The 57,515-nt window shown below is 44.0% G+C and overlaps 1 protein-coding gene across 1 annotated transcript; it reads right to left on the minus strand.

Moving 5' to 3' along the window:
• Nucleotides 1–2,060: 2,060 nt before the first annotated feature.
• On the minus strand, nt 2,061–48,472 carry LOC128422737 (sodium- and chloride-dependent GABA transporter 2-like). Its single transcript, XM_053407159.1, has 15 exons — nt 48,367–48,472; nt 43,035–43,330; nt 35,818–35,952; nt 32,915–33,055; nt 31,680–31,764; nt 29,969–30,101; nt 19,060–19,194; nt 16,107–16,210; nt 14,851–14,975; nt 13,870–13,982; nt 12,630–12,767; nt 9,069–9,171; nt 7,978–8,078; nt 4,051–4,221; nt 2,061–2,537 (listed from the first exon to the last, which is right to left on the minus strand). Exons 2-15 carry the CDS (start codon nt 43,258–43,260, stop codon nt 2,418–2,420), a joined length of 1,830 nt encoding a protein of 609 aa, XP_053263134.1. The 5' UTR covers nt 43,261–43,330; nt 48,367–48,472; the 3' UTR covers nt 2,061–2,417.
• Between the last annotated feature and the right edge of the window lie 9,043 nt (nt 48,473–57,515).

Here is a 57,515-nt window from a genome sequence, read left to right on the forward strand (position 1 = left end):
CCCTATTCTGAGACTACCAACTTTTATATTACGGTAACTTAGAAGTATTTTTCTGCACACTACTTTGATGCATTTGCTGCCTTCATTGAAATGTAAGTAAAACCTTTTGCTTATCTTACTGAAAATGTCTGGTTCATTCTCTGCAATGGGGGTGAAGAGAGGAAGGTCAGTAGATCACAAATAAAAGGGGATAAAACAGTATAATTTTGTAATTCTTAAGCTTCAGCATACTGTAAAACATATAAGTGTTTTTGCTCAGCTACAGAGGCTGCGCAGCCATGTCTCCCACACGTGTGTATAGGAGGTTTAAATTTTAATCTACAGATTTAATCCTCAATCCATCTCCCTCAAAGAATCTAGGACTTTTTACAATGTTCCATCAATATGCTGGACTGCTGCCCAAATAATTGTTAGTATTCCACACTACAGCACCTCAGCACCTCCTTCTTCATCATGTGATGCAGTTTCATCAGTCTGCAGCTTGCCAACCTATACTGAATAATGGACAAATAATGAAGTCAGTGAATAATGAACTGCTGAATAACAAATGTCTTCATGCCTGGACTACAAAAGAAAAATGATTTCTTTCAAAAAAAAAATTGTGGCAACAAATACTTGCAGGATTTCTGTTTAAAAAAAAAAGCTGGCCATCATTTTCAGCAAAAACATTTGCTTTGAATATTTGAACAGCATTGCTATATAATTAATCTTTCCCCTTCCATGGGCCACCAGACAGCCACTATTCTGCTCAGAAGCCACAGCAACAGCTCAAAAAGGAATCCTGCATGTAGGAAGACACCCTTACTGCCATTAACAAAGAAGATGTTCCATGCCCTTGCTTGTGCTCATTGCGATTAGGGATGGGCGTATATGTTGATTTCGCCTTCTATTTTTTCCAGTCTCATTTTCGGTTCTCCACGTTTACAATAGATATAAAGTAAAGGTAAAGGGACCCCTGAACATTAGGTCCAGTCGTGGCTGACTCTGGGATTGCGGCGCTCATCTCGCTTTACTGGCTGAGGGAGCCGGCGTACAGCTTCCGGGTCATGTGGCCAGCATGACTAAGCCACTTCTGGTGAACCAGAGCAGCGCATGGAAACGCCGTTTACCTTCCCAGTGGAGCAGTCCCTATTTATCTACTTGCACTTTGACGTGCTTTCGAACTGCTAGGTTGGCAGGAGCAGGGACCGAGCAATGGGAGCTCACCCCGTTGCGGGGATTCGAACCGCCGACCTTCTGATCAGCAAGTCCTAGGCTCTCTGGTTTAACCCACAGCACCACCCACATTCCTACAATAGATATAAATCCTCCCTAAAATTTTATGAGCATTTTAGTGGGAATTTACCCTAATATGCACAGGTTTGTGTGCAATTTTGCATCTAGGAGTGGTGGTGATAGAAGCTAATAGTGTTCTTTAAAATGAGTAACGAAAGTCCCAATAGGTAAGCAAGAGAAGGAACAGGGATTACCAAATGTTATGGAAGGAAAGACATTATGCAGAAAACATCTTTGCTTATGGATGTGGTGAGATCATTTGGAGAGTCAGGTGTTCTAGTTTGCAAACTTTGCCTCAGAAGCTAAACGTCCGGCGCTGCTTCTGATTGGCTGCAAGACACTCCTGCAGCCAATCGGAAGCCACACCTTGGTTTCCGAATATCTCGGAAGTCAAATGGACTTCCAGAACACATTCTGTTCGAAAACGAAGGTACGACTGTAATAGTAATAATTGCAGCAGCTGTTGGGGGTCAGAAGAAGTGGGACCATTGGATTTTTTAAAATCACACCTCCCTGCCATGGTTATGATGACTGCTTCCACCTCCCAAAGAGCTACTTTCAGCCCATGAGGAAGGGAGCTCCTGTTGATGCTGTACACAGTTTGGGCCTTAAAGAAAAAAGGGTAAGGGGACAAAATCCTATTGCAACAAGGTAAAAGGTCAATAGTGGAATACTGTACTTCTGTCCCAAGCCATATGTCCCTACAAGTTGGAAATGGAGCAGGAGCTAAGCCTTGAGCAGATCACCACCCACTTTAATAGACAATAATGCACATCACAAATATGTGGAAAGAACAATGATTTTATAGATGGAATGGGAAGCTCCCTAAAACCCATGCAAGATAAAATGCTTCTGTGACGGTGTTAAGTATTTCCATCCCAGGCTTCTGTCCTTCCAGTCCCACTCCTGGAAGATCTCACAGGAGGAACATTTTGGTTTGAACCATCTCCTGTGGTTGTGCCCCCAGAGAAAAGACAAAGCTGAATCAGCTTCCACCACAACGTCTTGGGAGAACTCTCTTTCCCTAGCAGCCACCACGGATCCTTCGGAAGGGGGGAAGGGGAAATCAGCTCCTGGGTCCCTCTCTCCTTGGCCACAGGCAAAGTCCAGGATTGTCCAATGCAGAAGGGGCTTGCTTCCCTCTAACAGTGAGAATCCAACTCAGTCAGCATCAGGAGCCTTGTTTTGGAGGCTGGAAAAGATTGTCTTGGGCACATGCCTTGGGGCAAGTCTTCATCTGGACAGACAAGTTGATGGAATCTCTGAAAAACAAAGTGGGTGGGAAGAGAAAATGGAAGGAAGATTATTCCTCTAAGCCAGGGGTCAGCAAACTTTCTCAGCAGGGGGCCGGTCTACTGTCCCTCAGACCTTGTTGGGGGCCGGACTATATTTTGGAAAAAAATAATGAACAAATTCCTATGCCCCACAAATAACCCAGAGATGCATTTTAAATAAAAGGACAAATTATACTCATGTAAAAACACACTGATTCCCGGACCGTCCACGGGCCAGATTTAGAAGGTGATTGGTCCGGATCCGGCCCCCAGGCCTTAGTTTGCCTACCCATGATCTAAGCAATCAAAGCGCCACTCTGTACACACACACACACACACACACACACACACTAGAAGCTGCTCTATCCTAAGTCAGGCTACTGGTCAATCGAGATCAGGGTTTCCTGAGTTCATTAACCCCCTGATAAGCTTATAAAGTTGTCACCAACTCCAAATTCTTCTCCAACTTTTTATTGTTATTATTTTATAATTCAGAAGAAACAAAAAAGCCCTCTTCTTCCTCCAGCCTCCCCCTGCCCTGCAGAAATTAAAAGTAAAGCAATTAAAAAGTAAAACAAGTGAAAATTGGCATTTTTATCAAATAAAAGTATTGTTTCCAAAGGACTCTGTGTGGTGGCAGGGTTCTGTGCCCATGCTCATTCAGTGTCGCATAGGTGATAAAGTCATGTCAAATAGTGGGGAGGAGCCCTTTGGATTTTTTGCCCAATCTCCTTTCCTGCACATACGCTGTTAGTTTGTCTATATCAGGTCCCATAACTGAGAACACCCATTCCAAATTATTAGGAATGGTACTGAAATAAAGTCAGGAAATATCAACATATAATCAACATTTATTAATCAATCAATCACCATTACTAGGAATCATAACATGTAGAAAAGAAGAAATAAAACAAAGCAGCATGGGCTGAGAATACTGTTGTATTGTGTGATTTAATACTGAATAAGGCTTTTGAAACTTGCTATGAATTATTTGGGGGGTAGAGAAAGAAACTTGAAATGGCTCTAAGAAGGCACAGGTCCAACTATAGGGGGGTGGCAATCACCCCACACGGCATTCATGATACTGCAACTTCTTCAATAGCTCTGAATAGTGGAGAACAAATTTAAAATATCACACAGGAAATACATGAAGTGTTTTGTCTGGAAGTCAATAAGCAGAGGAGGAGGGGAAGGAAGGGAGCCAGAGAGCACTGCAAAGCGAAGCTCTCAAATGGTGACATTTTAAAAATGCTGTGCAGTCAATAACAAGCTCACAGGAAGGCAGTTTTCATCTGCCTAGCCCTCGAGCCAAGCTGAGCTCGATAAAGCCGCGAACTCTCACCAGTAACTGAATGATCCTTGGCAAAAATTAGTGCAATGTCCCCGTTAATTACTTTTGCAACACAACAAGCCTGCCTCCAAAGTGCATCACGTCAATAGCCTCCCTCGCCCAAGCAGCCTCTCAAAGTCCAGTTCTTAAACACAACAGCAACAACCTCACCTCTCTCAGGGAGCCCTTGATGGTGGAAAGTTTATAGACAATCCAGAGCGGGATGCAGATCATGGATGAGAGTCCCAGCAGCCAGCCCACCGTGTCTCCCCACCATGGGTACACGTATTTCTTGTTGTATGTCAGTGGGGTGTATTTAATGAGAGAAAAGAGAAATGTAGCCTGGGGAGAGGAGAGGAGGAAGGGTTAAGCACACCATCCATCACTAAGTCATGTTGCTCACTTTATGGCCAGAGCAAAATGGCCTGTGACACAATGAGAACCTCCCTGACCAAGATTTCTGAGTTCTGGCCAAGGAAATACTTCTCCCGATGACCCAACACACACACACACAAAATGCATACACACACGCACAGTAGGAGAGGTAGGCAATGTGGTTAGTTTCCAGATGTTGTTGAACCACCGCTGGCTGGGGAAGAAGAGTCTCAGAGCCCAACCATATCTTGTTGGCTACACGCAGCATATAGATACCATCAGGGCTGAATTAGGTGAGATGTGCAGGGGCAGCCCAATATGTTTTGCTCCGTGAGGCAAAGCAGAAAGCGCCACTCCCCACTTCCCCACTCATAATATTCATGGCTGGCCAAGCTATTTTGGCATCTGAGGCAAAAAATAATAATCTCACAGACACCTCTCCCATAGCAGCAGATGTATCATTATCACCATCCATTAAATAATGAAGCATTTGCTGCCGTTTCTTGACACCCAAAAATTAGCTGCCTGGCACCCAAAAATTAGCTGGAACTCTGCCCAATAGTATAGGCTGGCCTTGGTGATCCACAATCAAATATCTTCCCAGGCCCGTTGTCAGGGGTTAGTGTAGTCAGGCACTGAATGAGGCCCCTGGAGCTCAGAAGGGCCCATTTTCTTCTGGTGAGTGGCAGCACTTTTGATTCCGATCTGCTACAGTCACCTGCCATGGCCAATTACCCACAATGCAATATTTGACCACACATTGCATTTTGGGTAACAGAACCTGTCTATCAACTTCTGCCCCATTTATTACCCACCTCCATCAGAATTAAACTATCATAGGACTTCCGGGTTGGCGCCTCCGGCAATGGCGGAGCTCCTCCGATCGGGAGGAACTTGCTCCGTGAAAAGCAGGGTCTGACCGCCACGGCGAAGGCGGAGACCCATTGAAATCACAAGCGGGAGAAGCTTGTGAACCTGGGATTCGGCTGGCACCTTTTGCGCCTCCCCTACTCGCGGGGAAACCCAGTTTCACGGATCCGGAGCGACGTGGGGTGAGTGGCGCGGTGCTTCAAATTGACTGCTTCTTTCACAGAGTGAAGCCGCATTGCTGTTGCCGGAGAGCGCTGACTCTTTCCTGTGGACAATTGGATTTTAAACAACTACCTGTGAGTAGAACGGAAAATTGGATTGGAAAATTGAAAATACCTTAATTTGGCACCGAAACGGGGAAGGTCTTAAACAGGAAGTCTGCCTTCCCCTTTTGTAAATAGACTGAAGCAAAGACGTTATAAGCTAAAGTCTTTGAAAGCTTTTGGCAAAGGATTAAATTTTCATCGGTTAAAATTACAAAAAAACCCTTGGAAGCAGGAGAAGAGGGGGGAAATTTTGGACTTAGTGAGCCTGCAGGAGAGAGTGAAAAATCAAATTACCACTGCTCCGAACCTGGAAAAGGGCTGCCAGAAAGAGTGAAGTTTAGGGAGAGTTCATTGACTGTGAACAAAACATTTTTGACAGCTAGTTAAATAAGAGAAAGATACTGTTTCCATTGTCCTCTTCTGCGTTTAAAAAGGAGGAAAAGTAACTGGAAATTGAAACTATTTTTATGGCTTGAATTGTGTCTGAAAGGATTGATACAAGTGGAGACTGTTTCCCTCTAGAGGGAGTCTTTGAAACTGTCACAGGAGTGCAACTGGGGAATCACCAGCTGCAAGATAAGTAATTGTGAGAACCAGAGATTGACCTTGGACCACTCAAAATGTTGACAGGAGAAGCCATTGTGACGGTATTATGCAAGATAAGCTACTCGCTGGAACAGCTTCATAAGAAGACGGATGACATGTCTTTTAAAATTGACAACTTGGATCAAAAAGTGACTAATTGGAGTCAAAAAGTGAGCACCAACACAGAAATAATTCAGGACTTGGTACAAGAATCTACTTTGGCAGGACAAATTGTGGAGGAGAAAGAGAAAGCTGTGGTTGTTGAGACTAAAGTAATACAAGCGGGATCCTCAGTCTTACAGAAGCAAATTGAGGATTACAAGTTGAGGCCTTCTATGATTGAATCTAGAAAAAGCCAGATTTTGAGGATTGGATCCCGGCTTGGACGGAAGAAGGAAAGTTGGAAAGATCCCTCTATGCAGGGATTAACTGACTTTTGGGACATGGACTTGGGTCTGGAGGAGATTGGAGTTCTGGGGGCCTTTGGATTTGGAGGAATTTTGAAACATGTCATGAAACATCTTATAGACCTCAGCTTCAACTATGGAAATTTGGCTGACCTGCCTGGAAGGAATAAAAGCATTGTTAGGTTGGAGTCTTCCCGAGATCTGCTCTTTGGCATTAAAGAATATGAAGAAGACCTGCAGAAGGGACCTGGAAAAGAGTTAAGAGCCTCGGACATAAGATCTCCAGGTTGATGGACTATTTGGAATTGACGGAAAGGACTGGCAGAATCCGAAACCAGGGAGAGGAGATGGTGGAAGAAGATTAGAGAATTTAAAGTTTATATATAGAAATACTGTAAAATTAATGAATGATAGAAAAATGGTGGAAAGAAATTTTATGGCCTTAGCAGAAATGCCATAAGGAGTTAAGTATATATAAGTATTTTAGTTTTAATGATAAAAAATATGTTAAGATATTCATAATATGATAGAAAATAGAGAAAGATGGAAAGGATTTGCTGAAACAATTAATAGAAGTAGAATACAAAAAGGGAGGTGAGAGGAAGTCGAGGAAACAAGGGAATGAAAGATAGACTATGGAAAAGGTGTGATGTATGTTTTTAAATGGTTATTGTTTTGTTTTATTTAGGGTTAAGGTGGATTAGGGGTTTGTTTAGTTTAGTTTAATGTGTTTAGGTTGTGTTTTGTATTGTTTATATATTGTATTGTATTGTATTCTTTTCTTTTCTTTGTTTTTTCTCTTTTGTCTTTTTTCTTTTTCTTTTCTTTTTCTGTAATCTTTAAAAGTAATAAATATTATTTTTTTAAAAAAAAACAGAATTAAACTATTATAACTCCAGCACAAACATGTAACAGTAGACGTGGGAAAGGGCCAATCCCATAACTGTCAGGATGTTGAACTACAGGACATGAACCAACCGGCATCCAGTTTTGGGTTTAGGCATCCTGAACTTCTTCTGGATTCTGTCTGTTTCCACTTATGCAGAATCCTATCATTATCCCCCAGTTCCTTGAGGAACCACACACTGCAGTACAGTAAAGGTAAAGGTACCCCTGCCCATACGGGCCAGTCTTGTCAGACTCTAGGGTTGTGCGCTCATCTCACTCTAGAGGCCGGGAGCCGGCGCTGTCCGCAGACACTTCCGGGTCACGTGGCCAGTGTGACATCGCTGCTCTGGCGAGCCTGTACCAGCGCAGCACACGGAACGCCGTTTACCTTCCCGCTATAAAGCGGTACCTATTTATCTACTTGCACTTTAAGGGTGCTTTCAAACTGCTAGGTGGGCAGGAGAAGGGACCGAACGACGGGAGCTCACCCCGCCGTGGGGATTCGAACTGCCGACCATGTGATTGGCAAGTCCTAGGCACTGTGGTTTTACCCACAGCGCCACCCGCGTCCCACCTGCAGTACAGTACAGCAAGAATAAAGACTATCTGTACCCCCATTTTGGAAAATCACTGCCCACTGCCCCTTTGCCCAAGTGCACTCTTTCCTGTTGTGCCTCCTGATCAAATGACTGGGATGTCTAACTCACCACGCAGACAGCTGGAGTGATGAATAGCCAACAGTATTTGATGACAGCCCATGGCCGGTAGCCAATCATGTCTTCAATGTTATCATAGAAACGGTCAGCGCCTGTGAAAAGCAAAAAGAGGAGAGGGAAAGCAGTCTGCTAGAAACATATGGTGGGGAGAAGGAAAGGCTAGCAGCACCTGTTTAAGGTATCAAAGCAATGATTGGCAACTTCTCTGGCCAGTAAGGCAATATAGGGTAGGCCAGAGAAGTGACATCAAGGTGCCTCATTCACTTCAGTATTATTGCAGGTATATTCTGCAACATGCTCTTGACATTATTACTATTATTATTATTATTATTATTATTATTATTATTATTATTATACCACACCCATCTGTCTTGGTTTCTCCAGCCACTCTGGGCAGCTTCCAGCAAAATATAAAAACATAGTAAGACGTCAAACATTAAAAATAATAGTGCACTAGTGTTTTAGCATTGTTCTGCAATGTTTGACCGATCCTCCCATGTTGTTGCTATCTGGAGGGGCTACAGTGCAACAAAAGCAGGATGAAAATACAGTGGTACCTCGGGTTACATATGCTTCAGGTTACATATGCTTCAGGTTACAGACCCCGCTAACCCAGAAATAGTGCCTCGGGTTAAGAACTTTGCTTCAGGATGAGAACAGAAATCGTGCTCTGGCGGTGCAGCGGCAGCAGGAGGCCCCATTAGCTAAAGTGGTGCTTCAGGTTAAGAACAGTTTCAGGTTAAGAACGGACCTCCAGAACGAATTAAGTACTTAACCCGAGGTACCACTGTAAACCAGGGCACTTGTGATATAAAAAGTTATGAGATTTCAGCAGGAAGTTATGAGATGTGTACTGATTGCAAATGAAGCGATGCGACCTCAAACCCTTTGCGGGTAGAAACGATATTGAAAGAGGCATCACTTCCAACCACCCCATTAGTATTGTGAGCACAAATCATTAATGTGTGTTAAAAATGACATCTTGGGAAGCCCCTCGTCTAGTGGTTTTAATGCCTGCTTCAGAAACAATAGAGATGTGCTCTTAAAACAGTGGCATGTTTTTCCATCGCATTTGCACTTACCATATACCCATCCAATGCACAGGGTTTCAAAAATGGCGACAAAGAGCAGGCACATCCCACTAGCAGCATAGTAGTCAAACAGTTGGAAGACATACATCCCACCCTAAGAAAAGGAGTTAAGGATGCAGAAAGAAGGAGACAGAGGAGAGAAAGCCAAGGGTTGTAGTTACTGCACAGAGCTTCTCTTCCCAAGCAACCAGTGACAGCATGAATTCTTCTAATATTGATCTAATATTCTAATATTGATCTAGTATAGCTTTCTACTGATCTGATTTTCAATACAGTGGTACCTTGGTACTCAAAGAGCTTGGCTCCCGAACAAATCAGCTCCCGAACATCGCAAACCCAGAAGTAAGTGTTCTGGTTTGCGAACGTTTTTCGGAATCCAAATGTCCGACGCAGCTTCCGCTTGAGTGCAGGAAGCTCCTGCAGCCAATCGGAAACCACACCTTGGTTTTTTAATGGTTTCGGGGGTCAAACAGACTCCCAGAACAGATTAAGTTAAAGAACCAAGGTACCACTGTATAGTATAACTTTCTTTTATCTAGAAACCTCCTATCCAAATATCAGTTTGGGAAATTATCTTATCTCAACTTGGCATTTCAATACAGTCTCCCTTCACACATGTGGACAGACAAAAATTACATCAAAACCAAGAAACAATGGGTAATGGCATCCAAACAAAATCAGAACGTGAAGCCATGATTTAAAATTGGCTACCAGATTCTGGCTTGTTTGGAAGCCATTGACCATAGTTTCCAGTTCAGACACAATGGGAAACTAGGGTTAACTGCATCCTGGCTTACTCATGCAAAGGAAAAATCAAAGTGACTGTAAACAGAGCCTGTGGTGCAATGGGTCAGTGCAACCTTCTGTTAACCGGAAGGTTGGTGGTTCAAGCCCATCCAGGGACAGCTGTGGGCAAGATTCCTGCATTGCAGTGAGTTGGACCAGATGACCCTCAGGGTCCCTTCCAACACTACAATTCTATGGTTCTACAATGGTCCACATCTTGGCTTATTAAGCAGAGATATTTATCATCCACTGGGCCATTATTTGGTATTTGGAGATCCTGTCAATGTATCTTATATTGGCAGAGGACTCTGTTAAGTTGTGGGTGAACATATCAGATGACACAGCGATTCTTCAAACAGCTCTTGTTTATTCACAGGCCAGAACAGAACTGAACTGAAGGGTTCAGTCAGCCTGCTTATATAGAGCTCCAGTACAACGTAACTGTAACAATTTTCTAAAACTATCCAATCAGTGAACGTCACTTTCGATCCCTTATTTGCATAACTATCTACAGTATCCCCCTGCTGGCGCAGGGTGAGAACTTCAGTACATAACAGACTCCATCTGCTCCCTCTAGATTCCTGTTGTTGCTTTTTCCTTCTTCGCTGCTGCCAAAAAATATCTGAATTTAGGGGAAACCACTGTTGTTACTCCAATATCAACTCTGAATTCTCCTCTCTGCAAAGGTCATATAATAATAATAAGTAGTAGCATAACAAAGGCCCTAGTGGCTGTTTATATATATTGCACTATTTAATGTTAAGTACTCTACGCAGCACCTGGTGTGCATGTTGTGGGGAGTGGGGTCCAAGATGGATAATAAGTAATTTATTGTAAAAGTCCAACCCCAGAGACTATTCCTTAAATACGCCACATCATGATGGAAAGCCAATGTCTCTGGAATGCAATCTTAGCAATGTTCTCCTTTCAGCCTCTTGTTACCACGAGACAGAAAAGAGACGATAAGTTATAGTCTGGGAATGCAGAAGTATGCAGCAGGCCTATATTTAAGCCTCCACATGGCGAGAAACTAGGAATCTAAGGTATCCAGGAGGACGAGCTACAAAAACTCTTGTGTCATTTCATGCCTCTGTAGAAAGCTGGAAAAGAGGGAGCTCCGCTGCACAGATGTCCATGCACTGGGTGGCAGCTGTTCATCTCCATCCAAAAGGCACCTTATCAGCCTTCAGAAGCCCATAGGGTAGGTGGGTGTGGGGTAACTTACTTCGGTCTAAGGGCCACATTCTCTTTGGGGCCAACTTCCAAGGGCCACATGCCAGTGGCGAGCAGGGCAAAAGTGGGCAGAGCAATTAATGTAAACTTTAGTCTTGTGCAGTGAGCTAGTTTCTCAGACACCCTTCTCTCTCCTCCATTCAAGCAAGCAAGAGGAATTGTCAGAGCTCAAGGACAACCCCCAGCCAGGCAAAACCACTCAAAGGGAGCGCAAGGCAGGAACAGTGAGAGGTGAAGCCGGGGAGGTTTGCATGGCCTGTTCCTGAAGGTCAACTAGAGAGGCTTGGAGGGTTATATTCAGCCCCCAGGCCTGAGGTTTCCCACTCCAGCCATAGGGCATGACCAGGAAGGCAATTCCTGATAATTCACAACACAACAGTGGACCTGCGGTTAACACACTTTCACATAGTTTCTAGACATTAATATCAGAAGTCTAAGAAAAAGTAGGCTTGAGCATGAAGATGCAAGTCCTTTTCCAGAAGACCTGTATTATTAGACCTGTATCTCAGCAAATAATATTTTAGTCGTTCCATTATGCTTTCTGTTCTGGATTGTTTGCTATTAAATTTGTGGTTATTAATTGTTGATGTTTCTAGGCAATGTGCATAAATCAACAGAGAACAATTTATGCATAACCAAGGCAGCAAAATTGCAGTTTTTTTATATATTTCATGAAAGGTGCTGATTATTGTATGTTTTTCTTAAATCTTCAAAATTAACCAGCATTAGGAGGGGAATATCTGTCATAACAAGGAACTCAACTGTGATGATACATTTCCTAGCAGATAGTAGGATACTTTCTTAATATGGCTACCTTTCAGGGGTGCCAACTTGAATAAAATTTGGGGGGGCAGGTAAGACCCGCCAAGCATAACTGAGCACATGACATGGTGCATGCAACCATTTGAATGGCAATGCCCATCAACTGGGGGGATAGCCCCCTCAAATATTTTATTGGTGGGGGCAAACACCCCTTGGCCCCTAGGAACTGGCTCCTATGCTGCATTTCATGATTAGATTGTTGGCTGTCTATCAAAACCCATGCTGCAATGTTGATTGATTACTCAAATCAACTGATAAAGTGCTGGTGATCAGTTAAAGGCAGAGCCACAATTTGTTGCCTCTTCATCCAGGGGTGGTGAACCTTTGGCTCTCCAGATGCTTCAACTCCTCTCAGCCTCAGCAAACATTGCCAGTGGTGAAGGATGATGGGAACTGTAGTCCAGCAACACCTGGAGGGTCAAAGGTTTCCCACCCCTGCTCAAATCCTGCTTGAGTCTCCCTGGCATCTCCTTGCCTTAACAGGGCACTCCTCCCGTTATGAAGTGGGAGACCACAGGGTCCTCTGAGGTGACTTCCATTTCCTAACGAGAGGGGTGTCCTGAGGGGGAAGTAGAGCAATTTGTTCATTTTAGTGCCACTGGCACCTATGGGGCTAAAAAGAGTATGTTGTATTTGCAACAACAGCAAACCCTCTTTCCCTCCCTTTTTATGCAGAAGTTATATAAGCAAAGGAAATGCAAGTTCTGATACCTCTGTGATCATGACCAGTCCCACGAGGAATGAGAGGATGGATACAATAAGGATTAGCATTTCTCTGCGGTTCTTTTTCCGGAAGATTCCAGGATACATGTCAACTAGGGCCGTCACCAGGCTCTCCACACAGACAAACTAGGGAGATAATTTAGGCACCCATCAGCAATTTCTAATCAGAGAAGATCACCCAATTTAGACCCTCCCTTATCATTCAACTCAACAAGTTCTCCACAAAGTATTGAACACAACATGGCCCTAGCAGTTCTGAGCTGGAGAAGAATTTGAGGGCTTCTAATGCTTGCCACTGGGACGCAGGTAGCGCTGTGGGTAAAACCTCAGCGCCTAGGGCTTGCCAATCGCATGGTCGGCGGTTCGAATCCCCGCGGCGGTGTGAGCTCCAGTCTTTCGGTCCCAGCTCCTGCCCACCTAGCAGTTTGAAAGCACTCTTAAGTGCAAGTAGATAAATAGGTACCGCTTTATAGCGGGAAGGTAAACGGCGTTCCGTGTGCTGCGCTGGTGCCGGCTCACCAGAGCAGCTTCGTCACGCTGGCCACGTGACCCGGAAGTGTCTCCGGACAGCTCTGGCCCCCGACCTCTTAAGTGAGATGGGCGCACAACCCTAGAGTCAGACACAACTGGCCCGTACGGGCAGGGGTACCTTTACCTTTTTAATGTTTGCCACACCTTAAGACTTGAGCAGACCGGGTCCCCAAAGCTTGATTCCAGTCCTGAGCCCAACCAACATGAACAGCATTTTTACCTTCAACGTTGGCTGCTCACCCAAGCAATGAATTACCGTATTTTTCGCTCTATAACACGCACCTGACCATAACACGCACGTAGTTTTTAGAGGAGGAAAATCCGTAGGCATGCCACCCGTAGGCATTTCCTCCATAACACGCACAGACATTTCCCCTTACTTTTTAGGAGGAAAAAAGTGAGTGTTATGGTGCAAAAAATACGGTAATTGAAGGTAACATTACAAGTTCTCCTTCAGACAACAAGATTCCATCTTCCTGCACCTTCCCCGGCAGATGATGAGTTGGGTAAGCACACCAAGACAAGTCTAATCAGGTAGGGGAAAATGTATTTCATGCCCTGTTAGGTCTGTCCGAGGCCCTTTTCCTCAATGTGAAGTTGTTGTTATCACCCACAGTGAAAAGAAGTAAGCTGTCTTCTGCCTCCCAGGCGAGAGGTTAAGTTCTTGGCTGAACCTACCCACTCAAGGCATTGTTACCTGGCTGTCCAGTCCCAGCAGAACCACCATGATGAAGAAGAAGCAGGCCCATAGTGGTGAGAAAGGCAGCATGACGACAGCTCGCGGGTAGGCTATGAACGCCAAGCCAGGCCCTGTCGAGAGAAAGTTGCTAAGCGAGGTGTGCTGGAATCAGAGAGTTTTGTGAAGAGATGTTATGAGCACCAGGCAGGCAGTGAGAACAATTCAAAATGTAAGCCACGTTCACCAAATTATATTTATAGGGCAGGGAAGTCCAGCCTCTTTCCTGGCCTTTGTGCACCGCCATGCACAGTATTACCGTATTTTTCGCTCCATAAGATGCACCTGACCATAAGACACACCTAGTTTTTAGAGGGGGAATGCAAAAAAATGTATATTCTTTAAAGGGAGTGCTGAGCAGAGCCTGTATGCATCCCAGGCTCTGCTCAGCGCTCCCTTTCACGAGCCGCGTGGAGCGTGTGTGCGGCACTTGCAGGCTTTTCCGGGAGGTGGGGGAAGGGACAGAGCGTGGCTAAGCCAGAAGCTAGAACAGCGAGAGGGAGCACAGCGATCCTGCTCGCTGTTCTGGCTTCTGGGATAGCTGCACAGCTTCTTCAGGTGAAGCCAGAAGCTAGAACAGCGAGAGGGAGCGCTGCGCAGCTGGCTACTGGGATAGCTGCGCAGCCTGCATTCGCTCCATAAGATGCACACACATTTCCCCTTACTTTTTAGGAGGGAAAAAGTGTGTCTTATAGAGCGAAAAATATGATAATAAAGAAACAAGGCTACTGAAGTGTTGGGTACCATCTTCAGCAGCAAGTAAAGCTGTGGGCGCTGCTACAAGAGAAGGGAGAAGGGGGAAGAGAAAAGGCCTCCCAGTCTGATTTGGCTCTCCCATTATAGAATCAAGGCACATTGCCCCCGCCCCCCAAAAGCACAGTCACATACAGCATTCTAGGATGCTGGTGATCATAACACTACTTTTCTGCATAAACCACTCACCTGACTCAGCTACCTCAGAAATAGGCACTCCCTGCTCCTGCGCCATAAAGCCCAAGATGGAAAAGATTGCAACACCAGCCACAAAACTTGTCCCACTGTTCAAAAAACACAGAGCAATGCAGTCCCTAGGAAGAACAGGTGAATGTCAGAGCAACAAAACAAACCATACATCTAGTAAGAATGAAACCTTTATAAAGATGGGCAGCCAATCAAATGATAAGCAGCATCAGTAGCCAACAAGACTGAAGTAATCAAATGAAGATGTGTGCATCTTAGGGAAATCACTAAATGAATTGCATGAATTATTAATCAATCAGTTACTGATGAATAGCCTCTTAATTGCAGCTTAGTTTCTCATTTGCTGTTCTACCTGGTAGAAGGGAAAGCAGATTTAATTACTGGTTTTCTATCATTTTTTATTTCTTTTATTTTTTGTAATTAAGGCCCCATCTCTACCCCATGCAGAGAACAGGATGAGTGCAATACAGTTTAAAAAATAGTAATTTACATTTTTAATTTAAAAGCTGGCAAAGTGTATTGAAGTTTTTCAGGGTTACTGTGCTTTTAATTAGTAGCTTACTCTTTGCAGTTTCTGCCTCATTTATTCCTTCATAATTATTGTTAGGTGTTTTAACTGTGTAGTTGCTGCCACAAGAAACAGGAAGGAACAGAGGAGGGAGAAGATGCAAGGAGTAAGCTTGTAACTAAAGGCACAGTAACTCCTAAGAACCTCAATTCACTTTTTGCCAGTGATAATTTTCTTTTACATTTAAAATGTAAATTAAAGAATTGTCACAAATTAGGTCTGGGGAAAAAACACAGGATGAGAAGGGGGGAATTAAATGCTGGCAATGACATTGTCTGGATTTTCTGTAAAAAGTGAGTGAGTGAGTGATGGCAATTCCAGATATGTTAGTAGTGTGGAACCAACCAAAGTGAAAAAGTGGGTTAAATTTTGCTACATTTTACAGAGGGCTGGAAGGGAACAACTTGATATGGAAGGTCCATTTTTGGTGGAAGCCTTGTGCTTCTTGTAACAGATGGCTCACCTTTTAGTTTCTGGAAAACGAACAAATTTAAAAACTCATTTGGAAAAGACAGGCAGTTTGAGAAACACAACACACAGGATCAGAGCAGGGATTATTTTAATCCAGTAAAGTTCTGCTGCTTTGCAGAAAGCATACTGAAGGTTCAGAAAGAAAACAACCACAAGTGAAAAGGGCAGGACTTTGCATGGTGGACTCACATTCAGTTACCTGAAGCAGTTGTTATGATACTTGTTGTAGCTGCCCAGAGCTGTCAGGCATCCAAGGCAAATGGCGTAAGAGAAGAAGATCTGAGTGCCAGCATCCATCCATACCTGTAAGCAACAGAAAAAACATAGCAAAGTGTAATGAGCATCACCTCAAGGAAGCTTTGCCACTTGAAAGACAGTGGATGGGACTTGTTTGTGAATAAATCCACTAGAGAAAATACCTCAGCCTACAGTTTCAAGAGGCAATTTATCTCCCCAAAAGAAAATCCTTTTCTGTCCCCCTTCCCTAACAGTAAAATTAAGTAGGTAACAAAAGGGAAGCTGATCTGCTTGCTGTTGTGTCAAGTGAGGTCTACCTGTCATTTAGGGTTTGTACACATTACCCTTTCGTCTGGCTTTAGTCCATTTTCACGCCAGCCTTCGAATCCATGTACACATGGCATTATCCACAATTACTCTCAATCCTCTGGCTTCTTCTGAAATACTGCGATTTGATGCAGTTTCCACAAAGCCACTTTCGCTCTGATTACAAAACTGTTTGTGTGGTAAATCCCAGGTGTTTACAGTGGTTTCATGAAAAAGCATGGCACTTTTCCCGGGGCAACAATCTCACCCCACCCCTTCCAAAATAGCACATTTTTCAGGGCAGGAGCAAGGCGCAGTTCACGTGACTCACCCGGAAGCATATCCCAAAGACGTGCGCTCCAGTTTTGCATCGGAAAAAGTTGGAAGGTATTATATAAGCCAGGAAGCCATAATTAACTACAGCTTTTCATTACATTTGAACCCAGAATTATAGTGAATGGCTGCCAAATAAACCAATATCTGCAAGCCCACTTTAAAGCATGGCTTCATATTCTGCTTTGCTTAGAAGCCATTTGTCCTAGTTTCTCCATCTGCATGTTACAGGAAACTGTGGCTGAAGGAACCTTTCCTGGTTGGTGCAAAGGAAAGATCACAGTGACAGCAAAGGGATGCATGTGGGCACATGATGCCCATCCACATCTCAGCCGATTAAGCTGAAATATCAACATGCAAATGCAGGCAACACGCAGCCTGGAACATATCCTAAAATCCTCCTTGGTGTGCAGGAATGTTGCAGCAGACATGCATTTGGCACATGTTGACTTGGAAAGTGTGTAGGAAGGGGGGCGGTGGGGGCGGTCCGCCCCAGGTGTCATCCCAGAGGGGGGTGCAGAAAATCCTCCACCGCTGTGCTCACTGAAGGTAACAGGCTTGAAAACAACTGTGTTACACCATCTGCCATCAGTACTGCCAAATACTCAATATCCGTTTGCGTGAACTATCAAATATTGCAAAATTTTCAACTGTCGGAATCCAATACAGCGGACAAGTTTTCAGAGAATTTTTGGAAAAATATTGAACCCCGAAAAGAATGTCTGGCTAACCATCTCTCCTTTGAAATTCAGAGAATAATTTTGAGGAGTGTGCCTTCAGCTATGAAAGCAGAATACAGCCATCATTGCTGGTAGCCATTGATTGCCTTATCCTCCAGGAATAGCACTTCTCTACTGATGCTGTCAAAATAAAGCTTCCAGGCTGGCCTGGGAGGGGTTTAAAGGGGTTTAAAAGGGTTTTGCTGACCTTTCCCCCCCCCCAGGCAGGCACCCCCTTAATCTCCTTTATAGAAACCTCCTCCACACAAAAAGGCTGGTACAGCAGCTCAGCTGGAACCAGGATTTGACATGGAGGAACTTGTCTTGAAGAGATTAAAAGAGGGCAGTTGGGCAAAGTGGAACTTTTCAGCCAGGCAAAGTGGAACGAGCTTTGATGACTGAGGGGAAAAGGAGAGGAAAGGAGGGGGAAACATTTGGGGGGCCAAGGAGGCTACAGCAGCTGCTTCTGAACAGATGCACCAGATCCGTTTATCGTTTGTTGTTGCCCCTCAGCAAACTCTAAGCACCTGAGCATCGAAAAAAGCTATCACTCACTAAGGCCCATAAAAAGCATAAAGGTGGCACAATGTTGCCTTTAAGAAACAAAAGTGACTGCCACCAAAGGCATCTATGGGCACCATACTGAGGGCTGTGGCATGGCCTGGGAAGAGGAGGTTCGGTGGCTGGGGAGGAGGTGCAGTGTGGGGAGAGTCCCATGGTAGAGGTGGGGGCTTGTATACATGAAAGCTGGATTTTCAGCCCTGCTTGATGAATGAAGAGTCTTCATTTGGGGGAGGGCACAGTGTTTGGAGTCACAACCACCTTTGTTGCCCAGGAGCATATAACAGAATTGCAACAAGGAGATTCCCCTGGGCAGGAGAAAAATCCAGAAAGAAAAACTGAGGCCAAAATGGGTTAATTGCTGTTATCCATGCATATCCTCCATTTGTTGAAGAAATAAAAAATAATACAGAGGTTCAGCCCTGGAGATCCCCTCCTGTTTTCTTTGCAGAATTGTTTCATTGTCCACATATTCTGTATTGTTTGGGAAATTGCAGTGTTTTCGTTCACACAGCGGCCTTAGCACTTAACGGCCTTGGCTTGTATTGTTCCACGTATTTATAGCAACATCTTTCTTAATCAGGTTACCGCAACTTTGCCTTTTTTGTTACCTCTATCGGGGTCACCCCCTCCTCTGCTTTTTGTCTGGTTCTGTATAAGGCAGATCGGTATGTTCCTAAAAGGGTCATTGGCAGCAAGGTTATTAAATATATATATATATATCTGATGAGATTTTCTGCAGAAAGGATAAATCCAGGTTAAACGGGGGGAGGAGGGGGTTAAAGGCTGCCATTTTGATGCCAGTGAGCTGCAAACAACTTGCATACATGAGCAGCACCAATCCCACAACTCACACCTGTCTGGAAGCATCCTTAAAAGGAGACAGAGAAAAAAGAAACATAAAGGAAGCAGGTTGTGGGTGGGTGGGGGATAAGAGAGATTTGCAAAAGGGATACACAAGGATAAGGAAGCCTCTCTTTGCTTCTCTCAGCTTACCTGGGGATCACTGAGCCGAGTGAGGTCTGGGTAAAGGTAGAAGAGGATCCCTTTAGATGCCCCGGGAAGGGAGACACCCCTGATCAGCAGAACTACCAGCATGAGGTATGGGAACGTAGCAGTGAAGTACACCACCTGACAAGAGGACAAAACGCAGGCACAGCATCAGCAATTTGCTGCGAAGAACAGGTGGGTTAGGCAGGCAGGTGGCCGGAGCTTCAAGTAGACCTACAGCAAAGCCTGCTTAGCCTTCAAACATTACAGTGGTACCTCGGGTTACAGACGCTTCATGTTACAGACACTTCAGGTTACAGACTCCGCTAACCCAGAAATACTACCTCGGGTTAAGAACTTTGCTTCAGGATGAGAACAGAAATCATGTGGTGGTGGCGCGGCGGCAGCGGGAGGCCCCATTAGCTAAAGTGGTGCTTCAGGTTAAGAACAGTTTCAGGTTAAGAACGAACGACCTCCAGAACGAATTAAGTTCTTAACCCAAGGTACCACTGTATAAGGGATGGGATGGTGGAAGCAAGGAAGGAACATGTTCCCTCCGAAAGCTCACTGAAATGGAGACTTTGCCATTGCAGCTGGACACTTCTGTTTATCCAGGTCTCCAGTCAAAGCTGCAAATGTGGTGCAGTTGTTAGAATGCTGGACTAGAACCTGGGAGAGCAGGGTTCAAATCCCTCCTCAGACACAAAGCTCACTGGGTGACCCAGGGCTAGTCATTGTCTCTCACAGTCTCCAACCTTAATCACAGGGTTGCTGTGAGGATAATCTGGAGAGGGGCAAAGCTCTCCTTGAGAGCCTTGAAGGAAAACGTAGGATATAAAGGCAGTAAATAACAACAAATAGGTCACTCTACAAATTTTGCTGCTGTTCAGGTGTAATAGAATACATAGAAGTGACAGCTAAGAATATAAATCGAGAATGCAGAAAGGTAAGGTGACTTGGGAGGGCTCAAATACATCCTGGATGACCCAGATATTAGAGGATTTTTCCTTATTCCAGCTGCCCCACATCTCCATGTAGCAGCTCACATGTCATTTCCTGGTACATTAATATTCCCTATGAAGATCATGAGAATATACACAGATACAGAACACATTATTAAATAGAATATATGACTGCAGCAGCGCTTGACTGCAATATGTATCCAAGCAATTAATAAATAAATGCAGGTGGATTTTAGCCCGTTTCTCCATTCCTACTATAGCAAGTGTTTAAGTGCTTATAAAAACAAAGGGCACCAAATCCAATCTCCAGTACTCAACCCTGACAATTTTAACTGCCACTAACTTAATTGAGAAGACAAACTTAATTGCTGAATGAAGGAACTGGCGGTTTCTGGGCGAATCTTTTTGTTCAATATTTTTTCCATCTCAAGATCTCTAAGATCCAAGCTAAAACAAAACAACAGTTCAGGTGAAAACTGAATATATCAATGAGGACTCTAAAACAAAAGCATAGTCTGTTCCCCCTGCCTTGCTTTATTTGGTTCTGGAGACAATCCAAGTGGAAATTTTCCTCTTACTTATTTCTGAATTGAAACAACAGGGCTGGAACAGAGTTTGTGGGTCACCTGAGTTGAAGTGCCTGCCACAGCAGGCTCCCCTAGATAGACCTGCCATCACATTGAATCAAGGGAGAGGGAGGCAGTTATTGAATATTGTTACAGGCCACCCCAATCTCTGCCAAGCCATGCATGGAATTCCAGTGGTTTTGGCCCTCAAGCAGGGTCTGTGCTGCATTGGAGATTTGAAGATGCTGTACCTTTAAGAATATGGTTTACTCACATATTTGCACTTGAATTTAGACAGAGGGAGTCCAGATCTTACAGCACGTCAGGGACTGGCTAAGGTGGAAACTACACACACATATAAAAACCGTTCTGAAAATGCTTCCCCCCCTCCAAAAAAAGCGTTTTTAAAAATGCATTGAATTTTCCATAGGGCTCATCATCGCCTTCTAGCGTCACATTGTATATTGCACTTAAAACACACATAAAACGTTATATTTGCAGCTGTATAGCTGAATCTGTGGCTGGATCTAGACACATCAAAGAAGCGTTTCAGTTAAACGCGTTGTAAATTTAAACAGGTAAAGAAAAACTGGACTCCACAGCGCCATCTGGTGGCCCAGTGTTATATCGCATATACAAGGCATATCAATAGCTTTTTCTTTACCATTCTAGCTAAGTCCCTAGATAACAGGTGTGGTACCAGATGGGGAACCCCCAAGGGAAGCCCCAGAGGAGGAAGGCTCAGAGCCCAGGGATTGGTGGTAGGACACTGAGGAGTACTCAGAGGGAGGATGGCAGGAGGAATGGTTGGATGCTGAAGAAGCTGTAGTGATCAAGGATTGATTGATTGATTGATTGATTGATTGATTGATTGATTGAAATAACTCGCCCTTCCTCCAAGGAACCCAGACTGGCAAACAGATGCACAATTTAAAAAGCACACAGTCATTTAACCTACTTGTAGGTTTGTCACTCAAATAGTAGACATAAGAATATAACAACTTCCAGTGGTGACTGATCACAGAACACAAATTAATGTCTTTCTTAGAACATAAAAACTGGGTTTGGAGAGAGAGAGAACTAGTGTGATGCAGTGGTCAGAGAGCTGGACTGGGGAGATCCAGGTTCAAGTGCCACCTTAGCCATGAGGGGATTTTTGCCCAGTCACACCCTCTCAGCTGAACCTACCTCACAGGGTGGTTGTGAGGATAAAAAAATGGGAGGGAGGAACTTTTTATTTACACTTCTGTGAGCTCCTTGAAGGAAATGTAATAAATAAGCAAAATAAGTAAGGAAGAATCCTAGCCATGGTCTTCCTCTGCATCTGCATTTCTCCTTTAGAAAAACGCACATACAACGTCAACAGCAAAACAACCAGCTTTTATATTTATTTGGATTTGCAGTTTGTAACCTAGAAACAGCATAAATCCCTCCTAAGCCGAACCTTTCTCCCCAAAGACCAAGGCAGGACACATTAATGTAGAATACAGACAGAAACAACAACAAAAATTGCTTTCACACAAGTATTCTCCTCCTGGTCTCCTTATTAAAAAATAATAATGAAAGCATGTGGAAGTCAAATTCACTGAGATTTAGGGTTGGGGATAGAAATTTGTTTCAGTTTGGCATTTTAAAGATGAAGTCACTTTCCAAAACAATGTGAGCCGAAACACACCCATCCTTTGAAACCTAGTGCCTACTTGGAAGGTATACCCACACCAGTGTCCTAGTCATTTTTTCTTCCCCAAATTCTGGTGTGTGTGTGTGTGTGTGTGCTTGCACTCTTGGGCTACCTAACAGAGAGAGTCAGCGCTCTCATCAAACTGCAGTTCACTAGATTCTTTGAGGGGGACCCAGGGGGATCGAAAGCATGAATAAAACTGTTATAGATGTTGCATACATATGCTCAGAACCATTCATTCCCAGTCCAATTATTCATTATGAATTTTCTTCATGGCAAAAGGGACTTGCTCACTGCTCCTATGGAACTGGTTCCCCCAAAACCATGGACAAACACCTTCTTCCTCCATGTTATGCATACCCTCTAACATTTCTCTGATGGAAATAGCGACGTCCCATTCCATAATAATATTTTTACTATTTATATCCCACACATCTTACTGGGTTGCCCCAGCCACTCCGGGCAGCTTCTAATATATATAGAAACATAACAGAACATTTTTAAAAACTTCCCTATACAGGATTGCCTTCAGAAGGCTCAAGGGTCAGATAACTCCATACCCTCCAACATTTCTCCAATGAAAATAGGGACATCCTAAGGAAAAGTGATGTGTGGAAGTGAGAGCTGGACCATAAAGGCTGATCGCCGAAGAATTGGTGCTTTTGAATTATGGTGCTGGAGGAGACTCTTGAGAGTCCCATGGACTGCAAGAAGATCAATCCTATCCATTCTTAAGGAAATCAGCCCTGAGTGCTCACTGGAAGGACAGATCCTGAAGCTGAGGCTCCAATACTTTGGCCACCTCATGAGGAGAAGACTCCCTGGAAAAGACCCTGATGTTGGGAAAGATGGAGGGCACAAGGAGAAGGGGACGACAGAGGACAAGATGGTTGGACAGTGTTCTCGAAGCTACCAGCATGAGTTTGACCAAACTGCGGAAGGCAGTGGAAGACAGGAGTGCCTGGCGTGCTCTGGTCCATGGGGTCACGAAGAGTCGGACACGACTAAACGACTAAACAACAACAAAGGAAAAGTGGGGCATTCTGGGATCAAATCAGAAACCAGGATGGCTTCTCTAAATCAGGGGCATCCCTGGAAAATAGGGACACTTGCGGGGTCTGCGTTTGCGAACTCATGCAGGGGGTGGAGGTTTCCATCAATTTCCAGACTCTGCACCTTTCAAATCCTATCTGAGCACCAGACAGGCACAAACCTGCAATGACAAAGCCTTTTCCCAACTCCTACAAGAATTTGTGATGGGATTGTGTGCCTGAAAACAGCAAAATATTTGCTCCGGTGTAAATGACTGGCCCAAATCCAACAATTGTTGGTTCAATGAAACGATAGCAGATGTTCGGCTTAGTTGTGACCTCCCTCCCCCCCCCCCCCGCCCTGGCGTTTTTAGAGCACTGTTCACACTGACTTGACTATGAAAAAGCCAACTGCGATCAAAGACATTGTGCTTTGACTCACGTTGTTTTATAACAGATAGGATTTTGTTTGGATCTGGTCCATGCATCATCAGTGCCAAATTATTCCATCCATGCCATTGAAGGGGACAAAATATCAACTTTTGTGTTTCCTGTAGCACTGACAAGTTTATGCATCTGCTCAGCGCATGAAGCTCCTGCTCCGGTGGAATGGAAAAAGCCAGCAGTCACATCGCAGACAATGATGGCATCTCTCCAAAACACTAATATCTGTCTCTGGCCTAAGACAGCCACTTAGAGCATTTTTTTGGGAAAATGGCATGGGATGTGGGAGAAATCCATTCGCCCCTTCTCAGGCAGGCAGTTTTGTGGGCGGGCCCCAGGCCTCCTCTGTGAACCGGCCTATTGCAGGCCAGATCATCCTCCTGCCACCCAATTGGCCAATGGTGACAGGAATTAGAGTGTGTTACCCTGGGTGTGGGACCAACTGACCAATAGCGGCGCTTGGCCCCATGTTAAGGGCAAAGGTAAATTCCCGGCTTGCTGGGCCTTCAGCCTCTATTTGCAGCTCGCCAGCCAAGTTACGTGTACAAAAATGCAAATATTAGGGTAAGTTGTGTATGTTCATGAAATAGCCGCAAATGTTTTGCAAAAATGTCTGTTATTAGGCAAAATTGCATAAAAACCATGTCTATATTAGGACGAATACAGTGTTGAATTCTCACAATGACTTTTAAACAAAAATGCAAAGTGATGTGGAAATATGGAGAACTGAACTCAAGACTGGAAAATTTGAAATGAGAGAAACCAAAACTGACAGATACACTTATCCTTATGTGGGAGCTCCATTATCAGAACTCCCAACTCTTTTAAAAGACTTAAAAGCAACAAGGGGTTTCAAATAGACTGGGCTTGCAAAGCTAAGGGCAAAAGCCTGCTCCTGTCTTTCCTCAGCAACTGGTACTTTCAGAGGAGCCTCTGAATCCTGCAGGCTGCATATAGCTGTCATGTACACTAATACTGAACTCGATCCTCTGAGTGCTGGTCCTTATGTAGCCAAAATGGCACCCTCCATGGACAAGAGGGAGGTGTCAGGAGGTCTGAGGAAACTGCAGAGACCACCCAATGAGGACTGAGATGTGTATGCATGGAATGCTAGTTGTAGGGGAGAGAACCAGACAGCCATCAGCCGCGGGAAATAAAAGCATCCCTTAGAAGATGGCATAACTTATTGGCTTGAACCCTGAACAGCAGGAGCACTCTGTACTGCAACATTAATGTTGCAGGTCCAGTCCCACTTGTCATGACTAACAGACATTGACAGACTTATCCTCCATGAATCATGCAGCTGCTGCATCACATCTAGTTTGGCTCTTACAAATCCAAACTAAAAATACAGGAAGCATTCATGGAAAAGGCCAGCACTTTTGCTTCCATAATCTTCTTTTCTTTGGTGATCACTCGTAGCCAAGTAAGATTGTCTTCCATAAACATGGTTTTAACAGTGAGTCCCTAAGTGACTGTGGAGGCCAATTCTGGACCCACACGTCCTTCCACAATGGGGACATTGGTTCATGGGCTGGAGTTGATTACGGTGTAGATTTGCCAAGTGTACCTTCCTCTTAGCACATTTCTCCCTTGTGTCCTGAGTTTGAGTGTCTTCAAAGTCCATGACACCTTTGGTCAAGGCTGTTCTCCAATTGGAGCGCTCGCAGGCCAGTGTTTCCCAGTTGTCAGTGTTTATACTACTGTTATGTACTGAGTTGAATAGGATCCAAACTGCAGCAGTCTGATTGGTCCTAGAACAATAAGATCCAAAAGGCAGCAGTCTGATTGGTCCTAGAACAATAGGATTCAGAATGCAGCAGTCTGATTGGTCCTAGAACAATGCAGCAGTATGATTGGTTGGCAGGAACCATCCAATCATGCTCCAGATAGAAGTGAATCCACAACCTGATTGGCTTACAGTAGAATTCCGGAATTAGCCAATCATGTGCAGCCCATTGTGTAAATAATGTATATAAAGCAGATACTTTGAGGGGACTTTCATTCATTCCTCCTCACCACTATGAGCTGAATAAAGAGCATGAAATCACTTTGCGACTCTGAGTATATTTCAACTACTTTTTTAAGATTTGCCTTGAGACAGTCTTTAAACCTCTTTTGTTGACCACCAGCATTACACTTTCCATTTTTAAGTTCGGAAGACGATAATCAGACATCCGCACAACATGACCAGTCCAACGAAGCTGATGTTGAAGAATCACTGCTTCAACACTGGTGATCTTTGCTTTATCCAGTACACTGATATTAGTTCACCTGTCTTCGACACTCATGATGCACAGAGTTTCTTTAAAGCCACAAAGACCATCTATGGGCCAATAAATCATGGCATATGCCCCCTATGCTCAGCAAATGGTACCACACTTCTAAAAGATAAAGAAGCTATTGCACTGCGCTGGAAAGTACACTACCAACATCTCCTTAACCACAACTCCCCCGTAGCTGCTGAGGTCCTCTCACAAATTCCACTCCCAGAATATTCCTATCACAACCAGGTGCTTACGTCCGGGTTTCTCAAACAATGCAGTAGACCAGCAATTTACCCTGCCCCAATATGCCAAGGACCGGTACTGTATCTGGTCCCTCAAGCATCCCACTCAACCTTGGCTGTGGTGGAGTCCAATGCAGACGGGCAGCAGATGGCTTGCGAACCAGCGCTGGTTCATGGGCCACCACTTTTGAGTAGCACTGGCCTCAAAACCATAGCGACTGGTTGTGAATCAGCTACAGAGAGTAGTCATAACACAGACCAATGTTTCCCAAAGAAAGTGGGCTACAGGGATCACAGAATAAGCACCTGTGTACATGCCTTTAGAAAGGGTGTTTTTCCTGTCCTACCTTAATCCTTCCTTGACCTCTTGGGCCTTCCAAAGCTGTAAGAGAACACTTTCATCATGTTCATTTCCTCACACAACAGGAGCCCAGCATGTGTTGGGAAAGAAGCCAAGCCAGGGTTGTTTTTGGTCATTTGGAGCTCAATGCAAATTTAGTGTTTATCTTAATGAGCCGAAGTTTAAGAGATATTCCTAGATTACTTCCAGATTATTCCAGACAAGGAGATCCATTTGCACTCTATTATATTGACATAAAATATGAACGCAGAAATACCTCCCAAGAATGAAATAAGACAGCTGAAATGTTAAGGAGAAATTGGACAACAAATGTTAGTAGTAGGAGGGAACAAAATGGAATTGTAGACAATTTAAGCATTGAATGGTAAATTTATTATTGCTGTTTCGGTTTTCCTGAATAGGGAAGGGCCATAGCTCAGTCCAGAGCATGTTGTGGCATTGCATATAGAAGGCTGTGGAAGTGGTGGCCCATTAAAAATTGTGGGACTACAACTTCCAACATCCCTGACCATTGGGCTAATCTGGCCTGACTTGAAGGGAGTTATAATCTGACAACATCTAGGAGGGCTATACATTACCCATATCTGTTCTTGTTAGTAGTGAGTTACTTTTTCGTTACTAACAGTTGCTTATTTTACTTATTAAGTATCTGCACACCTCCCCATAGCAAAGTTCTCTGGTCAAAATGTAAACAGCCTCTCTCCATTCAGGGAATGTGTGCCGAAAACTTCACATTTTCACAGTTTCCATTCTTAGATCTTCTCTTCAGAGTTTCTGTGTCGCATGCCAGCTTTGCTTTCACATAGCATATGCTTCACAAGACATGGGTTTTTTCCCCCACTACATCAGTTATGCATCAGCATGTTTGGTCTTATTTTTCTACATTCCAAGCAGGGCCAGCCCAAGACATTTTGCTGCCTGAGACAAAACACAAGATGGCATCTCCTCCCTGGTTCCATGTATGGAAGCCATCCAGCCTGGCAGCTGACTCTGTCTGGAGACGGAGCAGCATCTTCTACCATGCCCAAAGAGCAACAAGTTAGAGCACACAGCACACACATGGCAGCCCTCCAACGCCTTTCTGGATCTCTCTTCCCACTCCATTTGAGATCTGTTCCACACAGTGCTTTCTTTCTAGAAAACAAAGGTGCTCCCCATGGTCCTCTTCCCCAGCCCCATTTTCTCTAACACACACACTGTCTCCTGTTCCCTCCCAATTAATTAAAGCCCCATTTTGCATATCCCCTCCCCATTCTTCAACCTACACCTCCCCACCTTGCCCCATCTGCTCTTCACACCCACCCAGCACCCCACCTTCCCCCTTCTCCTTCTGAAAAGAGCAAGCAAACACAGAAGGGAAGAGGGGCTCACACTAGCCCGTCCGCTTGCAGCGCAGCAAGGCAGCGGCATAGTGGCACGTCTGGGGAGAGAGAGCGCCATTGTGGGGCAGCTGAGGGGAAATGGTGCAACCTGTCAACTGAGAGCAGCAACTACAGCTCTGAACAAGGGCCTCCTTTTCCTCACCGCCTCAGCCTCCTGCTTTTCGCAATCCCCCTTTTAGCCACGGTTGCCTGCTTGCTCTCCCCATCCTCTATTTACCTTATTTCAAGATTTGAAGGGGGGAGGTGCGGGTACTGCGTACCATTCAGTAGCACCAGAAAAAAAGCACTGTTTCCACACAATGTGAGAATCAGGCCTTTAGTGTTTTGACCCCCCTACCCTTTGGAATACCCTCTCCTGAAGGTGCCTCATGAAGACTCTCATCTGCCAACAAGACTTTCAAGCAGAGAACGTTCACAGTCTGTGTCTGCATTGGAATTGTTTTTAAGATGTCCTTAGTGTTTCGTCAGCTGTTGTTTGTTCCCCTGGGAGGAAGGGCAGGATATACATTTAACAAACAAATAAACAAACAAACAAATCTCCATTTCATTATTGGGGGTGTTGTGGCAGCGGGGAACTTGGCGGAAACCTGCTGATAAGGCTCTGTCTCTCATCACAGTGTCAAGGCTCAAGGCAGACACTCATTTCATTTTGCAGCGGAGGAAAATAATACGGAAACCTTTGCCACGCATGTGTTGATTCCATCTGGCCTAATAACCACGCTGTGGTTTGCACCTTATCGGGAAAAGACGGTCTCCTCATGATTTTGAAGTTTAAGAACAGATGGAAGCGAAAACAGAAAGCTGGCTGGGAATGGCTCAGGGGAGTGTATTAAAAACACACTAATGAGCACAGCCAAATGACAGCGACATATTGTGAAAACCGAGATGGAGGCAGACGAGATGGAATGGTTGAGAGGCCAACTCGTAATCACCTTAATGCATAGTACACACCAGGGAGGGGGCAGCCTTTTCCATGTTGGCTTTCGGCCACATCCTCTTATTTTGAGCACCTGTGATGGCCTGCCATGAGCCCAGTACTGCACACAATCAACTGTTACTGCATACATGGAGACACAGGAAACCAGCAGAGACTAGGGTTTTCCTAAGGCTGCAAAAAACTGAGGTCATTGTGAGGTGCCTGCATGTTTTCCCCTGCAGAGCATAATGCACTTTCTTGGGGCAAAATAAGTACGATACGAAATGCATGAGTAGCAGGGTTGTGCATGGGCTCCCACCCCAATGACCTCTGTCTAATGAAAGAGATGGCATAGCTTCCCCTTGCATGTGAATGTTGCATGATAGACTTTCACAGGGGATGGGAAACATCCTAAAGAGGGCCCCCTCCTTCCAAGGACCCAGTTAGCACCACTTTTTGCTGAGATAAGCTCCATGCCTTTTAACTGCTGGCTTTGTTCAGCAGCCAAATCAGTTCAGGCATTGCCTCCTGCCTCCCACTATCTTTATATCTTCAAAAGAAGACTGGACAAATTCATGGAGGACAAGGCTACCAGCGGCAACCAGCTTCAATGGCTGTGTTCCACCTCCACTGCCTGACACAGTATGCCTCTGAATAGTAGTTGCTGGGAGTCACAGGCAAGAAGAGTGCTGTTGTGCACCACTTTAGCTAATGGGGCCTCCCACTGCCGCCGCACAATTTCTGTTCTTATCCTGAAGCAAAGTTCTTAACCCGAGGTACTATTTCTGGGTTAGCAGAGTCTGTAACCTGAAGCATCTGTAACCTGAAGCGTCTGTAACCCGAGGTACCACTGTACAAGTGGCAATCTTTCCATAACTTGGCATCCTGCACATGTATAATTGATGCCACCCTCTCCTGGGTGGTGTATTTAAATTCCTTGATGTGGCTAATAGCCACGCAACTAATGTACTGTAACATGTTGTTAAGCCCATCAGCTGCAGAGGGCTACAAGTAGTTTGTATTGTGATGGAGGAAGCGAGAGAGAGAAATAAAATATGCCCACCTTGCCTGTGGACTTGACTCCTTTCCAGATGCAGAAGTAGCAGATGATCCAGGCCAGCAGGAGACAGAGAGCCAGTTCCCACCGCACACCTCCCAAGTGCTCTATGCCGTCAGAAATGTTGAGTACTCTCCTCCTGCAGAAGAAACAGAGCCGGGCTTGATTTCTTCTGGGTACACTTTGTAACATCTCCTAGCCTGGCCACTTTCCCCAGAATATACTGTTTTGCACATGGTGCCCCCTCGCAATGTCGTGGAGGGTTGCCATGGGAACCTCAGGAGGAGCTGGGCCACTCCAAGCCATGTTGCAGGCTGAGGCAAATCACCTCACACTCCACACCTGCCAGGTCAAAATGAAAAGCAATACTCAAGGCCAGTCAAGTTATTTTGTTGCCCAAGTCAAAATATTCCCCACTGGATTATGGAACCCCAACCTGATGTTTTGGTAGCCTGCAAACTTATTTAACCTATTCAAGCAAGTCCCCATACTGATCATCAGGGTTTCTGAGGAGGGGGTGAACCTAGAGCACACCTGCATGCCCAGTACATGCTCTGCCCCCACACACTGTCCTTTCCGACTGGTTTGGAGCCCTGGTCAATTCTGAGTTTGCACAGCTGCAGGTGACAGCAAGCAAGTAAATGGAGCAGTTCCCTCTTTGTGCATCCATTAAGGAATTCATTGTAATATGCTTCAAAACAAGGGCATATATACGTAATAGCTCTTTGTTTGTTGATGAAGGGCAGGAGTGGGGGGGCGGTTCTGGCCCGGTGGCTGAGAACGTTATCTTCTGCCACCCCACAGGTCAATTTTGACAGGTGGGCAGGGCCACGAACCTGACAAACATCCGATGTCATGATGCGTTGAAACAAATTTTCTCGCCAAAGAGGCCACGCTCTTACAGTGCTCCTTTGTGGGTTTTTGTGTTGTGTGTTTGAATAACCTCCAAGTATTTGACGCAGAGAGTTGATTTCAGAAAGGAAGACGCAAGGGCGGTTTCTATGGAAATGACCTAATTGTCCTCTCTGGTAAATGAGTGCAGAGGTGTAAATGCATGTCTGGAGGAAAAACAGGATTAGATCACGAAAAAGTGCCACTCCTGCACTGCTTCTGAAACCAGCCAGGTGCCATGTGCTCACTGTGCTGGAGCATACATTATGTGCTCCTGAGTCATTTCCATGCCAGCCCTCTCCTGCCACCTCCTTCACTGCTTCTTCTGATTTATATACAAATCTATATTTATGTATTTGTACAATCGATCTATGAGAAGGCAGCAAACAACCATTATTGCTTTTGTGCCTGGAATCAGGAGGAGGGGGTTCATTGTTGGGTAGCTACAAAGGTGCAGACAGCAGCTGCCACAAGATACCGGATGGGTGGACCTTACGTTAAGAGCATATTCATCCTACAGGTAAGGTATGCATTGAAATTTGCATAGTTCATTTTAAAAATATGCAAAAGATGAGGAATAGACAAGAAACCCGAGGCCAGATTTACGTTCCACTTTGTGCAGAACTTAACTGATTTAAATCGCAAATTAAGAGTTAAGGTGCTCAGAGACCAAGATTCCATTCCCACAGTTCATGCTTTTCTCAGTTAGCAATGCAAGCTATTGAGATCTGTAGACTTTGCACGCCCAACAGAAGAACACTCCTGTGGCTGGTGGTTGGTCATAGCTGCGGAAACCGAACCTGAAAATGGAGGAATCTTCACTTACTCCCAAAACTCGATGACAGGAGAGGTGGCATTTTCGGCCGACACATTTAGCGAAGTGTTTGTCTTCTGGAATTCCACACAGTTCTCTGTAAGACAGGCCCAAGTGACAGAAACTGTGAAAACATACAATTGGAAGACATCCCCACAAAATGCAACTAATACACTTTCCTAAAAAAAAGGGGGGGGAGACCAGGAATAAAACTGCAGAACTCAATAGGATGCTCAGGAAAGAAAGCGTCTGTGTCACATGAGGCTAGGATCCTACAGAGAGCAGGCCTGGGATCAGTGTCCAGAAAAGTGGGGCCCATCTACCACTGAAGCACTTCTGGGAAGCGATGAAGATGGTGAGCATGTGGTGGGGTACCCAATACCAACACCATGCCGAACCCACCGACCTCAAGGTTTGGCGCCAAACTGTTCATGAGATAGCTGTTCATGGGTGTGACTGGGCATCCAAGCCTATATGTGTATGAAAAGGATGAGGCAAGTTCTTTCCTAGACAAGATTGGCTACTCTTGATTGACTGGCCACTACACCAGTGTGGTGTAGTGGTTAAGAGCGGTAGACTTGTAATCTGGGGAACCGGGTTCGCGTCTCCGCTTCTCCACATGCAGCTGCTGGGTGACCTTGGGCCAGTCACACTTCTCTGAAGTCTCTCAGCCCCACTCACCTCAAGGAGTGTTTGTTGTGGGGGAGGAAGGGAAAGGGGAATGTTAGCCACTTTGAGACTCCTTTGGGTAGTGATCAAGTGGGATATCAAATCCAAACTCCTCTTCTTCTTCTTTTAAAGCCCATGAAGTTCAGGACTTAACAGCTCAAGACTACAGCTAGTTCAGAGGTGGTTTCCCCTCTCCCCCCTCCCCGCCACGATACCAATCCTATGTGGGGCTAGGGCTAAATTTCAGCCTGTCATCTGCAACAATATCCATGTCCACATGTAATGGAGAGAAGGCAAGACAAGGCAGCCTGCACTGCCTTGTCAAAAGTGGGCAGAAGTTTGTTTGTGTTTAGTGCACACAGAGGATATATGCTGGGTTGGCCTCCTACAGAGAAGGAGGGGCAGAAGAGTAAGAACGTGGCCATGTGGATCTCCCTGGACAGGGAGTTCCAAAGGGTTGAAGCCACGATGGGAAATGAAGTACTGTAGATGGTTATTGCTAGCGGGGGGGGGTGTGGAATCAGTACAAAGTAATACAAAGCATCTTGCAGAACAGCAAGGGAGGGACTCCAGATTACCTGTGTTCCACTCATGATCACAGCTGCCCCATGGAAGGTCTATGGTGAATGAGCTGAAGAGGTAAAACAAGGCCCAGGCCAGAACAATAATGTAATAGAAATTAAGTAGTACAACAATCACCTGGGAAGCATAACCAATTCCTGCAGAGTGAACAAAAGAAACAGGGAGGGGATTTTAAGAAAATTAATTGGAGTAATAAAGCCAGGGTGGTTTTGTTTTTTCAGGGTTGAACCTACATTTGGGGTGCCCCGAAGCTCGAACTGTTATGGGCCCCCCTTTGCAACCAGCAAGGAGGTCTCGTTAACCATTCGGTTATCTTCTTCAGTGGGGTTGTTCCACGACAGATCCCCACAATTATTTTAATAATAGTAATAATAATGACTGCGACACCTCAGATCTTGATTAAAATTGCTATACTGGATTATCTCACATGTCAAAGTCACCGCAGTAAATAAATATTTCCCATGCCTTGTAGTTTTCAAGTTCTTGGGAGGGGGTGAGAAATAGGGAAATGTTATATACATTTCTGGGGCCCCTCTGGGGTTAAAGGCTCTGAAACTTAAGATTCTTAAACTTCATAGTAGATCTGCCCTGGGTTGCATCCCAGTGGTGGGCAAGCAAGTTGTAAAAGTCAGTGGTTTCTATACACAAACACAAGCGCACTCACGCTCCATATAACACCCCTCTCCATTCTCCTTCCATGCAAACAAAGGGTTCAAGGGTTCATTCCAGCCAGGCAAAGGAGTATCTGGCCCCTTGGGGTGGTGTGTGGCTTGAGGAGAGGCCTGAGGGACAAATTAAATTCTCTGAAGGACTATACTTGGCCCCCAGGACTTGAAGTTCCCTTTGCTAAAGTCAGCTGGCTATCAGTTGTTGATTGCATTGAAACAACAGCCTTTGTAGACATGGGCAAGAAATTCCAGCAGCCCTTTGCTTATGATGTTACAGCGAACAATGAACTCCATCCACTTCTACCTACCTGAGCTAACTGCCAGGCTGTGATTAACACAGTAATTTGTCCTGGAATGAAGCAGAAATAAATCAAGAGTCCCTAATTACCCAGGAACCTTTTAGCCTCAACTTTCCATTTGATCCAGATTTTGAGTAACCTTAAAATCATGCAAACATCTGATCAGAAAGTGAAGTGCTCCATTATACTAGAACTTGGAAGAGGGGGTGTCATCCACTGAATCTGAAGGATAGGGGATTCAGAACAGGCTATTTGCCATGCTGGCTGAGGCTGATTGGAGACGCCTGCCCTAATCCATAATTTTCATAAAATCCCCATAGGGCATACATTCTCATTGCAGGATACATCAACTTTTCTTTCCCATTTTCTCAGGTGCTCCATTCACCATTCTGGGTGTTCCTTTCATTCACCATGTCTTCCCCTTGGTTTAATTTCCACTTACTTTTTTAATTTTCCCTGCACCTGTTTATGCACTGTACATTTCCTAGGTGTCATATATTCCAGAATCTTACAATTCTACAGGAAAACAAGTAGAGGCTTCCCCTTTTCTCTGTTACTTTACACTAGTTCCGAAGTGTGCCTTATGTCTTGATTTTGGCACGGCAGCCCTTGTTGGAGGAACTGGGCATGAGGAAGGTGTTAATTTCCTACATGAGCACAAATCACTCTATATATTAGAAAAGGCCAGAGGTGCAAGGCCAGCCAAGCCCGTTGCTATGGCAATGGCCCAGGGTCGCCTATGTAAGGATTGATGCATGCCAGCTCATCTGTGCCAGGATGTATTGTGTGTCCGGGTCAGTCTTGTGAAGGGAGTCGGCATTACGTCTTGAATTGCTGGAGCAACAGATATGCTTTGTACTTGTATGTGTCTGTAGCTGTATATGCTACATCCTGTATATATATTTCTCAGCATCCAGAACTGTATTACTGAAGCTTTATCTTCTGCAGCAGTAGACTATTTGGGGCTCTAAGCTGCCTCTGTGTGGTGACTGGATATGGAGGCAACTTCCACTGTGTGGGGATCTCATCTCAGATTCCCAACAGACCTTACCCCAGCCGGAAGAGAGTGAGGGAATCTTTGATTTAAAACAAACATAAAAACATCAAAAGTAGACATAAGCATGCATTTTACAGAGCAAAACAAAAAAAGAAGGAAGATCTTTGATTAGCACCCACCCCATGCTGATTGGCACTGCATTAATACAATTTCCCCCAACCTGGTAGATCCTTTCTTTTAATCAGTAAACATCTGCATTTAACATTTTCTTTCAGCTAATGTGCAACCTGAGCTTCTGTTTTCCCTTTGCATCATGTTAATTTTCCTCTTTTATAAAAATTGAGATTCCTGTGGTCACTTCAGCCACACTCTGTTGCCTCCACAACAGTGATCTTTGTCACAACTGAGGGGCATTTGCATTTTCCACTGACAGGTATCACTCTCAAGCTTCAAGAAGCAGCGGTGCTGCTGTTGCAAGAGACACAGTCGTTTAAAACCCGAAATAGTTCTGATGCACGATGATCTGATGCTAATGCTACAGCCAACATCCAAAACTGGGCAAATGTTGACATCTGCATGTGAATGCTGACACCCCCAGCTGAATCTTGTGGGTGCGCAGGGAGGCAAAGGATTTACCTGTTCACATTCTGTTTGTCCATCAGACATCTTATTTACTTGAGTGTGGCCTCTGGTTTATGCTAGGGCCCTCCACCCCACCTGCCACAGAGCAAAAAGATCTTCACGTGATACAAAGTATATGGAAATGTTATGCAAATATGTGTCCCCTTTTGGAAGCCAGGCAGAGGGTCCAATCCACATGCAAGTGTACCAGGCCCAGAAAATCCCATTGATGCCCTATGTAAGATAGCTCCTTTAGTGCAAAAGGTGGTACAGACTTTCTAGCAAACAAGCTGGCCCCATCATACTCAACTCACCTTCAAAGAGAGGGCACAGCCTCCGCCAGGAAGTGACACCTCCCTGGCTGGTGTACTGCCCAAGTGCCGTCTCCAGGAAGAATACTGGGATCCCGCAGGTGAAAAGGAAGATGAGGTAGGGGATGAAGAAGGCACCTACAGGTTCAGAAACACATGGAGGTGTTAGATGCTCAGGCTTTCAAAATAGGAAGCTATGGTGATGACAAAGAGCCAAGTGGGGAGGGGTATGTATGTATGTATGTATGTATGTATGTATGTATGTATTTCTGCAAATGTTCATGTTTTTGTTGTTCATTTGTTATATTAAGAAAACCAAACTGAATTATTATTATTATTATTATTATTATTATTATTATTATTATTATTAAAAAAGATATGTTTGCTAACCACACAATTGAAGTAGTTTGACCCTCAGAGGTGTTTGAAGATCATCCCTTGAGTTTGGGCCAACCAATAGCAATACACTTCTCCGGGATTCTGCCAGCAAAATATTGAGCTTTTGGACACATTGACCCAATGGCCCAGTGAGCAGGTTTAGCATGGTTTTGAGAAAGAAAGCTCAGACTACAACAAATATGGTTTTGAATACTTCCTAGCAGAACAAGAAGGTTCAAACCTTTGATCAGGATGAGACAAATGCAACTTTGATTGTATTTGATCACAGACAAATTGCATTTAAAAAAATGAGTTTACTGACATCACAGAGTCAGCTCTGGAACAAAAACACTGTCTAACTTAACCCTCTGCACAAAGCAAGGCTATCAATTCATTAGTCTTAAGAGCCCAAATGAATATGCTCCCAACTATTCTCCCCAATATTTTGCTCCACGAACTTTGAACATATGGAAGATATTCTTGGAATACTCTTATCGTTTGCCAGATACTTACTCGGGATTGGATATCTATATTTTACATACAATATTCACTTCACTATTTGATACCAGAATAAGGTTTGATACTTGATACAACATGGTATTCCGTACTCAACAGTGCTCGACTGCTGCCATGCAAGGATATCTTGCAAGTTATTTTTTACAGCTGACATGCAACCATAGTTAATATTAGATAGCATTCAGTAGTTGTCATGTAATATCAAATGCTGTTAATATTTGATGCTGGCCCAGCATTAAAGCAGTCAAAAGATGCTTATCACAGTAGCAGCAACCTATTCAGCAACGTTCAAACTGGTGGCCCCTTGTGACATATGGGGCAGTATCCAACTAACACATCCCATCAACACAAGGATTTCTGCAACAGGACTCCCCCCTCCTCTCCTTCCCACCCCATGTCCTCCCCAAATCTAGACTGGAGGGCTGGAGGCATGAATGGGGAGGCAGGCCAAGTCCCATTGAGCAAGCAGAAATTTTTGCACTGATGGGATGCACTACTCAACGCTACTGTAGATACAACCCATGACTAACATTTTGACTGAGAAGGGAAGGAATTAAAGCAATTCTAATGCCTTTTGTGTCCAGGTTTGGACAGATGCAGACTCTGCTCCTTGGCGTTAATTGCTAGCCACTTTCAACACCTCCATCCGTTCCAGGATCAAGCCAATATTTAACTGACTGGAAAATCACAATTAACTTTAATTTGCTCCGAAATCCCTTTAACGGTTCCAGCTCTTAGCAGGCTGGACTGGGCTCCCTGCCCTTTGACTGAAGTCCACACCAAGCTGGCATGGCAGGAGGCTGTGCCTGCTATGGAAGCAATGAGCTTTCAGACCCTGGGGGCAGAGGGAGGTGAGATCACTCCTCTGGTTGCCTTCCTCTCTTCCTAGCCAATAGTAAAGGAGGATGCTTTACTAAGCCTGACAGCAGAAACTGGGCTAGTATCCTCCATGCTTTTCATTGCTTTTTGTGTGTGTGCTAAAAGGGCATGTACCTTTCAGTTTAGTCAAGAACACCAGCTGAAAGATGATTCCTTTTTCTTGCTGAAGAGAAATCCAGGGTCCAATTAAAACATGATGCCAGGTCATATTTTAGAGGAACAAGGAATGGAACCAATAGCGAGATCCACATGTAGGTCAAGTTTGAACTGAGTGTCAGTGGTGGCTGGTGTCAATGGGGCTGTGAGGTAGAAAGCAGGGAGACTAGGGCCACATTCAACACCATACATTTAAAGCAGCATTATATGAAGGGGAGGTTTGCTACTTACTTATTTATTTAATACAATTTATATATCACTTGACTGTAAAAAAAAGAAAGAAAACTCATCAGAGTGGTTGAGTGGATAGGAATATCCATCATCAGTATTCAATTACAGTATTGCTACCAGTATATATTTATTACGATTGTATTGATTTCCAATTTGTATTGATGGTTGCATTGTATATTTTTGTAATAATTGCTTTGGTTTGGTTTAATTTGTTGTACATCACCAGACCCCAAAAGTGTCCTGGAAAAAATCAAGACATCCTGTGGTTTTTCTTTTGTCGCGAGAGAATGTTGGCCATTTTGGATGCCATGATCTCATGCAATTGCACACCACAATTATTTCCTGAGGCTGTGATCTTGTGCAGTGCCCCCAAAATACACATTTTGGAGCACCATGCCTGAAAAAAAGCTCTTTTTCAGGGGGCAGGATTGTGGTGCAAAACCACATGAGATCAAGACATCCAAAATGGCCAACATTCTCTTGAGAAAAAACAGGAAGATGGCGTCTGGGAATATTGTGTCTTGGATTTTGCCATCAAGGTGTTAGAGGGTATGCATCACCAAGAGAAATTTTATATATTAAGCAGTATAAAAATGGTTTAAAATAAATATTGAAATCATCCCTGACCATTGGCCATTGTAGCGGGGTTGATGGGAGTTAGCGCAGTTGATAGTCAAGCAACATCTGAAGTGCACCATGTTGCCTGTTCCCAAAGTAACAATGGGGCTTCTTAGTAAACATGCATAGGGTTGGCGAACCCAAGTTTAGGAACATTCCAGCCTCATAAAAATAAAAACAAGCCTCCCCTCTAATTCCTCCTCAAAAACAAAATTCTCAAGCAGAAAGAGAAACAAAAAGGAAAGCCGGCATGGAAGTAGCTAATCCCCTTCATGCTGTCAGGGTGGGAAAGCGGTTTAGGTAGGCCTCTAAGGCAAATCCAAAAGATTTCAGACCAGAGTTCATAAATCTACTCACCGATAACTCTTACAAGTACCAAGTCCTTCTAACCTGTTTTTCTACAAGCTTCCAGAAAGTCAGATTAAGTAAATAGTTATCAAACAAAACAAGGAGAACAATTCCTAAATAGGTCTCTAGGTAATTTTTTCCAGAACACATACATAACCCACACGACAGCACAGAGCGTCTCTGTGGCAGATGACTCCTGTTGAGTCTTTTAAAGGAAACGTTATTGTAATAGGTTCTTGTACTGCAAAAGCCTATAAATTATCTTAACTGAAGAGAAGAACTTCTGTACTCATATTATACAACTCATCGGATTTAAAATCTTACTAAGATAGTTACTGCACTTTTTACTTCAGTGGAGCTGGTTGAGATGAACACCTATTATCTCCAAACTGCAACTTATCACACCAGTGGTACTAATATAAAGAGAGACGAAAACTTTTTCTTGACTTTATTATTTTTAACATAAAAAGAAAACCATGGGGCCCTTTTTTAGCAGGTATGGCAACGAATGGTGGGCCTCACTAACCCACCTATATAGTGTTCTCTGGTACATGCTTCCATTGTGAGGGGAAATTTAGTTTACTAGCACAAACATCTTAACATGGTGCTAGAAAACTAATTCTCTCGCCCCAACATATTTTGTTTTGTGGATGATAGTTTCATGCGTGTCTTGTTGTGACATCACTGTGAGACTCATAACAAGTCGCTCCACCCCTTGCCTACATCATTTTGAATGCCCCACAAGGACAGATAGGAGAATCTGTCAATTTCAGTTTCTCTCAGAACCTCATTTTCCCATCTTAAATTCATTTCTCCACCTTTGTGAATTTTTTTTAAAAAAAGATTTCATGAAAAAATTGTCAGCATTGTAGTGTGAATTTCTTCCAGTATAGACATTTGTATGCAACTTCCCCTAAAATACACATTTTTACAAATATTTTTCCCCCTAATCCTGCACATGCTTATAGGTTGTTTTCACAAATATATACATTTTATGCACGTTTTATCCTAGTATGTGCCTGGCAAAATTTGGAGACGCGTGGCTCTTATTGTGTTTTGGTTTGCACATTATTTCAGAAAGTGTGGGTTAGGTAGGTTCTCCTTTAAATGTGTCCTGAATCAAATTTCTCCCTCATCCTTACCCACAAGTAAACAAGTGTGTGTCTGAGAGAGAGAGAGCTCTCTAAGGACAGAGTAAAAGAAGCCATCTCCTTGGCAACTCTCTTCATTACATCTTAGGACTATGCACCATGTGAGGCAAAATTGTAATGTTGTGGAAAGGAGTCAGGCTGTCCTCTCATTCCAAAAGATGGGTAAGGGAAGAGGAAAAGCCCTGCCTTTAGTGGGAACACAGAATAATTTCTTCCTTCGTGCAAGGAACTATTTCTACTAATTTGACTAGCTGGGGCTCTCAGCAGAGGAAGGAAGGAGGAGAGAGGAACCAGTGCTTCAAAGCCATTCCTGTCTTCCTTATTTTTGGGGGTCATTTTTGGGATGCTAACCCATTACAGACTGTAAGGCTACCAGATTCTTTTCAATGAATCTGGAGACACTTTTCAACTTCAATGGATTTTGTGTGGGGACTGATTTGTAAATCTGGGGACTGTCCCCGGGAAACGGGGACGTCTGGTAACCTTATTACAGAGCCATAATGTTATAGCCAGGTTTTTAGTCCCTCTTCCCTCAATATAGCAAACACTCCGCCTGGCTTTCCAGGCTCTTGTTAAGATTAGTGAGATTGGTTTTTTTTACAATAAAAGTCCTGTAGCAGCTTAAAGACTAGCTAATTTGTTATGACGTGAGCTTTTGTGGACACACATTCACTTCAGATGCATGAGGGATTGTTCTCTATGGACATTTGTGAGTGAAAGAGACAGACACACGGACACAGCATAGAGAAAGAAGCAGTAGGAGAAAATGGCCATGGAATGCAGAATGTGCCTTCTGAAACAGATCAGTTCAGGCATGGAAAATAAGTACAGCAACCATTTCAGCACTACAAAGCAGTCATCCTAGACTCGCTTTGTAAATTAAGCATCCATAGAGGGACAGGAAGCCAGTAGCCATGTTAGGACAATCCAAACCAGGCTTCATAAATACTAATGAGCTCTGGGCACACAGGTGCAGCCCTTTCGCTTCTTTTGCATGAGTGAGGAAAGAAGCCATGAAGCCACAGTTAAGTCTGTTACACAGGGGCGCCAGCTAGGGGGAGCCCTCAATATCCAGCCATGATGTGCGCATGCCGTGCACTGTGCTTGCATCACGGCGCAAGCCGTGTGGCGTGCGCACATAACATGAGCAAAAGCAAACCAATAACTCCTCTCCCACAAACACATTTAAAAGGCCATAGCATGTTAATCAGCACAAGTTTTGGTTGGAAAGGTACGTATGGATGATATTCAATGCTAGTCCTTATTCAGAGTAGGCCCACTGAAATAAATAAACATGACTAACTTAGGTTCATCCATTTCAATGGGTTTACTCTGAGTAGGACTTGGTTGAATTCAACTTTGTCCATTTTGTTTCTGCTTGCAGGGTTAATAGCTGCTCTCTTTTTTTCCTTTCCCCCTTTTTTTAATTAAAGTTTTTTTTTTGTTTACAAAGGTATGCACAATGTCTCTTTTTTCAAGTTACATTTTCCATAGGTCAGTTTCATTTGTTGAGACATTAGGGTTACATTAGGAAGAAAAAGGGGGAAGAAGTGGAGGGGGCCATGGGGGGGGTCTGGAGGCAATGTTTCTATTTTACTTAATGTATGTGTGGGGTTTTGTGTGGTCCACTAAGCGTCTGTAACCTGAGGTACCACTATACTTGCTTAGTTATTTTACATATTTCTCGTATGGCTGTTGTCCAGAATAGTTGGATTTTGGGGCATTTCCACCACATGTGGAGGTATGTGCCTGTGGAGGTGCACCCTCTCCAGCATTTTGGTGAGGTTCCTGGGTGAATTAGCGCTAATTTCCTTGGTGTTAGGTACCACCTATAGGTAAGTTTCAGCGTAAGTAATTTTCTTTTCATTGATATAGATTTAAAGGGGGGGTTAGACCACATTCTGGTCCACTAAGTGGGGTTAATCTCATAGCCTATGTTGTCCTCCCATTGTTTTTTGATTACGTCTAGGGGGTTCGTGGGATTTTGGAGTAGCATTTTGAATATTGCGGATACCATTCCTTTGCCGTGTCCCTTTGTTGTTAGGAGGAGGTTTTCGAAGGTTGTCAGGGGCCTAGTTGCTGCTGATTTTACTACTGGATTGTTTAAAAGGGCGTGTAATTGGTGATGTGTTAACCAAGGCATTTGGATGTCTTCTAGTTTGTCTTGTATTTCTTGTGTTGACAAGGGTTTGATATTTTTATAGAAGTCTGTTAAGCGATATAGGCCTTTGGTTTGCCAGGTTTTTATCTGGAGGTTTTGTGCTGCGTGATGGAACAATGGGTGGTATGCCAGGGGAATTAGTGGGGATGGGGCTGAGGTTAGTTTGCTTATTTCTGCTTTCCATGCTTTAAGCATGGTCTGTGTGTTCCTCCTTTTTCTTTTTTTGATGAGGTGGGAGTGGAAAGCGACACGGGAAGGAAAAGTTCACCAAGAAACTCAGCACCATTGCTTCAGTCCCCCCCCCCAAAAAAAGGCCTTTATAGTTGCATGAATATTTATTTATTTATTTATTCTTTTTAGTAATGTCGGGAGATCTCATGTTGTGTGTGGTTTTACACTTAGCTCGCAAGGAAACAAACAGTTTTCGGGAGAAAATTGTGGAAGTCGCTGGCTGCCTCCTAAGTCCCCCCCCCCCCACCTTGTACTGGGGTTTGAAGAGGAAACTCTTAAGTGGTTTTGTGCAAGTTCCTCTTTCTCTCTCACCCTAACCTACCACATAAGGGTGCTGTGAAGATAAATGGCATAAACTTCGCAAAACATTTCGTACGCTGAAAAAGGCTGGCACTTGGCTTGCTTCGGCTGGCATTATTGATTCCCTCCCACCCATCTCCCATGGTATGCAACTGCAGGTGTGCAGGTTCTCTTGTGATCAATGGGAAAGTGACACAGTTGAGACATCTAGCAGATGCGATGTAAATTTGCTAGGCAAGAGCTGCACTTACCACCACCATTCTTGTAGCAGAGATAAGGGAACCGCCAGACGTTCCCCAAGCCAATGATTTCTCCTGCTACAGAGAGCACATATTCCATTTTGTTGTTCCAGTGGTCGCGTTCTAGTGTTTGATCTCTTGCTTCTTGCTTCTGCTTCTTCTTCTTCTTCTTCTTCTCCCCAGAGGCTTGTGCAGGTATTTCTCCATTGATCACTGCCCCGGGGACTCTGTAATCCATCCCACCTTCAAAAGGTCAGTGTCGCCTTTCGCCCCTCCACTGTTATGCTTACAACAATCAAATTCTCAAGCTGGAGGAAAAGTGAGAGACAAACTCAGGGACACGCTCAAAAGTTCACACCACAGCTTCCTTGCTTACAACAGCTGGATATGTTGACATTCCAAGTGCACAAGATGTACCCATAGACTTTACTGAGGCAGGAGGTATTTACTTTGGATTAGAAGAACAGTGTCAGCTTAATTTTTAAATGATTCATCTCAAAATGTTCTGGTTCCTCACAGAGTATCCTTTCAGTAAGCATTCGGCGATGTTTTGTACACCACCAGGTATTTTGTTTATTTACTTCCCCTTTTCATTTTAATTCATTTCACTTGTGAAAACAATTCAGTGAAGATATTGCAATCCTGTTTACTTTTACGAAAGTGTGCCTAGAAGCACTGGGCTCAGACATGTTTTGGGCCATGTTTGCTCCTGTCACTGGCCCATCACATCCTCCCAGACCCATAGAAATAGCCCTATGGTCCCCCTTCAAGAAAATGTATTCACATTTGCCATGGAGCATCAGTGCAATATCCTTCACAACCTGGGGCTGGGATACCTGAACAATAGCTGACCACCAGCTGGATGCTCCTGTGATCTGTGTCAGGGATGGAGAAACTGCAGCTACACTGGTGACTGGGAGTGGCTGCTGAGACCACATGACACCGGTCCTGAAAGACCTACATGGACTCCCAGTACATTTCCAAGCACAATTCAAAGTGTTGGTGCTGACCTTTAAAGCCTTAAACAGCCTTGGCCCAGTATACCTGAAGGAGTGTCTCCACCCCCATCATTCAGCCCGGGCACTGAGATCCAGCTCCGAGGGCCTTCTGGTGGTTCCCTCACTGAGAGAAGTGAAGTTACAGGAAACCAGGCAGAAGGCCTTCTCGGTAGTGGCACATCCTGTGGAACACCCTCCTATCAGATGTCAAGGAAATAAACAACTACCTGACTTTTAGAAGACATCTGAAGGCAGCCCTGTTTAGGGAAATTTTTAATGTTTGATGTTTTATCGTGTGTTTAATATTCTGTTGGGAGCCGCCCAGAGTGGTTCGGGAAACCCAGCCAATAGGTGGGGTATTAATAATAATAATAATAATAATAATAATAATACTTATTATTATTATTATTATTATTATTATTATTCCAGATGTACTCCAGATGGGACTACAGCTCCCATAATCACTAACCATTGCCAATGCTGGCTGGGGCTGATGGGGGTTGAAGAGCATCATTCATTAGGAGGGTCAAGGTTCCCCATTATTTCTGTACATCAGTAGACTCCAATTTTTCCAGAGCTGAGACCCATCCTGTAACTAAAGCGACAGCACCAGTCTTCAGACCAGAGGTGAACCTTACTGATGCTTTTGAAGGTGGCAGGGCGGGGGAGTCTTCTGAAATTTATCCACCTTTAAATCACAGACTTCTATGCTTTGTTCTCATGGGCACATATTCTGTCCCCTTATTTTTATTAAAAAAACAACAACTCCCCCCCCCCCACTGCAAAAAATGGTGGTGACACTATTTAACTTCTAAATTCTTTTAAACAGAGGATTCCAGGTAGAGCCTGACAAGGGGAGGTGGTAGTGTTTGCTTGTTTACTTTTAAAATTGCACCTTCCGGTTTTTTTTCATATTGGCTTTCTGCACTGATCAAAATAAGCCAAACCATGGAATCATAGAATTGTAGAGTCGGCAGGGTCCCTGAGGGTCATCTAGTCCAACCCCCTGCAATGCAGGAAGACTCTCCAATGAAGGAGAGTCCACCACCTTCCAAGGGAGTCCGGTCCACTGCCAAACAGCTCTTACCATCAGAAACATGAACATGACTTTAGATGAATACTAGCCTCAACTGCCTCTCTAAATTCTGGCCCAGCTAAATTACCAGTATTTAAGCAATACAGTTGAAGGTGACTTGTGTTGAAATACATTTTCATTCCCATATTCTCTTTCTATACTTAAAAGCACTTGGAGTACAACTCCCATCATTCCCAGCCAGCTTAGGCTAATGGTCAGAAATGATGGGAGCTGTTTCCAGCAACATCTGGGGACCTGAGGTTGAAGAACATTGCTCTACATCAGGATGTCCCAAACTTGGGTCTCCAGCTGTTTTTGGACTACAGTTCCCATCGTCCCTGACCACTGGTCCTGCTGGCTAGAGATGATGGGAGTTGTAGTCCAACAATAGCTGGAGGTCCAAGTTTGGGAAACCCTGCTCTAGATCAGGGGTGGGAAAGCATGTGGCCCTGCAGAGGTTGCTGGACTCCAATGCCCTTTGGGCTCAGCTAGCATGGCCAACAGCCAAGGGTTATGAGATCTGTAGTCTAGCAACATCGGGGGGTGGGGAGGAGACGAGACAAGTTTCCAACCCTTGTCCTGAAGGACATTTTCAGTTAAGCTGGGCAACAGTGAGACCCAACAGGCCTGACCAGTCAAATGAAGTGGACAATCCTGAATATGTACCAGAAACCCCTTGCAACAGATTGTGGTTCTGTAGCAGGTAGGCAGTGTTCCCTTGAAAGCAGTGCTGGATTTACTTACAAGCTAAACAAGCTATAGCTTAGGGCCCCACTCTCTTGGGGCCCCCCAAAAAATGTAAAGGAAAAAAAAGCTGGATGTACATTTCCAAAATATAACAATTATTTGATAAAATACATATTTTGTTATGTGCAAATGGCTTTAGATACCTATTAAGTCCATAGTACATATTCAACACAAAAAACAGCAACAATTTGTTGCTGAGAAAGGACAGCTGGACATATAAAGGGCCCCATTACCTTCAGTAGCTTAGGGACTCATCAAACCTAAACCCGGCCCTGCTTGTAAGACAGGGCCAGAAGGAAGAAAGCTTGTAAACCTCTCCATTGCTTTAGACCAGGGGTGGTCAGAATGGTGTTCTCCAGACATTTTGAGCTACAGCTTCCATCACCCCTGACCATTGGCTGTGCTGGTTGGGGACAGTGGGATTTAGAGTACACAACATCTTGGCTACTCTGCCTTCAATGCATTGACTGATCCCAAGTGCATCACTGAAAGGAACGTGGCGAGTCCTAAGAAATTAGGCAGTGACAGAGGGCATCGCATATGCTCTGTAGCATCATAACTCACATTGCACGAATCTTTAGCATTGTTCATTGATCAAGGCAAAGATCTGGCAGCCAAGTGTGTCTGCTGTTCTTCTTAAATCAATGGCGCTTTGGTGCCATTAGAGTCCAATACCAAGTAACTATCAAGGTGGTAACATGGCAGGTGGTGGGGCTTCAGGCTGAGAGAGGGCTGCTTTAGGTGATTGGATGTGGTGGTAAAAGTGGAATGGGGCTGCAAGGCAGATGAAAGCATTCTGTGTCTGGCTCTGGGGACTGTTCTAAATAAGGAGGATTCTGAAATAGGGAAAGCTAGTTCCATAATCAGACTTTATTATACAAACCACGCACATTTGTACGTCACTATTCAGCGTAAAGCCTTTATTTTGTGGAAGGATAAAGCAGCACAGGGGATGGAGACTAGATGTGGGAGATCTTTAGAGGCTAGCAAAAGTAGCCGAGCCTGGTAAATTTCTCCAGGCACATTAGTTTCTGAAAATTAAGCAGACTCTCTGTTGTGATTGGGTTCTGCCCCCTGCCTCCTCTGAACCAGAAATGCCTCTTTCCCTGGAAAAAATATGAGACTCTCAGGATGCTGCATTCTGCTCACAGATCTGGACATGTATTGCCCTTTTATTAAAACACACAATGGATACCAGCTGGGAGGCCAAATGCAAGGAGGATCTGGCACGTGAGGGATCTGGTGCAAATCTACCTTTTTAAGACCACTTTGGATATGCATAGCATTATTTCAATAGAAACTGCATACATGTGATGGAGTAACGAGCCATAGGATGAACAACTACAAAGGGCACATCTGCTATAATTTTAATAATGCAGTGCGTTCTTCAATCTGAGGTCCCCCAATGTTGCTGGAATACAGTGTCCACCATTCTCAACCACTTTAGCCAATCATCAAGGATGATGGGAGTTGTAGTCCAACAACATCCAGGGAGCCAAGCCAGAAGAACACAGCTTTAATGGGTCTGTAGGAGAGGATATTCCACCTGCTGGGATCCCTACTTCTTTGTAACTTGTAAAAGTAGAGAGTCTTGATCACTTTCCCATTAGTTCACCTTAGCGATGTGCCAACTATTGCACACCATCTCTTAATGGTGTGGGGGGGGGTTTTGGGGGGAGTCAGTTTTGAGATCATACTCCAGGGTCCCTTTGGCCCTCTGGATGTTACTAAACTAAAACTCCCACCATCCCTGGTCTGCTGGGGTGATTGCATTTGTAGTTCAACAAAATCTGGAGCCCCAAAGGTTCTTCACACCTACCTCAAGCACAAGTCAACCAAGGTGGTTTTTTTTTTTTGAAAATGTCTCATTCAGTGCTTTGCCCAGTGAGAGAATATTCCCATAATCATCATGTACAGCGTATACTTTGCCTCTCCCCCACCTTCCCAATTCAGAATCTTTAATAGTTCACAGTGGTCCAGTTCTCTCTCACACACACATACACACACACAAACTCACAGTGGCCCAATCACATGCTAACTTCCTTCATGCCACTTCCAGATGCACCTCAAAGGATCTTTGGATCCCGCTCCCTATGGAGAACCACTCCAAGAAAATAGTGATGGCACAATTCATGTGAAGAGCATCAGCCATTTGTAGGTTACCGTTTTCCTCCACCACCCTGCCTGCCCGTCAAAACCAAATTCTTTGATTCATTCATTCTCTCAGCCAGTTCCTTTTGTGAAGAAAACAAGAGATTCCAATACACAGGGAGGAATACTACAGCCCAAAGTGCTTTGAAAGCTACACATGAATGCATAGCCAGAAGGAACAAGAAATCATGTTAAATCAGAGGGGCAGGGGGAGGAGAGGAGGAGAAAGAGGTGGGTGCATAAAGATATCTTTGCCACTAAAAATTGTTAGGCAGTCCACACACATGCACACCACACACAAACGCACAGTCCGCCTGATGACTGCAACACAGCCCGACGCAGCAGAGGAGAAGGTACAAAACTAAGTTGTTACCTTGAAGGAATGAGCTGTCAGGGGTCTGGCTGACTGGGGAACCGTGAAAGCAATAAGAAAAAGGTGCTGGCTATTTAAAGCAAGCAAGAAAAAAAGCTATTCTGCAATGGTGTAATTCTAGACTTTGCCCGGCCCACATTCCTTCCTCCACCCCCACCCCCCAGGGCTGTACAATAAACTACACACGACTTCTGGTGTGCCTTACTAAAGGAGCCCTTGCCCACTGCCCAGGCAACTTTCCTCCTCTGCTTTTCGCCGTCCGTGTGGAAGAAATGCAGACAAATGTGTAAGTTCTGCCTCTCCTTTCACTGCGACCATGTCTGTGTCACTGGTCAATTTCTGTTCAGTCTCACCTTCCAAGGCCCAGCCACTGAAACATACCACAGGATTGTTGAACCATCTTTTAATGGGGATTATGGATATTGAGGGAGCAAACAAAGAGGTGGTGGTGGTGGTGGTGGTTGCCACTTGCCCTTCACCTCAAGTTCCGAGGTTACAACAATTAAAACACAATGCTAATATTAAATCACACTACTACGCAATATTAAAAACAGTTTAAAAGTTGAACAATCATAGAATCACAGAGTTGGAAGGGACCACAAGGGTCATCTAGTCCAACCCCTGACTGCAGGAATCTTTTGCCCAATATGGGACTCGAACCCACGACCCTGAGATTCTTATTTGTGACCCACATTAATAGCATGTTTCCCTGAAAAGATGGTATAAAATACCTGAAAGTACCAACAACCCTCACCCACCTGCAAGGAACTCCTCTTCCACAGCTGGTTCCAGCTGTGCTGAAGTGCTGTGCTTAATAGCAGGAAGAGCACATGCTTCTGGTAAAATTACAGAAATAAGATGAGTCCTAAAATAGACATTTCAAGTGTCAAAAGGCAGGTCAGGGAAGTGTGTCTTCAGCATTGGAGCTCTTCATAAACCCCATTTTAACCACACAGAACTATTCTGTATTGTCAGCTACCTCATTGTTCAATCCAAACTCTTGATTGTTTAGGAACAGGTTGAAACACACAGGTCCCAATATTGATCGGGGGGTGGGGGGCTCCACTTTCTATATACCTCCATTGTGAAAACTGCCCATTCATTCCTGCTCTTCTTCCTGTTTCTAAACCAGTTCATGATCCATATGAGGACCTCTCCTCTTATTCCATGCCTGCTAAGCTCACTTTTGAGTCCTTGGTGAGGTACTTTGGGGAAAGATTTTTGAAAGTCTGAGTACACAGTGTCAACTGGAACACCTCTATCTATATGCTTGTTGACACTCTAAACAACAGCTCCGCTGAATAGGCTAGTGACATGGGACCAAGCTAAGCTAACCAGTCTGTGATTTCCAGAATCCCCTCTAGAACCCTTATTTATAAATGGTATTGAGGCTGATCAGAGGGACAAGTTACTTATTTCACATTTGCGTTCTTTAAGAACTCTCACGGGGATGGCGTTCAGATCCAGCAATTTGTTTTTATTTTATTGACAAGGCTTCCTGTGGAAGTTAGTTCAGAGACAGGGATCTGCCCTGAAAGTTATTCTGCGAGGACAGAAGCAAAAAAATCTTTCTGCATCCCTGCATTCTTATTTTCCTTTAACTTACTTTAACTTACTTTGACTCTCTTGTCATCCAAAGGCCCAACTACCTCCCTAGCAGGTCTCCTGTTATTAATGCATTTAAATATTCTTTGCAAGACCAAGCATTCCAGCTCACTAATCTTTGCTAGGAGGCTTCTACCATTAGCTTATAAGCATCCATACACAGTCTTTTTCCAACCATGTCTCTTGCACTTGCGTTTTAGCCTACTCTTCAGCCTCTTAATTTCTATCCTGTGCCCTCACACGCTCAATGCCAACTTCTGCCCTCACCCCTTTAAATATTTTTTTCACCTTCTTTTTCAGCCCAGGGGGTGACATTAGGGTGGCTTCTTATGTTGCCTAAAGACAGGACACCACATTTACACAGCATGCTGAGCACATATTTTCTGCTATGCTTGAGGAGATGTGTATAAAATATATATGAGATCTACACCTGACAATCCCAGGAGTCCTAGTTAAGTGGTTCTCTGCAAATGTGTAGACTAATTTTAAAGTTAATACTTGGGTTATTAAGATTATTATAAAATATGTTAACCTACATGGATACTGGGAATTGAGATAAACCTCTGTGTGTGTGTGTGTGTGTGTGTGTGTGTGTGTGTGTGTGTGAGAGAGAGAGAGAGAGAGAGAGAGAGAGAGAGAGAGAGAGAGATTAAAAACAAACATATAATTACAGCTAAAAACAGCATGGCGCCAGCTCTTTCATTAAAAGCTGTTAGTTCCCCAAAGCCTGTTGGAATAAGAAATAGTAAGGGGTCCATAGTTCAGTGGCATTCAGAATCTACAAAGGCATCTTCAGGGGGGGAAAGCCCAGGTAGCAATTTTAGGAGATATCCCTGCAACACTGAGGGATACGGACTAACGATTCATCTCTACAGAAGAAAGCTTCACATGTTGCTAGGCTGTTGCTGAAAAATTTTCAGCTTTTAGGTTATTTGAATCAAGACACAAATGTGGTTTGTTTGTTTTTAGAAAGCAATAAGATAAGGTTATAAACTGGTCCCTTCCAATTTTGCAGATTTATGAATTGTTATTGCCAGCTAACCCCAGCAGATCCAAGAGATCAAGAACGGAAATTCCTAAGCTGTTTGAAAACATTGCAGTGTGTATCGCACTCACACAGGGGACATTAGAGAACTGCTGGATAACCACCCTAAATTAAGTTCTCACACACTTCAAGATATTCTTTATTGTTTAGACAGCTAAGCAGCTACCCTTGAACCACAGCACATTAAAGAAATTCATGACCTAAACGGTTCACACCTGCATCTCAAAAGCTTCCAAATTCTGAGCTCATCATAAATTATGATCAGTTAAATGTATTCAGTTGCACTTGATTAATCTCAGTTGCCAAACTTTTCCCCAGGAACCTGCTATATTTTCTCCCTCCCCCCCCACTCCAAAAACAAAAACCAATGGCTATGCTAGCTTGGAATGATGGGAGTTATAGTCCAAAGTATTTGGAGAGCACAAATTTGAAAGAGGATGCCTTAGAACCCAAAACCTTGTGTCAACATTGTCATAGAGACACATTTGACAAAATACAGGCAAAGAACTAGACATTCCTCTCTCTGGAGAAATATATGTGAATCCACAGCAATCACAATTCTGTACCAGAATTCCCTGTCCATGTGAATAATTTTTCAAAAAACTAACAGCACTAGTTTAGAGCACTAGTTTGCTGGAGAAAATTTCAACCAGTGCTCTTAATTATTTTGCCTGCAACTACCGTAAGTATGCAACAATTGCCAGTGGTGGTAGACATAAGAGAAATCATAGAATCTATTGGCTCAGGTGTAGAGTTGGTATGTTTTAATTAATTAGCAGCATGCTATATTTGCAATAAAAATAAATAAAAGCTAAAGAGGAGTCTAGTTTTGCTTTAAAATTCTGGCCATCTCACCCCCCAACCCAACCCCGTATGACAGGTAGGAATGCAAAAGCAGTAGTAGTGTAAGACAATATTAAGTGTCTCAGTAATTACAAAATAGTGAATAGTGAATTACCATCACCCCCTCCTACTGTTCTTTAATAGCTTCCTAGGTTAACAAGAGTATACCCACTGAAATCCATCGACTTAAGACAATTTATTTCAATGGGTTATTCTTTGGTATGACTTAGGACACAACCCTGCCATTCCAGTTGCATAACCTCACAAATACACACATGGCAAGCAGGAGTGGCGTTTTTTTATACTGAAGATGTAATGCTTGTGAAACTACTTTGAGATTTGGTTCATCATCTGGAAATAGTGAGAATGTAGGACAAGGGTTGACTAAACCCCAAAGCCGAATCTGGCCTCTCCAGGCAATGTTTCTGCCCCCTCAAACCCCACCAATTTTGGTGGCAAGAGTAGATGGCAGTTGGGTAGACGAAGACCAGAACCCTAACAAGGCTGTAGATCTCCCTTCCAATCATTGGATTCATTGATGGAGAAACAATCAGTATGAGTCATTTCATTAGGGATTCCGAGTGCCTTTGTGTGTGTGCACATGAATACAAGTTTATGGGATGGCCACCCACTGCTGATATGTAATCCTCCTTCCCTGAAGGTTGGGCCAGGGTGAATACAGGCCACAGGCCAAAAAGGTTAGCCAACCATGCTGTAGGAAATCCTTGATTGCTCATTGTCTTCCAAGGACCTTCCATCATCTTGTGCAATGCCTAAATGAGGCCACTTAGTTCAGAGCTTGCAGAGAAAGTGGCTATGATAGCAGCTTCATTGTTAATCAATTATTTGTGAAGGCCAGGAGGCAAAGCAAGGCCCTCGCCAGTGCTTTTGAACAAGGAATGCCAATACTTACCAAACCTAACTTGCCCCGTATGAATCAAGAAGTTAATTTCTCTTCTGCTCCAGAATAACTTTGCTCTACATTTTTACCATGTTTCCCAGCTTGATATCACCTGCAAATTTCAAACAAAAATACTCCCAGCTGTCCCTCCAACTAGCTAATGACTGAAAATATAGAACAATTTGGTTGCCCAAGACCGTGGACTCATCATCAGACTTCCACTTGTCCCACCGCTTTCCCATGAGGAAATCTGATTTTTACAGCCGAATCGAAACCATCATCGATGGGGTTTTAGAGAGGATTGACGCTTGCACCGATTCAGCACTAAAGAGTGGACTTTCTTGGAGAAAATGGATCCATGTGTAGAAGGCAAAGAACAGCGGGGAACTTTCTAGGCATGGGACAAGCAGAAGTGTGGACGAGCCCTGTGCAAAGTCACTCCACTGCTTGTCAAACTGAAAGCCTACACCACCTTTCCTCTTGCCCCCAACTCCATTAGTGCTATGCCTTACTACAAATTAAGGTGTCAAGCAGGAGCCAGATAGATTACCCCAGGAACTCAGAAACAGGGCATTATGGCTATGACCTTCCCCACCCTTTGTGCATCCATATTGAGAAGCCAAACCACCTTCACAGTTTTAATTTCACTCCTGAAAAACACTTTTGAGTTCGGTCAGACTCTGTGTGAATGTATTGGGCTGTAAACTTCACAGGAAATACATCAACTGTATTAAAAGCCAAACATTTTAAATAATCCATCTACCAGTTCAGCATACCAGTTGCCCTCTTAAAAAGTATTTAAGTATAGCCTTACTTTTAGCAAACAGACTTGGTCCCTATTTGCTGCTTTCTTTACCACCTTTAGTAAAAGCTATGGTTTTCCCAGTAGTGATGTATGGAAGTGAGAGCTGGACCATAAAGTAGGCTGATCGCCGAAGAATTGATGCCTTTGAATTATGGTGCTGGAGGAGACTCTTGAGAGTCCCATGGACTGCAAGAAGATCAAACGCATCCATTCATAAGGAAATCAGCCCTGAGTGCTCACTGGAAGCACAGATCCCTAAGCTGAGGCTCCAATACTTTGGCCACCTCATGAGAAGAGAAGTCTCCCTGGAAAAGACCCTGATGTTGGGAAAGATGGAGGGCACAAGGAGAAGGGGACAGAGGATGAGATGGTTGGATAGTGTTCTCAAAGCTACCAACATGAGTCTGACCAAACTGCGGGAGGCAGTGGAAGACAGGAGTGCCTGGTGTGCTCTGGTCCATGGGGTCACGAAGAGTCGGACACGACTAAACGACTAAACAACAATTACCACCTTTAAACTACTCTCTTTTGTTATTAAACTATACAGCATAGGAAAATCTGTACCCTTCCTAGGAATTGCTTTATTCATTGGAGCCCAGCTGCAATATTAGTAGCTTTAAAAGCTGTCCTCCTCAGCTTCATCTCCAAAGTTGGAAACAGCTCGTTGCTTTACATTTCTAATCCAATGGCTGGTTCTCTTCACCCCTTAGCTTCACTTTGATCTTTACTGACTTCACCATTTTCAGTCTCTATATAGCATTACCTCCCCCCTTGGCAGTTAAGCATGCTACAGATCTCCTTGCACCTGATGAGTGTTAAAAGTCTCTAGAAAATAAGAATTTTGATTTTTGCGTGGGAATGAGCCAGTTGTACATGTGGCAAAAAACTGAGCAGAATGAGGCTCAATTCAAATTTAACTATGGCACGTAAGATTTCTTACCCAAGTATACGGATCAAACATAAAAGCTTCACAAATAATATTCTGAAGCCCACAAATCCCAGTTAGCTTAGGTGTTTCTTGCTCTTCCCCAATCCCTGCCCCACAGAAAACATTTGGAGCATGAACCATATTACAAAAGGTGCAATATTCAAGTGTTTGAACAGGTGTAGCGTACAGGCCATGGTGAAAAATGGGCTGTGCTTATTGAACATCTCCTAACCATTTGACATCAGACCACCTACAAGTTGAACATGTAGATTTTCATCCCCTTCTTCGCATCCAAAAGGAAAAGTTGTCGTTTTTTTCACCACGAGGAAATTCCGAGAACTCTGCAACAATCACAGTCCAATGCAGGAAATCATACACACTACTAAAGGGAGGCAGAAACCCTGACAGAATGATTTGTAAGCTATTTCTAAAAAACATATACATGTCCTGCTCACAAGCTGAGAAATATTTCCGTGGTCAGACTTTTTAAATGAGAGAGCACTTTTCTCAAACTGCTGAAGGAGTCTGCCCCACACCACACCCTTTCTATTGTTGGTATCATATTGCCCAGCAGGTATGTCTTGGTAGATCGTCCGTAGCAGTGGCCAGAGGAGGAATGACCACTGGGAGGAGTGCAGAGAAGCAGCACCATGGTGCATCTGCAGTGGCATAACAGGATGCCTTCATCTGCCCCAGCTGCAACAAAACAGGTCTTTCCCATATCTGTTTCTACAGCCACAGCAGGCGCTGTAACCTTCCAACAGTTTGACTTCATCCCCAAAGGGGTGCTCCTCCATTGTCTCCTGAGACAGATGCCAACCAATGGGTAAGTCATCAACATTTGTAGCAACCACTGCCCCTTCTAGAGCTCAAGGGATGGGTTTTCTGATGCAGGACTGAGCTTTGGGGCGTTCTGAAAGAACCTGCCCCAGGCCAGAACGAGTGGAGGGAGGGGATGGTCTCTGAACATGCTCTCAAAGACTTCACAGCTTTCAGAATCAGCACGACTGTAGGAACTTTCATTGAATTTGCTCTGAACTTCAGAGGCACGTGAAAGCAGAAAGATCATTTTCAGGTAAGAGATTACCCTGCCTCATTTGCCAAGAGACAATATATATTAACATGTTTCTTTCCCATTTTCAGATAAGGGTCAGTGATAGTCAAGACCTCCTACCCTTAGAGTAATTTAAGTGGGACTCATTAAATATAATAAAGCATTCACACCACTTTCCCTGAACATCTAGGGGAATTGTTGTACACTCTTACTCTCTTGTAAAGGAGGCTAGTATTACCCTACTACTTTGAGGAGAGACAGAAGCACACGCCAACAACAATTATTTGGCAGCCTAAGGTCAGAACAGAGAAGTCCAGGCTTAGTGAAGATCTTTGAGGATTGACAGATCATACGTCATACTCATAAATGCAATGGCCTTTGGCTATGAGAACACAAAGGCAATGTTAACTGAATAAACTGATGCATTTGGTCTGGTAGGGTGGGTCAACTAGGGTGGTGAATTCAAGGTATGAAGATTCCTAGGCTACTAGTCAGGATGGCTATATGAAACCTCTACACTGAGAGGCTGTATGTTACTAAATGCTGCGAAGTAACAGAAGGTTATTGCCTTCACACTCTTGCTCATGGATTTTCCAGGTGTCCAGTTGGCTGCTGAATGAAACAAGGGTGGTAGGCTGGATAAAACTTTGGTCTGACTCAACAGGCCTATTATAGGAACTTGAAAAATTGAAACCAGTGCCAAAAAAGGGTACAAACAGTCCAGATTGGAAAGCAGACTTAAAATAGGCTATAAAACCAGGCCGATGCATAATGAATGCAGAAATACTGCAAATCTATACACATTATACACATTCAGTAACAAAAGAGGGGACTAAAATGTTTGTTTCACCTTAATGATTTCTTGGCCTGGGAAGACCGGAAAGTGTGGGGGCAAACACCTCCTCAACTAACCCTATAAAGTCACGTTGCTTTAAATTTTCTTTGACAGTTTAATATCACAACTTTTCTGCTACCACTTTCTGTTCAGAAGTCTGTGGTAATCGAGTTGACTAGGTCTGACCTTCATATTGTAGCTCTGGCTGGTATTTGAGGCTGACCAAGTGAGAAACTTTGTTGTTCCAGGGATCAATAATCTGCTTTAGTTGTTCTTTGCAAATCACTACACTTTCTTACCTTGCGGCCACACAATTGAGAGGACACTTTGCTTCTGAAAGCTGAAACTGCAATCCAGAAAGCTATATAAATGAATGGGTGAGACCAAGGAAACCCAGCCAGAGATTTCTTTGAAATGTCAACTATGAGCTGTTGAAGAGGAAAGATGTTTTTCAATTCAATTTTACAGCAGAAGCAGAAGTGGGTTGCCTGCCTCTTCAACATGTAGTGAAAACTTGAGAAACTTGTCAGCATTTTCCACTTCCTCACAAAGGAGTTAGAGGGTCAAGTTGAAATGCAGCTCAGGAGAACACTTGTGGGTCCTGTAAACAGCTTTATAAAAACACTAGACCCACCCCTTGACTTAATGAGAGTCCCCCACCCCGATATTATAGGAGGTGCATTATTTGCAGACGGAAGCCAGCGATGTGCTTCAGGACAAAGATGCTTGATCAACGACATCTCCAAGTACCGGATACAACAGAAGGGACACAAAACAGTCAAGGCAGAACACTACAAGATTTTTATCTTTTAGAAAATCCCAACCCCTGCATCTAGTAAGACTGGACACTATAGTTACAACACTCCTAGAACTGTAGAAGAATGGAAACACAATAGATAATGGGAACGGGGGGGGGGGGGGAGAGACACCACCATGGCCAGTTTCAGCCACTCACAGAAAAGCCAGCAAGGATCAAGATGCCCTGCTAACAGAACAAACTCCAACATGAAGGTAGCACATGAAATGTTTTGTTTTTACCTATTTAAAACACAGGCAGCAGGTGGAGCAAGGATGTGGGGAGTAACTGCTAATTTCCTTGTACTACAAGGAAGGAAGGAAGTTAAAAACCCAAG

Source organism: Podarcis raffonei, chromosome 10 (assembly GCF_027172205.1).
Source record: "Podarcis raffonei isolate rPodRaf1 chromosome 10, rPodRaf1.pri, whole genome shotgun sequence".
NCBI classification, from domain to species: domain Eukaryota; kingdom Metazoa; phylum Chordata; class Lepidosauria; order Squamata; family Lacertidae; genus Podarcis; species Podarcis raffonei.

What these genes read in the sequence shown, in the direction of transcription:
- LOC128422737 (XM_053407159.1), bottom strand. Translation starts at nt 43,260, where the DNA reads ATGGATTACAGAGTCCCCGGGGCAGTGATCAATGGAGAAATACCTGCA. An exon ending in TGATCATGAGTGGAACACAG is followed by an intron (nt 31,765 to 32,914) that starts GTAATCTGGAGT and finishes CCTGTCTTACAG; the next exon opens with AGAACTGTGTGGAATTCCAG. An exon ending in CTCGGCTCAGTGATCCCCAG is followed by an intron (nt 16,211 to 19,059) that starts GTAAGCTGAGAG and finishes TGTTGCTTACAG; the next exon opens with GTATGGATGGATGCTGGCAC.